Source organism: Thermobia domestica, unplaced genomic scaffold (genome assembly GCF_964235325.1).
Source record: "Thermobia domestica unplaced genomic scaffold, izTheDome1.hap1.1 HAP1_SCAFFOLD_849, whole genome shotgun sequence".
Lineage (NCBI taxonomy): Eukaryota > Metazoa > Arthropoda > Insecta > Zygentoma > Lepismatidae > Thermobia > Thermobia domestica.
Window position 1 is genome coordinate 7,898 of NW_027656559.1, and position 72,089 is coordinate 79,986.

The 72,089-nt window shown below is 36.5% G+C and overlaps 2 protein-coding genes across 2 annotated transcripts; one reads left to right on the top strand and one right to left on the bottom strand.

The window, feature by feature from the left end:
• Window positions 1–19,425: 19,425 nt before the first annotated feature.
• On the bottom strand, window positions 19,426–57,496 carry LOC145677413 (UBX domain-containing protein 6-like). Its single transcript, XM_081747911.1, has 8 exons — window positions 57,384–57,496; window positions 50,574–50,943; window positions 44,728–44,882; window positions 42,869–42,996; window positions 39,655–39,900; window positions 36,539–36,696; window positions 34,340–34,469; window positions 19,426–22,166 (listed from the first exon to the last, which is right to left on the bottom strand). Exons 2-8 carry the CDS (start codon window positions 50,798–50,800, stop codon window positions 21,897–21,899), a joined length of 1,314 nt encoding a protein of 437 aa, XP_081604037.1. The 5' UTR covers window positions 50,801–50,943; window positions 57,384–57,496; the 3' UTR covers window positions 19,426–21,896.
• A 2,166-nt stretch (window positions 57,497–59,662) lies between these two features.
• Window positions 59,663–71,989, top strand: LOC145677412 (uncharacterized). The gene is made up of 3 exons (XM_081747909.1): window positions 59,663–59,969; window positions 69,120–69,292; window positions 71,790–71,989. Exons 1-3 carry the CDS (start codon window positions 59,688–59,690, stop codon window positions 71,926–71,928), a joined length of 594 nt encoding a protein of 197 aa, XP_081604035.1. The 5' UTR covers window positions 59,663–59,687; the 3' UTR covers window positions 71,929–71,989.
• Window positions 71,990–72,089: the final 100 nt, after the last annotated feature.

Below are 72,089 nucleotides of genomic sequence, written 5' to 3' on the forward strand. Positions count from 1 at the left end.
ACTTATATGCCGCGTGAAAACTAATTGTATTCAAATATATTTTGAAATACATGAAATTTAATTCAGACCTGTAACCGAAATGACCGTATCGTTCCATTTTAATTCAACAATTAAATTACTGCAATCAGGTAAAATAACCTTACAGTTTCAAAAGAATGTCGACCTGCAAATGCTTCGTTAACAGTGACTAGTATTGACAAGTCCCCACCTCAACATTTGTATGATTTTGTCCAGAACGCGAAGAAAACTTTGCAGAGCCTTCGGTTGCATCTTATCTTCTTTCATGTTTTGTAGCTTTCTTTTCCGATAAAATGGTCACTTGGTTTTATATCGTTGCTCCAGGGGCGTCATTTAGGGAGGGCAGGAGGGGGCAATTGCCCCCCCAAGAGTTTGAGGAATACATACCGGTATGCTTTAATAGATTGTCTACTAATATACTAGTACAGAACGTGAGATTCTTATGTCAGTGGTGCTCTTGCCCCTCCCAAGCGAAGTCTGAAATGACGCCCCTGCGTTGCTCATTATTATTACATGAAAAACAAAGTACTATTAAAAAGTGAAAGCGCACATCATTATAAATTAAAAAAATAAAACAAAAACGAAACGACTTAGGATAGAAATGAAAATCTTGACGAATGACAAATGAACCAATAGATATTAAAAAACTGAGCATTAAGCAGTGGACAGCGATTTGAGCCATTAGGAACTTAAATTAAAATTTCCCTCAGAAATGATTTTTAAAAAATCCATTTGTACCGCCCGTCTTTTCTTAGTATTCGCTCCACTCCCTGGGCGAATGGATAAGAAAAGCCTACTTGCTTGCATGGGGGCCCGAAAAATTTTTTAGGGGGGTCATCTCCCTGAACCGGGAGACTCTCAATTACGAAGCGTCAATACCAACCAGTAACCTACGTTCGCTCAGTAAATGTCATCAAATTACTTTTCTGTAATTATTTTTCAAAAATGTTTATTATTTTCATGAAGCAAAGAGTGCTTCTTCTACTTGGGTTGAGAACCATATCTACTATACTTGTAACAGTCAACTAATAGTTGATGTTCATTATTTCTATCGATTTTCTACGTGTACTAAGTTATTTCAATTTTTTGTTTTCCCTTCCGGTTAAGACAATGATTAGAAATGAAGGCTCCTCATCTTATACAAATCTTGATCATTGTAACATTTTTTTAGTCAAAATTCTGAATTATTGAAAATATTTAAATTAGTTAGAATGAAGAGGATAATACTAAGAAACATGGTTAGAAAAAAAGAAACATTGTTGTTTAACGAATTGATAAAATCAAGCTTTTTCAAAACATAAAAAAATACTGTATGGTATGGGATGATCATGGAAAAAGTAAAAATAGCCATCGAGGACACACTAACCAACTACTGTACGCAGATAAGTCAAGGTTCGTTAACTTGGTAGACGTACGTATATGAAGAAACCACTAACAGAAAATAGCTGATAGCTTTACGCCTAAATATTATAGCGACCTCGAAACTATGAACTCTACATTAACATCGGTTGTCGTTTTCGATCATTTTATATGTTACTTCCCCCAAGGTATGCAAGGTGTCTTACCCCTTATCCCAATGCATGAAAAGCAAATAATATTTTCGCAAACAGCCAGGGACAGGGAGGAACAGAACGCACACAGCTCGCTGTATAGCTTTAGGGCAAATACCTAAAGGCATAAGCAATAGGCCACTTGACCAAGAACAATGTTGCTAAACGTAATACAAGGTAAGCCCACGCGCAGCCTGTCTCTTCGCGTGACATTACCTTCGACACAAAATCACTGACCCTTCGAAAAAGATAACATTGTTGCGCTCTCAGAGTCAGGTTTTAATTGCATTTGTGTTAAAGAAATGAAATGAAATCTTTAAGTTTTACGGCCCACGGTTATGCCGGTTAGGCTAAAGGAGACGGTGATGATGAGTAATGAATGAAATGAAGAAAGTGGGAGGAAATGGGAGAACCCCGAGGAAACCCTCCCACACGGTTTTCGTCCGCCACAAAGTTCAATTAGTGGGGGCTGGGATCGAACCCGAGGCTCCAAGCACTAGAGGTGAAAGCTCTGCCACTAAGCCACCGCGGCCCTAAAGGAAAAGAAAAGAAAAGCGCGCCCAAGACAATACCTCTAGAGTTGTGGAGAAACTTGTCCAAATAGACTTTTCTTTTTATTTACATTTAAAAAGAAATAAAATATATTTCCATGATGGAATAAAATTCCACTAATATAACTAAATTAGAAATAGCAAAGACAGCTGAAAGTAAGGATAAAGCAGTAATTTCACATCAGGTTCCAAAGAGAACAGACAGCAGCAAGCGAGTAAGCAAACAACAGTGTTACTCCTCCTGTGGTCCTGTCCCGAGCATGTGTCAAGGGTGACGTCATTGCATGAGTATGACGGAAAAAGTTCAGTGATGAACTTACCAAGCCAGTAACTACTGTATTTACGTCACGGAGTCCGACACTCTATAAAGTGCCTTTTATCTATACAGGATTATGCGCGATCAACATTATAACTGTTATATTTTTCATTCTCTGTGGCAAGAAAATATCGCAAAATTACATAAACGGTCTGGTAGTTTTAGTTAGAACGATCCGTCAAGTGGAGGTGGGGTAAGTTCTCAAACATTTAAATATACGACGTCTTATATACCTTAGGTGCAGTACGCAACCAGTTACTAGAGAACAAACCCCGAAGTAGGACTGGTATCAAAACGAGACAATACGAGACTATTTACAGTATTACCTAGTCTCCTTTCAACCGACAAATAGCGGTCTCAGTCTCGTCTCGATAGTTTCGAAATAAATTGTGTGAAATTATTCCACACTAAATTCGACAGTAGATATAATAAAATATACCTTCGATAATTCTCCCTATTGCTTCAAAATATATAATGGGTGCACCATTTTCTACTAGATAAAATATGAATTAGCAATACATATACAACATTCAAAAATACATATATCTGTTTCCATTAAATATACTCATTGTTTCTTAAATTATTTATTACTAATTGAAATACCCGGCGTTGCACGGGAAGAATAGGTTTATATTTCAAAGATATATTTGAGATTAGTTTTCCCAGTAGAATACATATTTGAATCGGAATGAAATAGTACGAATCCATTTCCAGCAGGAGCAAAAGAATCAACTTGCCGCTAACGAAGAATAAAAACGTGGGCTTTTATGGTATCGGGGTGACATTATTTACTTCAGCGATCCGGAAAACTATTGATTAAACACTCATATCTTTCAATTAGGAATTTTTAGGACCTCAAAAGCTATGGATTTAACATTAATATCGTTCAGTTTCGATTACCTCTAGCTCTATCATGTCTCCCATGATAGAGCTAGAGGTGATACGGGTTACGATTCCCGGCAGGAGTCGTGTGGTTCGGGTTCCACGTTAAGTCGTAGATGCACACCTTGTATAGAGTCACAGCTGAAAGACACGCTGAACTCTATATCACCTCACCTCGTGAGAGATTATATTTTTGCATAATTTCTAAACCACTTTTCTTTCTTTGAATCTCCTCCTTCCTCTTAGGACACGCATAGGTTCAAACCGAAACTTTCTTCATGGTTGTGGGACACAAGGCTACTGTACCATACGCGTACAACTTTGAATAGCACGCACGAATAAACCACGCTTACATTCATTAGATAATAAATAAAATCTCATATTATGACTAACTTCGCACACCAAACTTTTAACAATGCGACTTTTTAAATTCTGTTCTTCTTCTTCTTCTTCTTCTTTATTATTATTATTATTATTATTATTATTGCAATAGCTATATGAAGCAATTACCTCGGCCAATTTCGTTAATACACACCATTCAGCAAACGGTAGTTGTAGAAATCAGGCTTTTGCAATAGCAATTGTTAGCTCAATCGGTAGAGCGCAGACTCTTGGATTCAAGGGTTGCGAGTTCGAATCTAGTCTAAGTCAAAAGATTTTTTTTCTGATACATTTCTTGAGATGGAAACGTTTCTCTCTTCACCTTTATCTCCTAATTCTGAATAGAGATGTTTGGATGTGAAAGAAAAAGTATACTAGGATATAAGAAAAGAAAGATAAATTACATTATACCTTCTGCAATTTTTAACTATATTTTCACCTATCTAGGACGTTTCTAAAAAGTTCAGACTTCTAGACCTCCTTTTCGCTCTCTTACGTGTCCTTTAACTAATTTCTACAATTACTTATCGAGTCACATATACATATATTACAGATGTCTTATCTCTTTCTCTTCTCTCTACATCATGTCTGAAGATGAATGTTTTGACAATAGGTTACATACACGATTTTACAAAATAATACGATCTGCGATATCAGTGATACATATTGTGGTGTTTAACTTAACATATAAAACAATAAATAGAAAAACTGAGAATACGAATCTTTTCGTGCACTGATGCTTCAAATCTGTGTCTTTACTCCCTATACCTATGTTAATTCCCTAGTCAAAATAAAAACTCTTCAAAATTAATCAAAAATTCTTATACAACCATCCCTTCCTTGGAGTACTGCGCGGTCACATACCCGTCACTGCGATGTAAAGGCACTTCTAGCGACGAGGATACATGTCCTTCTACAGACACAAGTGAAGAACGTCTTGATAAAAATCGGCAAGGGGTATCATAAAGTGGAGATTTTTTCGATTATTTTTCAATATCTTGCACCGTTTGCAAGATTTGAGCCTACTTCCGGCTGGAGTTTCTAATTCATGTGATCAGTGTTTTCTTTCTTCTTGCATGCAGTATGCAATGAGCAAACACATTACATACACAATGTATTATAATGTCAGTGATAAGCTATATGGTGTTCACTGGGCCAAACACTCTAAACAATAAAGATTCATCTAACACTAGAGAAATAGTTATGCTTCGTTTTTCATTATCATTTGACCATGAAACAAATTCCTTAGGTAAGATACTAACCTTGTATACAAACATGCGTTGTTGGGATGCATAACTCGTAGGATATGATGTTTTACTTTTTAAATTTTCAATACTTCCGTGTACTCCTAAAAACAAGTAATAAAGAAATAACGTCCATTTAAAAATAATATTCAATTAGAACTCAACAATCTTCACAAAATTTGCAATCGATCAGTGAAAACGACATTTTCCCAGAGTTTGTAGTTTCCGAGATATCATTGTTAAGAGAATTTGCCTCAAACATATAAATATCTACAAACATATAAACTTTTCTTGACCACAAACATGTAAACGTAGCCTTTTAATATATAGATATTTCAAAATTTTCTTTTTGTTGCAAATAAATGTGTGTACGTTCTATGGTAGTTTTCGACGTAGCTAATACAGTGTCCCTACGTTCTGTACTTCATTTGTATACCCTGGTAATTGTTACAGAATTTTCTTCAATGAAACTGTGATTCCTTTCATACCAGGAATCAGGGCCGCCCACAGGGGGGATGTATGGCGCAATCTGTGCCATTGAGAAAAATTTTGGGGGGGAAGGATTTTACTCTACTTTCGAACTAGCAATTTTACTGTGGGAATAGCATTAAAACACGATTTTGAGAAGCTAATTTTCAAAAATTTTCCGGGGTGAACCCCCGTACCTCCTGCTTCGATACTCGATGAATGAAGTACCGCGCAAGTAGCCGTATGAAAGGAAAGGTTGGTTCGTTTTAAGAGAGAAGGGCCGCCCACAGGAGGGATGAATGGCGCAAATTGTGCCATCGAGAAAAAAAAATTGGGCGGAATAAAAAAATTGGGGAAGAATTTTACTCTAATATCGAATAAGTAATTTTGCTGTCGTCAGAATAACATTGGAACACGATGCGATTTTTTTTTTAATCTCGAGAATGAATCTCCCTACCCCTTGCTTAGAAACTCTATGAATGAAGTACCGCGCAAGTTGCTATATGAAAGGATGGCGCCAAGTTCTGGTGAACAATAGTTACAAACACTCAAGGAATCACTTTCAAATTTAGATTTGAAACTTGCCTATGTTGTCTGTTGAAAATTATAAAATAGTTTGACATAATTGTGAGCTAGTGGTAACCACACAGACAACAGACAAGTTTCAAATCTAAATTTGAAGTGAGCCAGTGAGTGTTTTTAACTGTTGTCCACCAGAACTTGTCGCCTATTTTTGTGATTTCAATTCTTTTTAAGGCCACTTGTACTTGGCTCTTTTACAGGAATGTTTTTTGTTGGATATCACTTCTTTTTGTAGACTAATTTCGAAGATAACATTTTCTTTTGGTATCAAACTCAATAACTTGTAACTTGCGTCTTACTTTTCATGTACAAGGGAATTATATCAATATTTTGTAAAGAAAAAAAATAATACTACTAATTGTAAAAAAAAAAGAAAGAAAAGAAAAGAATACCTGTGCCATACATAGTGTGTAGAAGTTTTTATACCCTTCAATATCCTTATAGAACATAATTAGTATTGTACACTACCAAGACTACTAATAAAAGTAATGCCATCTTTATAATTACTACTGCCCCTACTACTACTACAAGCATTCTATAATACTACTACAGGAAATAAAAACAACAACAAAAATAATAATTACTAGTACTACAAAAACTACTGCTACATTGGGCAATTGTTTTTAGAGGACTTGAGTTTTGAGGAGGGAAGAGATTATTAGTTTTGGGGGGGAGTGCGCCATCAGCTTTGGGGGGGATGGGCACCCCTGCCAGGAATTATTAATTGGCAATCAATCATTTTTGCCGAGATGTTTGGGGCAGAATTCCTGCTATACAATTTTCTGGGGGGGGGAGTTCAGGGGGGTTGCGTCCCTCCCATCCCCCCGGCTGGCACACTCATGAATAAAGCGCATTATTTGATGGCTGAGTCCAGTCGGCTCGCTTCGTATGTTGTATTTTATTTCTTGGTAATTGCTAGCTGGATCTACACCAAATTTGCTGGGCAAAGTAAGCAGTTGACCGTCTAGGGAATAGAGATCGCTATATTCGGTCACCGAGCTAGTCCAGAGTCAGGCTCAGCTCAGCTTGCATATGGTACTTTTGTTTCTCGGTAACTACTGGTCGGATCTGAATGACATTTGGTGGGCTAGTACCCACTCATCATATAAATATTACTGAATTGTTACGCAATTTCGGCATGTACGGTCCCGTACTTCCGCTTAAGACACTAAAATTATCCCATATTGATTCAGGATTATGGGGCAATTAGGAAGCTATCCGAATTAAGTTATCAAACTTCCGTACAAAAAGCCAGAAATACTGGCACTTGGGAAGTGATGGGCTGATCATGCATCACCCAGTTGAACGAAAGCCATCTGACCAGCCTTCGATCTGTATAAACTGTAGCGAAAGAGAGTTTAGCACTTCCTTCTAACTTATCTGTTAGCAAATTTCATCAGTTTCTCGGTATCGTATAACTAAAAATGACTTCTGATGATTGTGGTCAGGCTCGTATTAGAATTTGCGCTGAGTGGGCTGGAGCCACATATTTGACTGGGCTAATAAGATATTACAAAATAAATTGATTTTATTAGGCTAGAAAGGGCATCTCCAACAACTCCCTATTTTTTTGACCGGTGAGCACCAGGTTCAATATGGATATGTAGGTCACGAATACGTTGGTCTCGATGTCGCAAAGTGAGGTATGTTCGAACAGGAGTAGAAAAACCGATCGACGGTCCCAACAGTGTTGTGGTCACTTCTCGGGTCACCGTGCGCTATTGGAAAGGCGTCCGGTGGAGGTATTTGGGTCTATTCTCATCTCTTAACTCTACTGCGTAATTCTATACCACACACTACCCATGAAACCACAAGAGATCCAGAAAGATCCTCCCAAGAAGTGACGAAAACCGGCCTAGAACCACAGATTGTTTATTTTTGGGACGTGTATCTCCGGCGACCGACGAACCCTTCGGGCAATGTGGGTATGGGGAGAACGGGCAGCCACACTAGTTACCGAATATGCAAACCCCGATGTCACATTTGGTTTTCCAGTGCTAGGGCCAAAAACTACTAGACACTGCTGATCGCTCTCGGCTATTTCGACCCATGCGTCAGCTGAGTCGTGTGTCTCCCCCTTAACACATTTCTAGCTACGACCTATTGGATATCACAACCAAGTCCAAAAATGGGTTCTAGTGTTTACGATGCTTTCGTATGCTCCATTGTTGCTCGTTGAAATAGTAACGACGTGCACTACATATACGCTTCCACTGAGCGACAATTGAACAGAGAAGCATGTATATTGACTGTCGTAAACAGTTTTCAAAGAATGGCGTGTTTAGCTTTTTTTAACGCTGGAATATCTATAAGGTATAGAGAACTACAAAACTTGGAAAACTACTTTCTTCTTCAAATTTTTGTCACTGTATTGACGTACTATGTCTAAACTTTCCAAACAAAGCTAATGTCTTGCCTCACTCCCACACTTTTGTTTATACTATGCAATATATATATCAAATTGTCTTTTTTGGTAGTTCTCGTGCCAAAATAATAGGATCACAGTAAATGCTTACAAAAATCCGGGCTGTTCGAAAACTTTTGAGCGGTAGTGTATTTCTTCTTTGTTCTTTTGAAATCTATACTGTATCTCTTAAAATCAAGTTATTTCAATCCATATGCTAAAATCAGATCAAGTTCAAAAAGTGTGTCAGTGTAATGAAATTACTATCGATGATACCTTGGAATAAACTGGAGAACTGGAGTAAAGCGCTGACTATAGTATACTTTAAAACAGCAAATTAATTACGGTGCCGTGCCGTGGAAAATCAGCGCCCGGGGCGAAAGTATACGACGGCGCCCCCATACACATATTCCAAGTATTTTTTCCTTCCTTTTGCCCCTTTTTCTTTCGATTTTTTCGCCCCCCTTACTTCGGCGCCCGGGGCCGACGCCTTGCTCGCCCCCCCATGGCACGGCCCTGATTAATTATCAGAAAAGTACTGAAATTAGATCATTCGTTTAGAAATTACTAAATTAAGAGACACTACTTTTGAACGTGACTGTACAAAACACGAGGACTGCAATTTAAAAAAAAAATGAATGAATGAATGTAAGAAAAGTGTACAAATTTATTAGCATTTATTATTATGAATTTTGTTTGAAAATATGCCACTTAGTTTTTCATATAGACCAAATTCTTTGAATTTTACAATACATATGTTCATATAATATATCCATTTAGATTCGGTTCATTTATTTATTTTATTTATAAAGAAAAACCTCAAGTATAACCATCACTCTATGAGTTGGCCAACTTTTGTGGAACCATAGGTAACTAACTTAAACAGATGTCACAATGTAATGAACTGGATATATGTCTTGTTATAATAATTTCTCTTCACAATATATGTATACATATATATATATATGTATACATATACATATACATATATGGTATACATATATATATATATATATATATATATATATATATATATATATATATATATATATATATATATACCTGGAACAAAGGAATTTTGAAGCGGACACGTAAGAGAAAAGAAATCACATAGTTAAAAGAAAGTAAACTATATCCCTTTCGTTGAACCCTTCAATAGATAGGGAAGAAGGGAAAAATTAAAGGATAAAGCAATAACAAAGTGAAATTGGATTATATATATGAGGCTTGTTTTTTAATTAAGGGCCGTTTTGCGCATGTGCGTTAATTACCAGCATGCCTTGCACGTAAGCAGACGCCATTGGCAAGTTGTGACGTGTTTTGTGTGATTATGATGCACGTACTTAAAAAAATACCACCAAGTGTGAGATACGGTCAGTGACTAGATTTTTAACAGCGAAAGATGTGAAATTATTAGGTGTCTGGTAAGAATGTCATATGTGAACGCAATGTGCGTAAGTTGATGTTGTTTATTTATGGCCGGTCGCACGAATGTTCACGATGAACAACGAATAGGACCCATTAGAAACTCATTTTGCTGGAAGGGGATGAACCTTCCTTCGTACAGTCCGGACCTCGCCCCTAAGAGATTATCCTACTGACACCAGTTGAAAACATCCCTCGTTGGAAAGTGATTCATCAACGCCGTGAAGGACTGGCTATCTAAACTTGCAACAAATTTATTTTATGAGGGTAGAGCTCCTCCGTGGCTAAGCGGTTAGCATACGCGCCTTTGGCGTTGGTGACCCGGGTTTGATTCCCGACGGGAGCTCATGTGGTTCGGAATTCACGTTAATCAGTAGGTCCATGTCTCATACAGCCTCGCTGCTAAACGGGACGTTAAAACCAACTCAACTCTCTTATGAGGGTTTACAAAAGCTCATCTACCGCTACGACAAGTGTCTCAACAACTATACAATCTACGTTGAGAAGTAGCTGATTGTGTACGTAAGAACAAGCATAGAGGTAACTGAATTTCTTCCTTTGTATGTTTTTTTTTATTTCAAAACGGTCTGCAATTAAAAAAACGAGCCTCGTATATTGTTTATAAAAGTAGCATAATTAATGCTTAATATTCCCAATAATTATCTGCTGATACACACATTAAATAACAGGAATACAAAGAACTTTACAATGCATTATGTTTTGGGCGTAGTAATGAGTTAGGTCACAAGTTTACGTTCATATAAAAATCTATCAACACTATAACAATAATAATAATGAATCAAGGACATTCTGAACTAGAAATTTCCAACCGGTGATCTGCCATACTGTGATCCTACTAGATCCCGAAGTACTTAAAATTTAAGGAAAGTAGAAAAATACCAGAATTCTAACCAAGATCAAATGTCTTTAAATATGGGTCTATAGCTAGCTTTTCTCAATAACAGACTGACGCTGGAAAACATTTGAACTTACTGATCTTGTATTTGCGCTTGGGCTTTGCAAATTTATTCACATTGAAATGTTTATTCTACAATGAAAGGCTCGTTAGCTCTGTATTGTTGCTGTATGATCAGAAGATACAATTAATAACATTTCAATTGAAAATTAAATGAATATATAGAGAAATTTTATTGTATTATTTACATTTATTGCAAGGGAGGTGCTCTTATTTGCATTCACTAGTTACATTGCAAGATGTAGCCTCAATGGCACGGATATTAGTCCAAAGTGTCTGTATTCAAGTCTAAGTCGAATCAAATTTAATTCTACTAAATTAATTATTACTTCAGCGCTGGATATGTTACATTTGATCTGTATATAAAAATTCATTTAATGTTATAGATTGTCTATAATTCAAAGAATATCGAAGAGTAAAAGTGTATTGAAAGTGAGTTCAAAACTTTTTATACTTATCCGGTCGCCATTTTCTCTCGTCTCCAGAGTGCACGAATCGGAGATGATCTTACAGGAGATGGTATTAAACAAATGTTACCAATACTTGGTGATACTGTATGTGAGAACCATACCAAAACATCGGTATACATATACATTACTTGTTCAACAATTCTAGCAAGGCATACAAAACATTATATTGTCCTTTCCAAAGAATGTTTAACGTACAGAGTATTTGGTGTTACTTTCGTATTGGTTTCAGATCTTTAATTTTCCACTGAGTTTTATTACACAAATCCTGTACCAATCTTCCTCCTGCTGATCATCATCATGAGTGACCATACTGACAGGTCACTTGCTGGAAATCGAGAAGCACTCACTAGCTCTCACACCACATTCCTGAGATAATTTCATCTTCAAATAGGATTATTCATGTCCAGTAGTGTACGCAGAATTTCAAAGGAAGAAGAGAATGTTCTAGCACTAAATATCATATACTTTCAGAACACGAGTGATTTTTATATCTTCATATCGGAAATGTTTGTTCTTTAAAATCTCGAACACACTCCTTGTGTACGCCACTGTTCACATCTTTTATATTTCGATGGTAAAAAATTTATTTGAAACCACCTGTTTATTGTTTATTTCTAGTTATGTTCTCACAAGTTGCGCGACAAATATGGTAGCAGTGAGAAAGACATCGCTAAATAGTCTTACCCTCTATATTCAAATATCCTTGAGGATGCCCAACAGTTTCCAATCCTCTTTACAAGGTTGCGGACATAACTAAAATTTACACTGCTGTATGAGCACGAGTGCAGAAGCTTTCAGTATTGGATAAACTGTTGTAAATTCAGCACTATCACATATTAAGCTCATTCGCCAAATGGCTGATAAGTAAGATCTTTGAGTTATTATTCTCTTTTTTAGGAAATTACGGTCGAGTAAATAGTAGCAACCAATCAATCTATTTGCCTTCATTTCTTTCGTACCTCTCTAAAGTTTCTTTCTTATTTCTAAATTCCTTTTTGAAAAAAAAATCTTTACACTGACATTCTCTTTGCTCTAAATTCTCCATATGCTTTTCAAAAAGGAATTGGGAAATTCTGCGTAATTTTCATAGCTAAACATTAGGGAGTGCTTCCCCCACGGTCTTCGACCTGTCAATTGCAAAAACAGATGACAAGATAAGTATGCTAACGATTACATACTGGGATTGTTCAGCAAAATCTTGCAAATGGAGTGTCATCAGCAGTGGAGACGATGAAGTTTCCAGTACAGAAAATAACTACAGAGGCTGCGTTTAAGGCTGTAAGTTGACTTGATATTTTAAAATTTGGGAAAGAAGAAAAATACAAATAATTTTTGATCAAAATATTTACACCTGAATTCAATAATATTCATGCTAATGAAGACAAGCCTCTACAACAGATCGAATCAATGATTACGCATGAATGTTAAATCTCATAATGTCTCTTATGTTATATTTCACAATGTCCAAGCACATTGTAGTGTGAAGCAATATGTATAAAGTGGCCAATAGCGCTGTATACAATTAGGCCCTGCCAACAGAATAAAACATGTTTAGAGCTGACGGTCTTGAACCACGCGCCTCCCCAGGTGGCGGATAGGGGAATGTCTACTAGACATACAAAGCACCAGAGAAATCCCATTTTTTAATTGCTGCCTTGTAGTAAGTAAAGAGATCTACAAGGGGAAAGGGAAGGAAACAGACAGAAAATCACCCGGCTATGAAGCTAATGATCCCACTTTACAAAAATCCACTGTTCAGAAACTCAATGGCTACACGATATAATATATAAAACAGATTATGAACTGGCTAGAGGATGAACAGATATAGTATTGATCACTTGGAATATAAAGACAGAAGTTTAGAGAAGTTGCAGGACATACTTAAGAACTATTGAAAAATCGAACATAAATAGCAACACAAGGAACAAAAACTCCACACAGGAAAATAACTAACAAAGATTACACGAGCTTCGGCAGTGAAACTCAGCAAACAACTGGTCAATATACAAGATTTATAATCACAAAATAAATAAGAGAATGTGTGTTAAAATATATGCCTATTAATGACAGAATAAGCACATTTGAACAACAGGTTCAGTGAGAAACTCAACCATACCTACAGAAAAGAACAAAGATCAAGAAAAACACCTAATTAGAAGAGAATAAAAATAATAGAGCCTACTAACCAAATATGCAATTAATGAAAACCATACTAATGAACATTACGTTCAAACTTACTATATATAAAATTTAGATCAGCCATAACCTACGGAGCGGAGGCATTCGTTAGGTATGAAACAGGCGGAACGTTGCATAGTTGAGTTGATTTTAGTTTAACGTCCCGTTCAGCAGCGAGGCTATATGAGACGTGGACCTACTGATTAACGTGGAATCCGAACCATATGAGGAACGTTGCATAGATATGAAAGACGACCAATATGTAAAATTCATGGATTAGTTAAAGAGAATTACAACTGGAAAATAAGGAACAATGAAGAAATTAACACATTTTTCTAGAGTGAAATATAATGAGATTCATAAAGTTGCAAAGGATAGGATGGCTGGGACATGTACAAAAGATGAAAAAGAGTAAAGTGATAAGAAGGTGGTAATAATAATAATAAAAAAAGTGTACTCATCAAGGAAAAAAGGAAGACCAATAACCAGATAGATAAATGATATAATTATCTATCTACGTTAAGAGTTACGAGATGGTAGGATAACTGACAGGAATAGAAGCCCACAGTTAGGAAGGCCAAGGCCCACAGCGTGCTGTAGCGCTGAATGATTAAGGTAAACGAAATGTAAGTTCTTTAATTAGCAGCACAATGACATCGAACACAGTACAACAGAGAACGGAAATTATTTCTTTCAGGTGTAACGATAACACACAACCAGTGAAAAGTGCTTTATGTCATGCTCTAGCCGGAAAAATGAAGAGAAAATATAGTTTTTAAAAAAATGTTGTTACAGTAATGTTCTGCTATCTATGAAAATATTGATTTGAAACTTTAAATTTATCTTAAATACAGACACATATATATAAGATTAATAGCATATAATATGAACAGTACCAGAGGAAATTTCGAAGGAATTCATTTAATAATTTTAAGACCAACGAAGAATTGGATGCATGTACCACGAGTAAAACGGTAATATGAAGATACAATTGCCCTCCCAGACTCCTGGGTTTGATTGCCAATGGAAGCACGTGGAAATCTGAAATAATTTCAGAGGATCGGGATCCAGCTGAAACTACAGGTCCACGTCTTATATAACCTCGGTGTACAAAGACTCCAAACTTCAATCAACAAAAGCAATGAATATACAATTATCTTTTATTGTTGTAATGAGCAAGCGAAAAATGTTGATACCATGCTCTCAAGACCTTAATACTTTCAAATTGATTCATATTCGCAAAATTTCAGTTCCAGTGGGGGCACATCATTTCTCAGTCACTATCACTTTCAGTTATAGTGGAGACCTGGCTTATTTTCAAAGTCTGTTACGACTTTTGGTTTCATAAGGCAATTAGGTTTTCAAAAACATTCGAAAAATTTTATTTTTTACAGTAAATAGAGTTTCCAGTCCATAATTATAAAATTGTTTGTTGTTGGCAGTCTTCATGCTGCTGTTTCTACATTAACGTCACTTAGTGTGCTCTTAAATCTTTTGCATCACTAACCAAACATCAATTATGTATCTACGTGTTATCTGTATGCCGGTTGGAAATTCCTATTGTACTTGAGAACATTTTAATACATATCCATCATTAATCTATGATACAAAGCAGCACGGAATGAAGCTATCAATAAGAAGTGCACGGAATGTATGACCTTATTAGGAACTTGGAAATTGTTTTAGATGTGTACACTGAAAGTCATTACACAGTCTGTTTTAAATTTCACTAAGGAAAGGAGAAACAACTTTATACAGATAAAATAAATACATTAACATTTAATATATATATATCCAACAATACTTCTTGAACGATCGAATACATGAAACAACAAGCGCGCAACATGTGAGCACGCAGTACCTTTCACATATATGGACAAATATAATGTAGTGTATATATGACATTAATCAGTATCCAATTTTTGACAATAATAATTATAGTAAAATTTTATGGAGCTCTATGGTGCAATACGAATAAACAAATATAAATAGTTATATAATAATAAATGGAGATGGAATTTCAGGGTGTCTGAAAATCCTGCATTATGGATAAGCTACATGATGTATGCAAAGGACAGTCATTTAATTTTTAATATTACGCAGCAAAAATGTAGCGCGGGAGTTCTGTACTCTGTGAAAGTTTGTCTTGTAAGTTTCCAGGGGTGCTAACCTTTACACGTTGAAATACTGCCAGACGCAACTATATCCAGCATTCTTCTCTGTGCAAGAAGACAAGCTCTGCTGTATGACTAGTTTCCTGCATTTAAAGCAGCAGAACGCCAAGAATATTTATGCTGATCTGGTCTATATGTAAGCAAACATAGTACAATACGTGAGACGCTTTAAAATGTGGAAAAACAAGTTTCGATGATGAACCACAAAGTAATAGGCCGCTGTTCAGTAAGGAACCATCAGGATCAGTTAAGGAACCATCAATCACGTTACAATTCACAATTCCTTCCACATGAATAAGGTCGATCTCAAAGACTGCTCACTTCTATATACAAAAACAGAAACATGATTCGAAGAAATACTCACGCAGTGCCATGCAAGGCAGCTATAGCCAATTCCTATAAACAGATTACTATCATGGGAAAGTATAGTTATATCAATCTTACCACAAAAACAAGGCAATACGTAAAGAAATGGACGTGCACATACATTCTCCGTTACCAAAAGCGAAAAAGTAACCGTAATCTCGGAAAGTAACGTTCAGTGTTTTCCCAGATTGTACTAATAATACTCGTAACTAATTATGATTGCAAAAGCCAAACTCTCACTAGGAAATAATATATCTCCATGTTGGTCTCGTGGCTAGGGGGCCTTTCGTGTACGTGATCCCGGGTTCGATTGCCAGTGGGAGAGCACAAAATTTTAATTTCACGATAATTCACTTTTACTAATCATTTGTCTCCTTTATCTAAAGGGCATAATCGTGGGACGTTAATATAATTTCCTTGACTAAATTACGACGGATTCTTACACAAAATCATTGAGGAATGTTGAGGAAAGGAGTCTGTCCTTTGCAGACAATGTATGCGTATAGGAGACAGTAGCATTTGCTGGTACTTTGGGCTATGAAATTCTGTTTCCCATTACCATATTCTCCCGACTTAGTACCCAACGACTTCTTCCTCTTTTCTCGCTTTAGTTCGCAGTTCGTGGTCACTATTTTTGGGACGATTAGCCATGACTTCCGAGGAAGTTCTACAACAGGATCTGCGTTATGTTTATGTGGAGAAGAGCTAAGTACATCAGCAAGTATACATTCATCACTCGCTCCTTTCGGATAGTACAGCGAATTTCATGACCACTCTTCGTTTATGTACCATGTCTTCCTTAAGTTCAAATGGTTCCTTCGTAGCCAATGGATATCGCTCTCGCATTCCAAGCGAAAGACAGTATGAGCTTATGTGGCTCGGAATACTTACATTATACTTTAACCAACCTATCCTAAGCTGAAAACGAATTACCAGACTGAATTTTATAATTCTTCAGAATATGTAACACCATTCTCGGTGGTATGATACAGATTCATCCTCGATTCTGACGAGGAAATGATTAGCGTTCGCAACTTCGATGATATACAGAGAACAAAGTCTTACGTGTAGCAAGCATAATTCACGAACCTTAATGAGCTTTTCAATTAGAAACATATAAGTTATTAATTATTAATAAATAACTATGTACAATTTACAAATATTAACATTTCCATATGATGCCGGACTTTTCGAACACCCTGTAGCATTTATATTTACAAGACAGCCCAAAAGGGATGGTGTGACATATTTTATTATTTTATAAAATAATTGTTGAGGTATATTACAAATTTGTAAAGTATTCTTAATCAAGTAATTATCTGTTAACTACCACTGTTTGACAACAACAATATACTAACATAACAGTGTCACTGGACTTGCGATTATTATTATTATTATTATTATTATTTTAATTACAAACATATCTATTCTCTGTTCCTATTTGTACAAGGTCGATGATGGAAGAACGATTTGCCAAGTAAGATTAATTTCGAAAATATATTTGGAATACATATTTAAAACGGACTTGTGAACTTAGAGCAGAGCTTTCCAACTTGAATCAAGGGTTTCACGAGATTTTTGTTTTCAGAAAATAAAATAAATTACTAACTTGAGACAAAATAATACTAAACTTCCTTCTTTTCATTTCTGTAATCTTGTGCGAGTAACATTCAATGATGACACTAGATGTGTTTGTTCTTAATGTTGTATGTGGGTTCATATTTTAACTCTTGGAGTAGTGACACCTCAGCGAACCACGAGACTGTGGCATTGTAACGCTCGCCAAGTCAGTGTGAGTCATTGAACTGCTACACAGAGACGAAACTTTTCGATATTACTGAAAATGTGTAAACGCACAGTTTTGTATGAGGAAAAGGCCTTTACTATTACTGTACTCAGTGGCGAATGATAGTTATGTGAGCGTGACAAAAGTGGCAAGTGTGTTGGATGTGTCGGAGGGGCAGTGTGTAAGGTAATGGAGACCTACAAAACTCGCAGCAAAACCACATCGGCAAAGAGCAACAGTAGCCGGGAAAAAACCCTTAGTGAAAGGTCCTGCCAAGCGTCGTGCGACTGCGGTGCAAGCGACGGAAGACTCAAGCAGCACCTTCCACAGCCTGCATTGACAAACATAGTCTACTACGAATATGGTATGGACATAGGTATCGGATTGTATGGGTCAAACCCTGATAAGAGATCATAACGTTTTAGCATGACGCCAATTGTACCACGACCATACAACACTGGCTGTTGATGACTGGAAACGTATGATATGGTCGAATGAGTCCTTGATCACCTTACTTAAAACAACAAGTCGTGTTTGTGTGAGGTAGATGCCCAAAAAAGCGTACGATTCACAGTGTCTGTGTCCAATCGTGGAACATGGCGGCAGCTTGTTACTGTAAACTATAATTTCTCTTTTTCAACAGGTCCTGTGCTGACGCTTACCGGTTGCGTCCCTGCTCATGATTATGTTGCCATTTTAGGAAACTGCGTGCATCCTATGGTCCGGATGTTTCCGGGAAATGATGCTATATTCCACAGTGATAATATGCCAATTCACACAACTAGACCTGTTGTGGTATAATTTGAGGGACACCGGGTTGAAGCTGAACACCACCTGGACCTGAACATAATGTTTTTGAGCCACGAATCCGACACAAATTTCCACTCTACTATCTCTCACGGAACTGAATGATACAGTGTACATGAAATGGTGTAATATTTCACTTACTACCGTTCATGAACTCTTACAACTTTATTTCACGTTGCATCAGAGTTGTTCTGTAGTCGAATGCCAAATTAATCTGATGTGTTGCACTTTTTCAGATGTTTCCATTATATAGATTAGGATCTGTATTTTATACGCGTACTATCCATGTAGAGTTCTACCACTGTACATAGTTTGGTCAAGGTCGGATGAGTTTCATTGAAAATAAGGATAAAAAAACAAAGAAAGAATTCATTCTCCATTTTTCATTATCGCTTATTATCTCTAGATAGAAAAATGACAATTCTTTTTCATATTACCTTTAAGATGCATATATTAAATTTCAGGTACAGTCATACACTGCAATATTAATACTTTACAAGAGGTATAACATTCATCTGTTTTCATTCCTTTTCTCATTCTTATAACGATAACATTAATAAATATGTATAGGTTGATATGGACAATAGTCCGTGTCGTGTCATATCGTTTTCTAGTATGGCTAGATCTGAACATTTATGTTGTGAAATTGTGTAGCCAGACATGTGTAAACATGTTTGTTTAAGCAGTAGAAGGTATAATACATAAAGAAGCAATTAATTGTGGATGTATTTTCAATTTTAAAAAAGGAATTTTGTAAAAATAGAAAGGTAAAGGCAGAAAATCTACGGAAAATACATGTTTAAATACCTTTTATTTGTGTGCTATCATTGAAATATTTAGTGAGTCAACTACGTTTTAATTAGTTCCCGAAATTCTGAAATAACGAACTTAGGGCAAAAAGTATGCTTTGCAAGTACTTTCAGTCTTGAGCTATTGTATCTTCTACAGAAAATGTTTGGACACGTCTCCCCGCCAGAGACGGGCACGTGTTATTGCTGTATCACAGAAAAAAATTGCAATTATCATATCACTTCCGTTTGTCACTTGCGCAAAATATACAATAGAGGGAGAGTTGCCAAACCATTCCACTAGGGAGTTTTTTTTTTCCGGATGTCGAACAAATAAACGACAATATGTGTATAAAATTTGTTTTTCAAGTGCACGTTATACCAATATTGCAATGCAATAATGCAAGGAACATGGATCTAACCACAGGGTTAATGTTCAAGATTCCCCTAGATGCTGTCTACTTTTATGGAAGAAGGATCTAGAAAAGTATCTAGCTGCATCGTTAATAAAAAATAAAAAAAGAACTTACACCTTGCCTCTCCTGATGCCTCACCACTGAATATACTTTAGAAATTTCTTCTATAAACTAATATTTCTTTAAACTAAACCATCTTTGTTACATTAGATAAACTAAACTATCTCTGTTACATTAGAATCTACGTTCTATAATTAGTGTTAAAGAATGTATATCGTGTAAAATTGTGTGAACTCATAGGGTTGGAAAGCACTGCATTAAAGTATCAATACCGATAACACATCTACACAAATTTGTTGAGCCAATGATGTGTTGTTTTCAAGTATTTGATAGAATTATCCTATAGATGGCGTAGTGCGCAATTGACTCCTCAAATAGAATTATTCTCAAAAACTGTTATAATTCTACATTTTGTGAACAGGCTTTTAAAAATATATTGGAACAATTTAGTTTTCAGTCTATAGCCCCAATGAGGAGCCATTGACCTTTGTTTTTACACCAGTGTGATGTGTGATCACTCTTCAAAATATCTGAAGCTTGTATCTCATTGTCGAAACATCTGTTGTTCATCTGGGTTACCTGGAGTATTAGATTTATAAACATAATAGCTTATAACTTGGGATGTTCTAGTTATTAACAATTTTAAATAGTGTGTTGTACTATAGATTAAGAAAGGATAGACAGCCGTGACAATTAAAGGTTCTAGAAAAATGAGGCAATTTTAAAAATTTCATTCATTGAATTATATGAAAAATTAGTCAAAATAAAGTCACCGCAACATAATATACCCCCTGGCTGTCGGTTCTTTTGTTAACTTCGAACCAAATTGATTAATTTACGTTTAGCTTTCGGTAACGTTTCAATGCCGAGTTACTAACAGAAAAACAAATATGGGGTTGGTACATTGTATTGTTAGTGACTTTACAGACACATATACAGGGTGTTTCAAAACAACACCGAAAACGTTTGGGAGGTGATTCCTGACACCAAGACAAAACGTATACACCAATCTGGGTGCATAAATGCTTCCTTTCGGAGTTAAAGGCTGCCGAAAACATGAAAAAATTAACTTTAAAGGTCCATAACTCCAATACTATGGGGCCTACCATAGTCGGGTCGAGACTTCTCTTAAGAACTGGTATGTGCCCTATTCAAATATCTATGTTTCAGAATCCCGTGGTAGTTCCGCAACAATTTTTATAGAGGTAGTTGGTGAGTACTTTAAATTATATGCCCGAAGCCAAACTCCCTCTACAAAAATTGTGTGAGTACCGCACGATTCTGACACATGCATTTTTGGAGAGAGTACATATTAATTCCTCTATTTGGGTAATTTAGATAGAGTACTTTAAAATCAAAAGACATACGCAACGCAGGAAGAAAATTACGCCTAGGCGGTACCCATGTTCCATAACCAATAGTTGATTATCCCCGCTACTGTAAGGATGTAAACGAAAAACAGTTGGATACAAGAAGTCTGTTAGTTACTAGAGCACAGTCATAAGTGATTTACATGTTTTATGTGACTGACAATTTATTCTGGATTGTCTTGTAAATTTTAATTCTCCCCTATTTTTTAAGAAAGGTAAATTATATGTATCATGCATTTGTACGGATGATATTGATTTTGGTGGTAGAACTATTACATTACTGTTTTCATTCACCTCACACTTGTTTCACAGACTAGATGTTGAGACTATCGCTAAAAGCAATAAAAGCACATATAAGAAAGCTTTATATCTTTATCATAGTATTTACGATTGGTAATAGTGAACCCATACAGAACATGTTCTCTGCACACTTTTTTGAACAAGGTCCCGAATACACTAGCACAAAACGATGACTTGAACAATTCATTTCAACAATTTAATTTCTATCATTTTTCTTCAGGCAAATAATTACATCTTAAATATATACACAACAACGACAACTGCTTGATGTACCATTGACAGTGGAAGAGTCGATCACAATAAAATATAATAGGACGTAAATTACAAAGTCCTGAAGTAAGTAAGCTAGCATTTGTATCACAGTTAAAGATAAACGCTCACTAATCACAACGGTTGAAGCAGTGCTAACATTTCTTCTTTCAAGTAACCTGTATCCTTGCTTGTATGCTGTCTGACATCATTTGCCACAGCCTCATCCCACGTAAAGTTTAAAATGCTTGCAGGCACTAAGTGAAGATCTAATAGCGTTGCATCCTGTTCCTCTAGTTTGTGTCCTGTAGAAGCACTCAGGGCGAAAGGCATCCAGTCATTCACGAGATGTTCTCTCACAAACTCCACCACAGATGAAAACTTTTCATAAACTCTAAAGGTTCCCTATAATAAAAATAAAAATATTTTACCCATCTCAAACGAAAACTTCAGATAACTTTAAAGATTTCCTACAATGAAAATCAAAATGTTTAACCCACCACAGATGAAAACTTTTCATAAACTCTAAAGGTCACCTACATTGAAAATCAAAATATTTAATCTATCACAGATGAGAACTCATAAAATTTAAAGGTTCACTATAATGAAAATTTAAAATCTTTAACCTATCACAAGTGAAAACTTTTCATAAACTTGAAAGCTTCCCTCTAGGGTTGGTCATTCCACGTCAAATCAACCACTAAAAAAGATTAGACAATCATGATATCAGATTTTGATATAACTTGGAATGTTAGTTCTTTTTATGGATTTAAGTTCCTTATATTTTAAATTTTTTTTATTTATTTATTTTTTTTTATTTCAAGTGATTTAGGGTTTACGGCCTGTTCAAATTTTCGAATTTTGTGTGTTTTATCGATGAGGCGGAGGAAACGCAATTTGTTTATATACATAGAAAATAAATTATATCTTTTTTTGTTTACTAATCAATGTTTATGAAACTTTTTGAGTTATACAATTTGTAAGGAATCTAGAAAAAATTAATTAAACCAACAAGTATCTATACATGGTCAGAAAAGAGCCCCAAAGTATTAGTTATAGATGTTTTATAATAAAATACTGAGTTCTACGCTATGTGAAATATCTTCAAAAGGGACAAGCATACTAAAAAAACGCTTTATTCTTGTTCTAAAAGATATATTCTACCACATGCAAAATTAAAATTAACATTTTTTTTCTTAACGAAATTAAAACTACATTAGAGTCTTGTTTACCGAATTTGATGGAACCAATGGTCCTTCCGATGAACGAAAGTTCGGTTAAACTGGAATAAAGGTTTTTGATGTACGGTACTGTAAATTTGATACATTTTCACTGTGGAAACGCGTTGTTTGTAATATATTCAACACTAAACATTGCTAAATTAAAGCCGTACGACTAAAACAATGAAGTTTAATTCAATCTGTGAAAACACACACACACACATATTATCTATCTATCTATCTATCTATCTATCTATATATATATATATATATATATATATATCGGGTGTTCTAAAAATGGCGCCCACAGTCCGCAGAGCACTGTTCTATAGGTCAAAATAAAGCGAAAACGCTATATGATGAAATACCCTCCGCGGCCTCCTTCAGCCGCTACGGAGAACTGAAAATTTACAATGTGGCAACGTTGTAGATTAACTTTGAAACATTAGCAGTTACTCTACGAATTCTTCACGTAGTTACATCGATTATCGCCAGATGGAGTTATAGCTGACAGGCGCAGAGTAAATGGAAATTAAATGATATATTTCGAACAGTAATATTGAGGGTAACTGGGAATTATATCGAACACGCTGACTGGTTTGTCGTCTGTTTCAGTGTTTTTCATTGGCTAATCCTTTCTCAATTGCAGAATAGTTTGTCATTGCTTGTACTTTTCTTTAGTCTGATAGACGTTGATATTAACGCCATCTCTTAGCATCAGTAGCGTTATATCCTGATCTAAGAAAAGTGACAACTAGAGTAATTTGTGTGTGTGCGCGCGTTACACAACTTACGCGGCGGATTGATACAAAAGCAAATCTCGTGTTACTAACTTGTTTAACGTGGTAACAACAAAATGCATTTGTAGACACTTGTAGTAGTGAAATACTTGTCATGTTAAGTGTAATTGTAAAAACTGAAGAAAAAAGTGCAATTGAAGAAAACATTTTTTATTATTTCTATATTAGTATTACGAAATTAGTACCTTCTGCGAAACAAGAGCAAAAAGTGTCAATCCTCAGGAATATTTCGATGCAGAATCGTTATATATATATATTAAAAAAAAAAAAATCAGTAGGTGTCCTTTAAGTAATTTTTCAAGACCAGGTACCACTTGGACACTTTCCCGGATAATTCTGAAAATTGGTCCTCCTAAAAATGCAATTTTAGGTATTTGTGAATGAGTAGAGTTTTTCGTGTTTTTCTCTCTTTTTTCACAGTGGAAAATATGTATTCTTGAATGAGAGTATGGCGGTACAACTAGGAATTTTCTAAGATTCTAACTCTCGACCTTAGTTTTCCCTACGCTATTATCAACACCTGCGGTTTGTGATAGAAGATATGTGAAAAATTATAGTTCAATTTGTCATTTAAAGGAATCTGCACTTCGTCGAGAAAAAAAAATACAGTGAAAATGAGTTTCGCTATCTTTTCATCATCAGGATCATAATTTCAGATTTTTCTATTCATGCTTACATCTCAGCCAAAATTTTATCCCTTTTATCTACCCTATGAAAATGTCGGGCCCTACTATCATATGAAGCGTTCAGAACACGAGGAATTCAAGTTCAATTATCAATGCTGTAAGAAAAAATGATAAAGTTTGTATACATAGAATGAGTACTGTTTTCTACAATATGAGAGCTATTTACAATACCTAGACATTAACATTTCAAGTACTGAAAAGAGCGTCATGCAAAAATATTAAGTATAAAATATCACCAAAATATCCAAAAAGTGGATTTGAATCTATTATGCACTGAGTGCCCCATTTAGGAATTACCGCGGAGATTAGAATTTAGTTTTCTTTTTTTTTTTAATTCTTCTTTTATTTTTTTTAACTATTTTTTGTCCATTTTGTGTTGAGAATCCCACTCAAATTATTAGTAGTGCTCGAGCATTGGAACACCTTCGAAGTCGGCGCTCCTGTTCCGTTCACTAATATAATTTTTAATTCATGTAAACTGATTTCAAAATTATACTTTCTTTTACAACATTTAGGAACTTCTCCATCTATAATAAATCGTTAACATGAGATTGATTGTTGTCCATCCAACATACGGAAGAATAAAACATTATGTATCTGTGCTTACCATTTTTTTTTTTTCAGTTTAGTATTCCACGGTTATGACCCGAGGCTAAGAGAGGCAGTGACGATGATGATAGTGAACGAAATGTGAATTAAGAAAGCGGAAGGAAATGGGAGAACCCATGTATTGGGTGTTTGTTCACACAAAATTCGCTTGACGCAAGCTACGATTGAACCAAGGGATCTCATTCACCAATTATATGGCAAATGTAACTTTGAGAGGCGGAGTGAGACGATAAAGTGAGAATTAAAAAATGTAGTCTCTATAAAAGTGTTGAATGATCATAGCTTCAATATACATTTATTTGCAACGTCAGTGAATAAGACATTAATTCTGTAAAGAAAACATTGTCTATACTGGATATAGTAAAAGGTGATATTATAGTTACAAGCATTAAAAAAAAAAACGTAAATTTCCTTTCTCACTAAGGCCGTGCACAAAATAAATAAATAAATAAATATAAAAAATAAAAATAAATAAATAAATAAATAAAAAGTAAAAAAAAATAAAATAAAATAAATAAAGCCTGCAAACCGTACCTATAAAATACACATTATAACAAATATCCTGCTCGACAGCATTTAGTTGGATTTATATAGTCAGGATACGATTCTTTTTGCCGTTGTATCAAAATTTCCAAATTGTTGCGGAAATACCTTTAGGATTCTGAAACATGGATATTTGGATAGGGCATATACTAGTTCCTAAGTGAAGTCTTGACGGACTACGTTATGTCCATAGTATTGGAGCAATGGATCTTTAAAGTTCATTTTTTCATGTTTTCGGTAGCCTATAACTCCAAAATTACGGATTTGTATAATTTTTGTCATATCTTGGTGTCAGGAAAGATGGTCTATACTTTTTGTCTTATCTTAGTGTCAGGAATCACCTCCCAAAACATTGTCGTTGTTGTTTTGAAATATCATGTATGCAATTATTGAATAAGTTGGTGCATATTTTTCGCATCAATAATCTTTTTAAGGCGTATCAGTTTGCAGGCATATTAATGATACATACGATTATTTGGACATGCACCACGATAATAACACTCTAGAACGGATTAGGTGTTATTTTAAGAAAGAAAATTGAAATAAAATATCATAAAATAGACCACAGCTCGTAAAACTGCACATCATTCTACTTAAGTAGTGATCAAGAACGATAATGTCTTGTAACTCTTAAAACTGTAAATAAATAAATACAAGTTGAAACCTTAGTGACAGTTTCCTACATTTAAGAATACAAATTACACGTTATTCTTCCACAAAAAGTAAGCCACAATAAATGTTACCTGTTTTCTTAATGCATGAGCTTGTAATTTATGGGAATTATGTTTTAGAAACAAGTTAACGTAAAGTTATCTGAATAACAACATTAATTTATGATTCTAAATTTTAAAGTACATTTCAACTACACTAGCAAACATTACATCACTTAAAAGTTTGGAATGTCAAATATTCTGTTACTACATAAAATATGTTTAAATTATCTTTCGAAAATATTACTTAATCTTTCCTGACTGAGAACAAAATATGATTATGTTTACCGAAGCCAATAATGCACAAAAGAACTGAAGGTAGTCTTATGGATTATATAGAATTATAATGTGACACTTGATTTTACAGTTGGCTCGGTAGCCCAGCGTGCTAAGGCACATTTCTTACACACTTATTTTGTAAATTTGAGAGATCACTTTTACCTGGTTCAAATCCCACTGTGTTCTACATTTATTTTTTTCCTCCTACGATCTAATTGTATGAATAACGTTATTTATTTCAAATATCTATTTGGTCTAGGAATTAATTCGTGCGGGTGGACAAGAGATGGCGCAACGAACGGAGCGTCCCACAGTTCCGTGTATCCACACATGTGTTGCAAACCCCTGTCATCGCGTATCGTTCGTAGTATAGGGCAGTGGATTAAAGCGTCAACACCAGTTTGTAGTTAAGTGAACATGGCGCAATTTGTGCCTGATAAAGTGTTTTTGCGGGGTGTCCTGCTGCATTACTTTAACATGCAGAAAAGTGCGACTGAAAGTCATCGTATTTTGGTGGAAGTGTATGGTGACCATGCTCTAGCTGAGCGAACGTGTCAGAAGTGGTTTGCACGGTTTAGAAGTGGTGATTTCGGCTTGGCAGACCAAGAGCGAGCTGGACAGCCAAAAAAATTTCAAGACGAAGAATTGACAGCATTGCTCGAGCAGGATTCGTGTCAAACGCAGGAACAACTTGCAGCAGCATTAGGCGTTGATCAAACAACAGTCTCCAAACGCTTGAAAGCCATGGGAATGATTCAAAAGATGTCACATTGGGTTCCACATGAATTGAAAGACAGAGACGTTGAAAGACGAAAAACCATTTGCGAATTGCTGCTTCAACGACAGAGCAGAAAGGGGTTTCTGCATCGAATTATTACGGGTGATGAGAAGTGGATCCATTACGAGAACCCTAAACGAAAAAAGGCCTGGGTGAAACCAGGTGAACCAGGTCCATCACAACCAAAACGAGATATTCACTGTGCAAAGGTTATGCTGTGCATATGGTGGGATATGAAAGGTGTGGTGTACTATGAGCTGCTGCAACCGGGTGAAACTATGAATGGAGAACGTTATCGACGACAATTAATGCGTTTGAAGCAAGCTCTGGCCAGAACACGACCAGAATGGAAGAACAGACATGATAAACTTATTGTTCAACATGATAACGCTCGCCCACATGTCGCAAAACCGGTCAAAACCTATTTAGAAAATGTCGGATGGGAAGTTTTACCCCACCCGCCGTATTCACCAGACGTTGCTCCTTCGGACTACTACTTGTTCGATTGCATGAACAACGATTTGATTGGACAGCGGTTTACTTCTTCAGAAGATATCGAAACATGGGTCTCTGACTGGATCGCTTCCAAGGATGAGGACTTCTTTCGCCACGGAATCCGTACATTGCCTGACAGATGGGCGAAAGTGGTGGCTAGCGATGGACAATATTTTTCTTAAGGTATTTATGTATTTTTTGTTTGTACTACAGCTTCAATGTGTGCGTACCAACCGCACGAATTAATTCCTAGACCAAATATATCATATAATTATTCGACATTCAAATAAAATAACAACAGGCATAAATGAGGAATGGAACAATAATTGCTAATAGAATAATAGAAAAATATAATAATTTGAATAAAATTGTAACAATTGCATTAAATAAATTTATGAAGTAATTGCGAAAAAATAATTAAGTCAACAGGAAATACATTTCGATAGTCGAACCAAAGGAAGGGGTAGAAAACCACCTATCAACGGCATCATATCTAGTGTTACTGTCTGATTTTCTACGCCATCCAATGATATTACACCTTATTTGTATAGTATGTCGTCCAGTTGTATAAATGTTCAACGTTGTCCTTTGTGTTAGAGAAGAAACACCTCATCTAGTTCTTTTCCATGTGATAAGGTGCCAAGAACCGACGACACGTTGCCACGTTGGATAGCAATAGATATGCGTTGAATTAGGAAAGATGTTGAACGAATATCTCCAGTAACGGTAGAAATGCGTCTGTCTACTTCTCTAATAAAATCAAGGCTTGCAGATCCCCAAGCATCATTAGTCTCGATAGCAATTGGAGCAAAAATAAATTTATCAAGGAGGTTGTTATATTTCCTTTACTTTTTTACTTCTCTACGACTAGCAACAGCTCCAGCATTCATAACAGCTAAAGGGAGACTTGAATGGGCAAATGTATCTGAACACGTAAAGTCCCATACAAGTGATTTGCCTTTCAACCAAGGAACTAATGTCATGCCATCAGGTCATATAATTATATCCTTTTTAGAAAGAATATTAAAAATTTATGTATAGACCTATATTTTGAGATCTCACTAGATTGCGGTGAGGCATAATGAAAACATTACATCTAAGCAATGAAGCAGAATTTATTTGAATTCAGCAAGTCTTCTGATCTGAGTCATTCTCTTTTATTATTCACAGTTGTTTATTTCCGATTCATTGCAAAACAATAAAATTACACTAATTTAGCTAGAACAAAGGTGTTTTTTGTAAAAACTATTTGGATAACTTGGTAAGTATTTGCTCTCCTATTTGCAAGTGAATTGTACTTATTTTTGTACCGACACTAATAGATGGTGCTAGTATCAACGTTATCGGCTTTCACTGTTATTTGAAAAGAAAATGAAATGAAATCTCTGAGTTTTACGTCCCACGGTTATGCCGGTTAGGCTAAAGGAGACGGTGATGATGAGAGATGAGTGAAATGGTGGAATGAAGAAAGTGGGAGGAAACGGGAGAACCCCGAGAAAACCCACGAGCACGGTGTTTGTCCACCACAAAGTTCACTTGGCGGGGACTGGGATCGAACCCGGGACCCCAAGCACCAGAGGTGAACGCTCTACCACTGAGTTATTTGAAAAGAATCGATGTAACTATTTGATGGATGATTAACTATATGGTACTTTATCTGCAATGAGATGTTGCCACATAGTGCAAATCACGTCTTTAGACGACCATCAGAAAGGCATGCATATATATATATATATATATATATATATATATATATATATATATATATATATATATATATATATATATATATATATATATATTCCTTTGCGTAAGATTAGATAAACGTTTCTTAGCATCGATTTGGTTAATCCGGATTCTATTAAACGGGACTATAGTTTAAAACTATATTAAAATTTGAATATATTTATTACAAATGTTTGTTGCAATGGAAAATATATTAGAAAACTTACCATTCAAGAATTTCAAATTCTAGATAAGTATTCTTTACTGTTTTCCACTGATTTTAAAGCTTGATTGAACATGTATCATGCATTCTTGAAAGAATAATTAGTTACGTTCTTCCAATCACTGCTTTTGGGGTATTATTGTTGCACAAACATGAGGGATGGGCACGACACATTCATCTTCCCTTTTGAGTCAGAAAAATGATAGTGATGGTCCATGAGGAAAAGAACACTCTACAATGCCATTTTTTGCATTCACCTCACTCATCTACCAAAATACCGTAAGCTGGCATAAATACAATCAATGAAACATCCAGGATATAGGTCTTCTACTGTCACCGGTAAAATTCGTAGCTTGTTACATAAGATGAAAACGAGAGTTGGTAATTCACCACTGGTGACTGTTCTAGCCTCAATTATTCCAAAATCATATATTAGCAGAAAGCTGTAGAATGATCTTGTTCCTGGAAAAGTGTGCAGATCTTTGGCACGACTTTTCAAAGCCAGGCAAATTGAATCAAGAGCTTCATTTGTAATATTTATAATGTTGGATTTGCAAAACTCGTAAAGTTCATTCATTGTCATATTCTCTTTTTATATGTCCAGATGTTGAAAACTTTCCCTTCCTAGCTAAACATTTTACTGTGACCGGAAGTAAAAAAGACTACTGGACTTTGTGTTGAAAGTCCTTCTATTATAGATTCACGAAGTTCTATTTATTTTTTTATAGTGCCCAGCACATCTACCACTGAAGTAGTGAATGTTTGTTGTATGTGGGTAGTTCTCCTTCAGAAAGGCAATTACACTTTATGGAATCTCATATACCATATTTAAGGTCATCAGACATGATACAAAATGATACAAAGAAGCAAAATCAGTTTTCACCGTTTACATCTGTACCGGGAATCATGGCTAGATGAAGAGTGATTGAATCGGAGATCCAGTGGTAACCTTGAGCCTCTTCTTGCATTGTGAATGCATAATTTTCACTGAAATCCATTGAAATAATAGGTGTATTTAAGGAAACCGTTTCGCTTACATATTTTTTAAATGAAGCTTGTGATTTAGCAATGTGTAACTTTGTAAGTTTTTCTACTACACCGTATCAATTCAGTTCGATCAATCGAACTCGAAACTCACTGTCTGTTCTAATAGGGTCTTCATCATTGCAGTTCTCAAATTTTGACTGCGAAAATTGGACAAGGTTATCTATTTTTGTATGTTTGCAGGGCTCCCAGCAGGACATTGAAAAAATATAGGACAGTTTGGTTTATAAAATAGGAAAGTTTGGTTTCTACAATAAAATATTACGCTCTGAAGCACAGAAAAAAATATAAATGTATTGTAAGAAAAGGTCACCCTTCACCTGCCAAACTTCCAAGACTTCCAGTATTCATTGCAGATTTTCCAGGGTACTAACAATTTTGACTACAATGCACAAACACAAATTAGTAATGCAACTGGAGGTATTATTCCTTTGAGGATACCACCTCTCCATAAATTCTGAATTATCCTTTTCAAGTTACTACTTTTTCTTTTGTTTTTATGATTTTTGTACAAACAATAGAATTTAAACAAGGCACTGAAAATAGTAAAAACACTAAAAATGAAGCTTCAATATTATTAGAATTTAGAACATATTCGCACTACCTTAGAAGAAAAAGAAATAGTTAACTCTTATTTATAGGATTACCATGGCATTTAACACCTTTTACTTATTCAATTAATGTACGCAAAAATATTAACTATTTCTCTACCTTCCTACTATCCTTCTAGTTCTTTTATTTACAGGTGAACTTTATTTTGACATTATATTTCATTATTTCGTATCTTTGTAATGCAAAAAGAAGACTGATAACTTATTTCTCTCAAATAAAATATTTGAATCTAATTAAACATTGAATTATTTAATCAACGTATTTCCTTCTGAAATAAATAATGTAACAGCATTTCATTCATCATAGCTCTGCAAATTATATATACACACCTCTAACAACTGTTACACAAGAAAATGCTAACATAGCTTGCGTTATAAGAAACTAGAGCATGGCAAGGTTCCTCAGCTAAGCTTTATTGGGGAAGACTAAGCACATAGGCAACAAAGAAAAGAAGAATGGATATGAAAAGATAGGATAATAATAATAATAATAATAATAATAAAAATAATAGTGAGGATTAGTGACTAATCCCTCAAGAAAAAAAAAATGCTAAGATACATTTAGCATATTGCTAATATGTAGGAATTTAGCCCTTGGCCTGTATTTTTAATAATTCAATCACTGAAAAATATAGGAAATAAAGGACAAGATTAAAATATAGGACATATATAGGACAAATATACACAAATTTCCAAAATATAGGAAAATAGGACAGCTGGGAGGCCTGTGTTTGCTATAGCATACATTCTCCTTCTGCTCCGTGAATCACTAAAATTAAATTTTGATGTATTGTAAATAAGCACACTGAGTGTGTGCCATTGTCATCAGTCAAAACTCACCACTTAGGCTGAAGGCAACAACATTTTGAAAGATCTATTCTTATGTCGGGGTATTCTCATTTAAAATTTGAGTATAGCTCACTAAGATTACACGAAATAAAACTTTTTCTCTCGTTATATAAATATATATTCTTATACACAGGTTGGAGGACCACACCTTGTCTGTCCGCGATTGGTTATTCAATATATTCGCAGCTAACCTCTATACCTCAAGGCCTTCTCTATCCGCAACCTGAGGACGTGCCATACCCAGGTGACATGAACCTACATTACACGACAAGAACTTATAAAGGAAAAAAGTAAGCTGATTTGATGTAATCTGTTTAGAGATGATTCTAACTACGCAGGGAGTCTTCACAAAACTCGTGTTGAAATTGCTAATAACAGCAGAAGACTTGCACGCATGTTAAAATGGATCTAATTTCCTGAACGTACATATCGATAATAATGAGTCAAAGATTTGTGGATACTATCCGGAAGCCAAGGAAAAGTCTTCCATAGTAGAAAAAAGTTATCATCGGGTAGGCGAAAATGCAGTCACTTTTCATGGCAAATAGTTCATCCTACAATGTGCGTGGTCCTGGGTTCAATCTCGGTAAGACTCGGATAAAAACTCAAATAGTGGTGCAGATCCCACTTTGGGATTACATTCTATCTCATATAAATTCAGTGCTGAAAGGAAACGTTAGACGTTAAATTAATGAATTGGAAAAGAAAAAGAGATTAAAAAAAAAAAAAAAAAAAAAAAAAAAAACAAGTATGAAATAATAATTCATTTTTCTAGTTTAATATCCCATTATGCACGAGTTTAAGCGAGACAGTGATGGTGGGATTAATGATAATCGTGTGATGGAAGACGAAAGTGGGAAAACACGGGAGAACCCCGGGAAAAACCATACACACTACGTTTGTCCACCAAAAAGCCCACTTGACGTGAGCACGGATTAAACCAGGAACCCAAGTCCCAGAGGTGAGAGCTTGACCACTGAGAGACTACTGCCCTAGAATTCTGTCATTTTGAGCGTCTCGACGATATGTTGGTGCACACTAAACATACGTAGTAAAGACACTATTGTGTTGATTTTGAGTTCGATATCCCTTTCAGCAGCGAAGCTATATGAGACGTGGACATACTGATTAATGTGGAATCCGAAGCACATGAGCTCCCGCCAGGAATCGTAGACGGGGCTTCCACACCAAAGGCGCGTATGCTAACCGCTTAGCCATGGAGGAGCTCGGCAATACATTATCTTGAAGTCTTTCTACGTCTTCGTAACGTAATTCTGTGCATTGTACAGAGGAAAGGAAAGTTTTCAGTAGCTACACAATTCCATTTTTAAAAAAGCCAAATCAACATTCATTTGCTTTGTTAGGCTCCATACTCTTCTGTCTGCTTCTGATTTAAGTCCTCTCCAAGTTTACAAAACATTTGCTATGAGAAGACATTATGCAGATCGCAAAAGTCCCAGCTGTACTGTTCACAAAAATTCCTTTTAATGATTTCAAACAAGCTGAAAATTCATTTTAAACGTTCCAAGAAGACTATTTTGAGAGGAAATAGGTCTTCAGATCTGCAGGTGAATAATTGTATTCTTCTTACTAAACAATCATATATTTTTGAAAATGAAATGAAAAGAAATCTTTAAGTTTTACGTTCCACGATTATGCCGGTTAGGCTAAAGGTGACGGTGATGATGAGTGTAATGGTGGAATGAAGAAAGTGGGAGGAAACGAGAAAACCCACGAGCACGGTGTTTGTCCACCACCAAGTCCACACGGCGCGAGCTGGGATCGAACCGGGGACCCCAAGCACGGAGGTGAACGCTCTACCATTGAGCCACCGCGCCCCCTTCATATATTTTTGAGTTCATCACACTATCTCAGGTTCAATTCTTAATTAATGCCCAAATAGTTGAAAGGTAGAGGAAAATAATAGCAGAAAGCGAAAAAAAAAAAAAGAATTCTAAAGACTACAAATCAAGATATTTCTTCATTAATTTGATCACTCTTGTTACCTGAAGAAGAATTCCATCAGGAAACCGCACTCTAATTAAGGCATATCTGTATCTCCTTAACTCCCTCTGTTCTTCCTTCTCTCTCATCGCCTTGGTTCTCAACATCATACTTTTCTCTACTCCCTCAGCCCTAAAACAAGTATAAAGTTCTAATTCAGTTTTTCCATTACAAAAAGTATAACAACACTATCCATGACTCTGGATTGGATATTGTAACAAACAAACAAAAAAAAAAAAAAAAAAAAAAAAACTGATTTTATAGATTTTTTGTAAGCATAAATCATAGAAATGGGACAAGAGAATGATTTTCATAAGGATAACTACATACATTGTCTATATTTACATTTATGTTCTATAGTGTTTATATAGTGTCTGATGAAGGACATGGTAGATAGCCGAAACTGTAACACATTATAGTTTAAAATACAATGTTGTGTTAAAGCTTTGGTCAGTATTTCTTTTGTTACAAAAAAAGTACTACAAGAAATTACATTAAATCGTATTAGGAATACGAGTTTCACTGTTTGTTTGTTAGCAAGAAAGAAAGGAAGGTAGGTAGGTGAGTGATATGGTTATCGTACAGTAAAAATTCATATTTACTATATATATATATATATATATATATATATATATATATATATATATATATAATTACGCATGACGATTAATACTTAAGTTAGGTCAATGACAGCTTGCGATTGGTATATGTTTCGTAATACGATTGTAATAAGGAAATACAATACTTTATAGAAATAGAAGAAGAGAATGATTTTGTTAATCAAACGGTACAAGGAGTTTTAACATGATATTTACAAGACTTATACTCAATAACAAATCAAGGTTATCACGGAGAAATAGTTTGGCATTCCTTTGTTTTCACGTGTTTCTGCAAAAATGAAGAAAATATTTCACAAATGTGTATTAATACTTCGAAAGTTTCCCCGAATGAAAATGGGAAATACTTAACAAACATCAAATCTTCAATTTATCAATTCTCAACAATTCAGTGGGATTTGTAATGTCACTTGCCAGTATGAAAAATTACATATAGGTCAAATCAAAAAGGAATATTTGTATTACGAGAGTGATTCAGAAAGTAATGCCTCCAAGCCCACTACTTGGCCAATAACACTGCAAACATTCTGAACTGTTTATCATTAACGCACTGATGTTTAAGATATAGAATGTCACTTATTTCACCTTCCGTATCTCTTTTTGTTCGAGAGTAATGGCACCTAGTGGTAATGTCCGGTTGAAACAGCGGGATATACCATCACGACCCGAAACGAAGCATCAGTCGATGAACTACCGCCACAAATTCAAAGTTGTCTCATCTACTGGGAGAGTGTTGTTGACATTCTGCCTCATTCTGTCTACAGTCCGGATCTTGCGCCCTGCGACTTTTGGCTCTTCTCAAATTTAAGAATCATCCTAAGGGCCAATGCTACAGTTGTGACGCGGAGGTGGAAGAAGCAGTTCAGCAATTGTGTCGCCAGCAGCCACCCCAATTCTTCGCCGACAGCGTAGAAAACCTTGTTTCACGTTGGCGCAAGTGTGTTGCCCGTAATGGGGACTATGTTGAAAAATGATATCACCATTTGTAGCCGATATTACAAGCTTTCCACTGATACCTGTATAGGTGCTATCTGTCAAACACAAATAAAGGTATCACCTTGGAGGCATTAGTTTCTGAATCACCCTTGTACAATACCTGAACACGTTCGTGTTACTAGGACTCTCAATCATCAACAATTATCTGGGCTGTCATTATATCTTAGGGAAAATGAACATAATACTGTTAATGTACGTTTAATAGAAAAAGTAAAAACTACGATTGAATGCAAAATTAAAGTCTTTTTATATTCATTAATTAAATTCGATTTGGAGTGAACTTTTTACTTCACGCTGTTGCCGGTTGAAAAAGAGAGAAATAATAACAGTGAATAGTGACTAACTTCATAGTGTTGTTACGATGGTTTATGTGCTGTAGTATATTTTTTGACCTCTTTCGAATCATGTTTCATCCTTGTTACCTTACCAAATGCTTTTACTTTTTCAAAGTAAGCAGATGAGGAACGTGCTTTTCCAAAGTTTTTTTTTTTTTTTTTTTAATACTTTCGCAGTGACTTACGAAGCTTTTTATTTAATTCGCTAGGTGTTATTTGTATACATACAAGTAATACACAAAAACAGAAGTACCTTAGCTGTTGTTCCCGTTTCAGTTCCTCGGGAGTCATGTTAAAAAATACTGGCGGCAACTCAACCTGGGACTTCGCCTGTGACGGATACAAAACTCGAACGTTTCTATCCAACTCAAGCAGAATGGGTTCACAAGTCTTTAAGGCATCGACTAGAGCCTGCAATAAGAACATCTTAGTAAATTAGGTTCTTAAATTCAGATTTTCTTCATACATTTACACAATTCAAATCACTTCACACACTTTCCCCCTGTCGAAGAGAAAGAAACCTAACTAAACAAATAAAACTAATAACATGTGAATCAAAGGTTCCAATAAGATTTTGGAGTTTCCTCATCGTTGAAATTTTGTCGGTATGCAATGTGCAAGATATGTCAAGTACATGGTATAATGTACAGAATGCTATCTATGGTTGGGAAGCTGAATGGGCATGAACGGAACTCAAAAACGTGGTTGCCTCCTTATGCTGGCCTAAACTCTATCTTAATGAGGAAACAACTAAAACGCGTAATTTGCAATCTGTTCGCATGATTCAATATTCTGTACTGGAAAACGATCAATTTCTGGTTAATGATAAATTAATATTTAAATGTAAGTTAGTTGCAAACAAAAAAAAACTTTTGGAATGGATTGGATTTAGTTTCAGGTATAAAGTGATTTTGCTAGTCTGTACTTTGAAGAAAACTTATTTCAGAAGGGCCTAATATATTTCAAGAAATGAGCTGAATCTACCTTTTTTAGTGCTACACTATGACTTAAATAAGTCTCGACTTCGAAAAACTCATTGAAAGGAAGAAAGAAAGAATGAGGGGATAATTCTTTATTTTAAACAGAGTGGAATAAGTATTTGACATTATACATAGCTTTTATATCTCTCTCCTCTCTTAGTTGTCATCAAGCACAAACTGCCTTCCGGATATTTGAACTTAAGAAGGAAAACAAAATTTATCTTCTTCACAGGAGTACTAGGTTCCATAATAATAAAACACTATATTAGAAAAAAGAAAAGAAATGCATACCCACAAAAGTAAAAACCAAAGCTTAAGACAGAAAGCTAACCAAATTCAAATATCAAAACCAGTACGTATTCAAAGAGTCATTTGTCATTAATTACAATACTAATTAATAGGTTTCACGAAAATGAACTATTTTTTTTATTCAATCCCGCTAAATATGATTTGGTGATAATAAGCATGAATTTTCCGTCCATCTGTTTTATATTTTCTCTCTTTCTTATGCTTCAACAATAATCCATTTTCTCTGGAAAGTTTAGCTCCTCTGTTTAACATTTCCAAAAAGGACATCGAAGTTTTATAAAGTTATCGAATAATTTTATTCTGAAAAGCTATTTCAATTTCAGTTATTTTCATTATACTTCTTTAAGAAATGTCACGACGTAATATAACGCAAATTTATAGTTAATTGCAACGACCTAGTTTACTGTAGAATAAACAGATTTTTCAGTCAGTAAGTTTAAAATGACTGTCGGTAATTCATTCCAAAAGTGTTTTTAAACTATTGTACTGTCGCCTGAGTAACGAATCTATAATATTCTTGATGCTTGCGTCACTGTTCAAACAACAATGTGTAATGAAAGTATTGGCAATTTGATACAACATATTCACTCATAAATATAGCTGAAATCACACATTATTGGGTACACTCAGCAAAAGTAATGAAACTTTGCAAATAGCATTCTACAATAAAAATATTTTCTTGAGATGTTATTGGAATAAATGCATGATCTTTTAAAACCAATATTTATTAACGCAAAAAGTGAAAAACTGACTGACTGGAGCGGGACTCGGACCCAGAACCTCCGGCATACTGTGCCGATGCGTTAACCACTACGTCACTCAGTCCGCTTCCCAGAGTCCGGTTCAGTCAGTCACTTTTTCACTCTTTGCGTTAAGAATTCGCACCTACAGAGGATTTGGCATGTAAAATAAAAAAAAATAAAATAAAATAAAATAAAATAAAAATCGGTTGTTCCTTCCTTTCATTAATATATACGAACTCATAACCGTCATAAGGTGCTCGGTATAAGGGACACAGGATTGACCAATCATAGGAGAAATCTGTGGTACAACCTACGTGGTCCGAGATGAGAACTCCGACTTCGAAAGTGAGAAAATGAGGGTCTGTTCTGGGAAGCGGATTGGGTAACGTAATGATTAACGCACCAGCACGGTATGCCAGAAGTCTCGGGTTCGAGTCCTGGTTCAGTCAGTCATTTTATCAATTTCTGCGTTCAATTCGCAGCAATAGAGGATTTGGTGTGTAAAATTAAAAAAAAAAAAAAAAAAACATTGTTTCCTCCTTATATTAGTACATACAACATTTACTATTTTTTTTTCGACGAACAATTGAAAATAAATTAAAGAACTCAAGCTATTAATGTAGCCAACTTATAAGTCACATGCAAAGAATAAGATTTTACACTGTGGGCTTAATTTCATTGATTACAAGGAGACCATCATCAGTACCGAAACCTACCTTCCAATTAGGACACATTGAGTACAGACAAAAATATGGATTACTGAGAAATGAAACCGAAGGTTGAATGTTACGAAGTTGGAAAGAATGTACGGTACATTTATTTGTATTTTTCACAGTCATTTGCACACATATTCCTGAAGACAGTTATAGTATATATTAGTTATTGAGACTCCTTAAATGTGTGTAATAAAATAAGTAAGTAAAACCACGTTAAAAATGGCATAACATTTAGTACCAGAAGAGAGTTTGAGATAGCGAACTTCTTTCATGGTGGAATCAGGGAACATAAAGGTGAGTGTGAAAGAAGTTGGTAAACCCTGCTCGGAGAAATGTCTCTGCTTATCATGTTTAGGAATTGTTGAATGCCCGCGAAGTATAATTTAAAATCCTGTACAACACAATTTATGATCATACAAAGTGAGCTCCCTCTCTGGTGTGGAAGATAATGCTTCGAACGCCGATAGGAAAGTGTACAGTTCGGATCCCACCTTAAGTATTATTTACAGACTTAGTGCTTAAAACGGGGTAAACCTCCAAACAGAGAGACAAGGCTTTAAAATAGTAACTATCACAACTAGAATAAAGAACCTCAGTATACATATGAAACAGAACACTCACCTGCAAATCTTCTATTCTATCCAATTTGTTTTCAGGAAAAACTAAGAACTGATCCTCACCATCCTGGTATGGAAGATTACACAGCTCAAAGCCAGCAGCAAGTAAAAATTCACGAGCGCCTTCCACAGGAGATACTCGCTCTTGGAAAACTTTGTTAGATACTCGGATCTTCCTGTACTTTTCTTCCGTTGGGTTATTCCATATGTTCTCCAAATATTTACACAGTGTTTCTACACATGTCTCTACCTACAATATAAAGGGCATATATAAGTACTATTGAACTATATCCTAATGGAGAAAACAGGTAGTAAGCAAGTACACATACAAATTATACCCGGCACGAACAATAATTTGATTCACTCGTTAATGCACAGGCCATACCACTATAATTAGAAACGTAAAATTTGGGCAGAACACTTCCTTCCTTTCATGAAAGCTTTTTTTTATTTATTTATTTTTTATTTATTTATTTTTTTAAGTTACTACCAAAAGAGAAGAGACTCAAATTTTTGCCAAGAACAGACCATCTCACGAATCCTTGAAATTAAGGAGATTAATTTCGGCATATAAACTCCTCAAACAACTGAATAAGTGTTTCGGTGTTTTTGAAAACACTATTCTTAAAGGAGAAAAAGGGACCATTTTTCCTTCCGTTTCTCGTTCACATTTCCGTTTCTCTATTCAGAAAATGCCAATGAGAGAATTCGTTCAAATTGGAAGTGTGAAATGGACATTTCCTTTCTGATCAAAAGTTGTAATGTAATGATACCATCATGTAGAACTAGTCTTCAATATAACACATACCAAAAATCTTTAAAAATATTTCTTACTTACGGAGATAAAAGCTTTAAACAATGCAAAGACGCGCTGTTTACGTGATGGCAACAGAAACAAGCTGTTTTGGCGTGATGTCATACGTCAGCTCCCCTCTCTGAGCCGTACTGAAAACCGTTGACACACATATTATAATGTGTAATGAATCTCCATGGTATTATATTACTACAAATATAGCACCACTTTCTGCACCAAAAAACACCTTGAAAAAAAAAAAAATCGCATCCCACTGCGTCCTTTCACTGTTTCTATCATTTACTGTACATATTAGCAGTTGGTCACCACACACCACAGCTAAAATTATTCTCTATTATATAGTATCTTTATTGTTTTAATATATTTCCACAAGGGAAATGCTTTCATGGTCACCACGGTGGTTTGGGTTTGAAGGTAGCTATATAGTGAACAGAGGCAGACAGTTAGTTAGGCTGCCTTAAGAGCATCATGAACAAGAGAACGCACGGAAACTTTTCTTCTCACATAGGCGCCAGTTCTCAAAATTAGGCACTATAATAATACAAATACAATTTGATATATGGGTCTACATATTTTGGATTTAAATTATCTATTCGCCAGGCTTGTACTCCAGTCGCCATAGCTACATGGACTTTTGTATGACAAGAAGACATGTACCTCGTACTTTTTATTTCTTTTTAATCTTTTTTACCCATCCATATTTCTTTTCCATGTTTTAAATTCACTTCGAACTGTTTTTAGCTGTTTTAAACTGGGTTTTCCAAAATCGCTACTTAAAGGAATGCTTTGGTCTGCGGTGAGTACTAGCTTTCTATGTATTTTTCTTTTTATAATTACCACTCGCAATACACAGTAATACATAAACATGTTTGCACATGAATCCGAATTTTTATAGTAAGTGCAATTTTCCACGGAACCCTCGAACACCGCAACCAACAAGACACATATTTGAAGCGGAAGCAGCAAGGAAGCGCAGATCAGGGTAGAAGAAAATGAAATTAAATGAAATCTTTTACGTTTTACGTCCCACGTTTATGCCGGTTAGGCTATAGGGGATGGTGATAATGAGAAAGGAAATGGTGGAGAAATAAAGGTATGAAGAAAGTGGGAGGAAACGAGCGAATCCCGAGAAAACCCAAGTACATGGTGTTTGTTCACCACAAAGCTCACTTGGCACGAGCTAGAATCGAACCAAGGATCTCATGCACCAGAGGTGAACGCTCTACCACTGAACCACCGCGGCCCCAGTAGAAGAGTAGGCAAGACAAGAACAACAGAAGACCGCACAGCATCTTAACCAGTCAGACATCTACTACAGAAAAAAAAAAAAAACTCTGGGTAAGGTAGCAAAAGCGCTAAATGCACTCCCATCCCCCCTTCGAGAGTAGAAAACTGACAAATTTTGATTTGATTGAAGAACACGGGAAAATGTATTTCATCATTTTCGAAAATTCCACTTCTAAATTGGTAAAGGGCCAATTTGTACAATCCTCGAATTTACAGTATTATATTCATTATTTCTTAACCTTCCCATACGAAAAAGGCCACTTATGCAAGTTTCAGAATAAAGCAAACATACTGTAACAAAATTTGGGATATAGTATTTGATCTTAGGGAACAATTGTAATTACAATTATTTTTCCGCTAACAAAGTTGCTTTAGGGCAGTATCGTACCGTAGGGGGAGGGGGAGCGGGATGGTGGCTCCAGTCGCCGAAGTAAGGGGGCACAGATTTCGAGAGGAAAAAAGAAAAGAAGGAAAGAAAAAAAGAGAGGAAAAATTATTTGGAATATTTTAGATCAACAGCAGTATTTTTCAATGTAATGTTTAATTTGATCAGGGTCAGTTTTATACTTTGGGAAGTGGTCCTACAATGTTATTCATGTTAGGAAAATGCTTGTGCACATATATAAAATGGAAGGAAAAAAAAGCAATAAAAAGTGCTGAAAATCAAGGAAAAGTAGTTTTTTTTTTTTTTTTTTTTTTTTTTTTTTTTTTTAACGCATCGCGCCAACCTTGTGGCACTTCGCGGCTGGTCTGTTGACCTCACTCATATGTACGGGGGTGCCGTCGTACTCTCTCGCCCCGGGCGCTGATTTTACACGGCACAGCCCAGCTTTAAGATCAGGGGTACCTACAAGAAGGAAGGCAAAACGCAAAAGTTTTTCATTAAAATTTTGGTAGGCCGAGACAAAAAGTTTTTAACTTACACAAGAACAGTACTTTAAATCAAGACTGCAATAAGGAGGGAGGGTGGGGATACTGAATAACATTAAAACTAGTTCTTTTTTGGGGTGGAACATGCCAGATGAAATTATGGAATTGTATCGGAGAAGGAGAGCGCCTCTGCTAAAAGCAAGGCATGCAAAATATAAATATCTTACGAACATTGCGTATAGCTTACCTTTGATTTGTTTTTGTTAAGCGTATGAATAATCAAACACGACGTCAATCCTGCCTCTTCGTTTAACTGCTCGTACAGGAATTCCCTGATTTTAGACTCCCATTCATCCTTGGATAGAATTTCAGGACCTTGAATCCAAAATAGTACGTATTGTATACATTTTTTATTTTTATTTTGAAACTAATCACTACTATTAAGAAAATAAATATTACGTACGGATATAAGAGGAAGAAATACATACCAAGATAAAAAATATCATCAAGGATAAATAATTCTCAATCACGAGGTGACAATAATGATTGACAAAGTAAAAAGAAATAAAGGGGAAAAAGAAGGAGACGGAACAGAAGTGGGTAATTTCATGCTTAATATAAATAAGGCATAGGAACAATGATACTTCAGAACAGGGTTCAATTTTTTTAATGTAATAAGTTAAAAAAATGTAAAATATGATGGGTTATTTAGGTGCATTTAAAAATGAAAAATTGTCCTGGCTTAAATGTTAAGAAGTTAATATCAACCAAAAATTTAACTGAATTTTATATACTTACTTAAATCAAATAAAGTTCTAAGCAGTAAAAAAATCATTTTTGAGTATGATTTCATAGAATATACACACATCCAAGGAAATTTCAAAAAATAAAATCTCTAAAACATACGAACATGTACAAAATATACCAACCCTTACTGTAGGAAAAAGGAAAAGCAACTTCCGAAATATCGCAGAAGTTTATGTACATTCTCTTACTTGAGGCACAGGAAGGTGTGATAAATTTCAATACAGTTTAAACTTGCCTCAACACTAACAAAATATAGAATTATGAAGAAATTAATTCACAATATCAATAAACCCAGGACCTGAAACTGAAATTCAATTCAGCAACGTCGATATATAGGCCCTAGTCACCCAGCCGCTCTTTTGTATTTATGGTGTAGCTAATGTTTTTCTGTTTATCTAATATTTTCTTTGTTGTTTAGGGTTTTAACGTCTCTTTTCTGCGCGAAGGTTATGTGAGACTTGACCTAAAATTTAGTGTGGAATTCGAGAATCACATGCACCAACCAGATAGTCTCTCGTACCAAAGCTGAGAGCACTCACACTTTCAATTACAATAAAGCTCTGAGTCTGCCAAGTGAACAGTCAGTTTTCTTGATTTTCAATGGTTGGCGATAGGACGTTTGTGAAGTTAAACATGTTTAAGACGGAGAAAAAAGGAAGGGTTTATTGGTTGGTTGGAATTGAGTTTAGCGTCCCTTTCAATATCGAGATTATATAATACGTGGACCTACAACTTAAAGTGTGATCCGAACTACGTGAGCTCCCGTAGGGAATCAAACTCGGGTGTCCTGTGCCGAAGACGCGTACGCTAATCATATGCCACGAGAAGGCTCTAGGAACGAGGAGAAATGTTAAAATACAGCACCTCAAATTTCAGCGTTGAAGAAATACTAAATTCCAATTGATGTTAAGTTTGCTCTTTCGACTCTGAACAGAAAGATATGCACAAGCTACGGGAAGTGATTCGTAACACCAAAACTAGTTAAATGTGTGGCTATGAACATCAGCAAAATGGTACAGTAGGCAGTGTAGGAGACAGAGATAATTTGTGAACATCTTTCTGTTTCGTCCTAATTGTCAGGATTCGATTGCCGATTCCAAGTTGGCACTCCTGTCACTCGTACACGACGCGGAGTTCGACAACATGCAAGAGGACTTTTTGTCTTCTCTTGATGTCACGAATCACCTCCCGGAGTTTGTGCACATCTTTCACGTTCATTCGGTATAAAATTCACAGAGTTTACTTCCGGTCACCCTTTATTAAATACTGTACATGAAAGTTTCTATTATACACACGTACCGATCATAGGGCATCTGAAATACACTCCCGACACTGCCAGCAATGGTGATGCTTCCACATCAACTGTCTCATTCTTCTTCTGACTAGAAGACATAGCAGCCTGACGTTCAGCTTCCAGCTCTCTCTTCACTTGCGCCTTAATGGCCCCATACGAGCTGTTAACAAAAAGACAGAATATTTACTGATGGACAACTATAGAATGCATACTTAATATTCTAAACAAGTTTGCATACTTATACTGAATTATAATACAAAAACGGTTTCAGGCCTTGATCCCCTCTTCCTCGGCATGAGTCTTTCAGATACGCAATTCAACGTATTACATCTTGATAGTAACTCATTAAATTCACTTAGTGCTAAGATTTACTCATCAGTATCTTAAAATAATAATTTTATTTTTTATTTTACATTTGTAACTTAAGTTTAAGAACTCGCTCTCCACAATTAAGACAATCTATAATTACTAGTATAATATGTTCAAATTTCCTGTAAACTAATCAGTTGTAAAACGTTTCCTACTTTGGAAATGTGGAATGATCTGCATAGGATAAGAAAAATTCCAACGTGTCATACGTTCAGTACAATAGCTGAGGGAGTCACAACAAAGAAGAGGCATGTGAAGCCTTAAAACTGTGTTATAATTGATGTAAGAATGTACGAAAAGATGTTTTATCTTTCTAAATATAAACCACAATTTCCTAAACAAGTTGTTGCTCGACGTGTGACCACACTATTTCTTTGTTATTCCTCTACCTAATGATCTTACTTCTTCTTCAAATGAAACAAGGATAAATTTCGAATACGAAAATGCAAAGCTTGAAAACAGATATTGACTTTTAAAGTGCCTTCTTAGATTTCTCACAGCACAATGAATTAAAGACTAAAATAATCCACTGGTTGGAGGTTCATCACTGCAGAAAATGACATGAAATGAAATCGTTAAGTTTTACGTCTCACGTATATGCCAGCTAGGCTAAAGGACAAAATGATGATGAGAAATGAACAAAATGATGGGATTAAGAAAGTGGAACGAAACGAGAGGACTCCGAGAAAACTCACGCACACAGTGTTTGTCCACCACAAAGCTCACTTGGCGCGAGCTGGGATCGAACCACGGATTTCATCACCGCAAAAATAAAACTGCAATCTTATCATATCCTGTGTCAATCTACTCCAGCCAGAATTGTTATTACCCAGTCCGTAAAATTCAACTTTTCCTTAACCTCTCACCGTTTTTCTGATCTATTCAATGGTCTCATTCCCAAAGGTTTCTTAAACAAAATGCTAAGATCATCATATACAGGGTTTTCATAAAGTCTGGACGGATTTAATTTGCTTATAATTTTCATAAAAATGCTCATAATGAAATCAAATAAAGTGCAAACGGTAGCGGAAGGATTAAATTTTTAGTTGGCAACACTGTTAGATAAGCGGCAACTCTGAAAACGTTGAGAGAGGGAGAGGGAGGGCAAGGGTCAGTTTCTTACCAAATTCCATCCATTGTTGTTTCAATGCGACTTCTGGCTTTGGGGTCATGTGAAAACGGAAGTTTATGCAAACGCTGTGAGTGGATTCCAGCGTCGCCTACGCTAATGTGTGGACGTAAATGGCGCCCAGTTGGAGGTGTGGCGGTGAATGAACTGAGCTGGTGCAGATTACAGGTAAAAATTTAATCCTTCCGCTACCGTTTGCACTTTATTTGATTTTAATATGAGCATTTTTATGTGAATTATAAGCGAATTAAATCCGTCCAGACTTTATGAAAACAGTGTATATTTTCCATAACACGCTCTGCCATCTTAAATCCCTTGATTTTATTATTCTTTGATGCATACCTACTGCATAGTTCTGCGTTATGTATAATGTAACGGTCCGAAGCTGTTATTTTTTTTTAACGCTTTGTTTAATTGTATCTCTCTCTTGTTTACATTTGCATTTTTGTTTCGTTCACTAATTTTCTATTTATAAGCAATTTCTACTTGTGTCTACTAATTTGTTAATCTGTACTACACTTCTTCAATTATAAAACTCAATGTTATTTAATTGGAGGACGGATGGACAATTTATCGGCGCTAAGCCCAAACGTTTATGTATGTATGTCTTTGCTAACTGTAATTTTGTCAGTTCCTCCGATTTCTTCTAAATTCATATAGTAATATTTACATAAATCTGCTATTTTTGACTACCGAAACTGTTCATGATTGTAATGTCTATTTTTATTCTATTCATGCAAAAACTCGGTTGTTATATACTTTGAAGTAATACCTTGTTAGTCCGTCCGAATTTTAACAAAGTGAGTTATAATTCAACAAATTATTTCTGATTTGATATATATATATATATATATATATATATATATATATATACAGATGGTGATCAGAAAAATAGAAACACCTGTAGTTGGCAACACGTCAGATGTATGGGTTGGCAGTGGTGTCGTGGCGCCCGCAGCGCCGGACCGCTGGTGGTGGTGTGTTAGGTCGGTCTCCATACTACGTCAGGTGCAGTGGAACAGCAGTGTCCAGTGGCTGCAGCAGACGGAGGTAGTGTAAAATGAGAGACCCCTCAGATTTTCAAAGAGGGCAAATTGTTGGTACGCGGTTATGTGGAGTGAGTGTGACGGCAGTGGCTACTGTGTTAGGTGTGTCGCGCGGGGCAATGTCGAAGGTGATGACGGCCTACACAACACACGGGAAAACCACATCGGGGAAGCGGAACAGTGGGCGGAAGAAAATCATGAGTGACAGGTCACGCCGGGTATTAAAGCGCATTGTCACGCAGAACCGTCGTGCCACTGCGGAGCAAGTGACGGAGGAACTCAATCAGCACCTCCCTCACCCTGTTTCGACAATCACAGTCCGCCGCGAATTACATGACACGAACTTACGGGGTCGTGTTGCACGGGGCAAACCGCTCATCAGGGACCATAACGCTTTCGCACGCCGCAAATGGTGCCGCGACCATGCAACTTGGACCGTTGAGGACTGGAAATGTGTGATATGGTCGGATGAGTCATCCTTCACCCTATTCCCAACCACGAGCCGTGTTTATGTGTGGAGAACGCCCAAAGAAGCTTATGATCTGCAGTGTCTCCGCCCAACTGTGAAACATGGAGGCGGCTCGGTGATGCTGTGGGCCGCCATATCATGGTTTTCATTGGGTCCTGTGGTCACACTTAGCGGACGAATCACTGCCAACGATTATGTCGCAATTTTAGGAGGCCACTTGCATCCTATGGTCCGGATGTTGTTCCCGGACAATGACGCCATCTTCCAGGATGATAATGCACCCATTCACACAGCTGGCGTTGTCCCCGGACAATGACGCCATCTTTCAGGATGATAATGCACCCATTCACACAGCTGGCATTGTTCCAGCGTGGTTTGAGGAACATCGGGATGAAGTTCAACACCTCCCCTGGCCCGCCCAATCCCCAGATCTTAACATAATTGAACATCTGTGGTCCGTCTTGGAAACACGACTCCGGCGACGATTTCCACCTCCATCCTTTCTCACAGGACTGGCCGATGCCCTGCACGAGGAATGGTGTAAAATTCCACTTGCTACCATTCACGACCTCTATGCCTCCATCCCACGTCGCATCAAAGCTGTTCTGAAGGCGAAAGGTTGTCCGACTCCATATTAATCTGGTAAGTTGGAAGTTCATTCAGGTGTTTCCATTTTTCTGATCACCATCTGTATATATATATATATATATATATAACGAACTTTATAATAAATCCAAGACTATATTTGTTTATACTATATTGACTTTCTGCTAAGGGCTATCTTTATCTGAAAATGTAGGTGTAATTGAAGAGTGATCCTAGCACCGAGGAACTGATTGCTGATAATCCTAAAATACCTGAATAAGTAATTTATATGTATATTTTTGTTAAATAACCTGTATTGTGTATATAGGAAAGACGTTCGGAAACATATTTCATACTCTACTTAACAACTTCACGACCGGACTAGACCTGTTCCGTTTACTAGACAATCTAATACTAAAAAACTTGTAACTGTTCAGCATATACTCCCAATTTATTCTGTACGCAAGTTAACGCAACGACTTCGTGAATTCGACGAAACAATGATAATTCGATGTTACACAAATATATACAAGGTGTTCATGAATTCTGTACCATAATTTAGGAGGCGATTCTAACAAGCACGGTTTGAAAAGGCCTCCTTTTGGAGTTATAAACCGCCGGAACTGCGAAACATGGCGTTTTGAAACGCCCTTATTTCAAAGTTATGGGATCTCCTGGAGGCGTTCAAGGAATTACATAGGAACTAGTATGCACTCTATCTAACTATCAATATTTCACAATCCTCTGGTTCTCGCGCAACAGCACCAAATACTAATCCATTTCTAGCTAAAATGTCCAAAAGGAGACAAAACTCGGTCACTGAAATTTCAGCAATATGATTAATAAATATATTACGAAAAAAGTAACAAAACCTACTTGCTTCTTTCAAATATAACTTACGTATGATTCAGGGTTGGCTGGTTTAAACCAGCTGGTTTTTTCAAAAAAAACCAACTGGTTTAAACCAAAAAACGAAAGATGTTCGTAAAAGTGTAAGTGTTCGTAAAATCTTGATGAACACACATTTGTGGGTTATCACATTTCACTCCCGTATACTATTCGTATTATATTCAGACCTAAATTCCCCATTCACTACTCAAAAAGATTATACTACAAAAGCAACTTTTTTTTATATAAGTTTATAAATGTTTGTTTTGTGATTCTTTGTAGTTGTTATTATTATGTAATTGCAATCGAAGAAAAATTCTAAATATTGTTTCGTCTCAATGTTTACTATTGATAAAATACATCGAAATGCCGTACTTTTCGTGTGTGTGTGTGTGGGGGGGGTCATACAGACTCCACGAGAGGTATTTAGTGAAATGAGAAGTATCTTTGGTATCTATTTATGTATAAATGAAATGAAATCTTTTGAGTTTTACGTCCCACGGTTATGCCGGTTAGGCTAAAGGAGACGATGATGATAAGTAATGAATGAAATGGTGAAATGAAGAAAGTGGGAGGAAACGGGAGAACTCCAGAAAACCCACGCACACGATGTTTGTCCACCACAAAGTTCACTTGGTGGGGGTTGGGATCGAACCCGGGACCCCAAGCACCAGAGGTGAACGCTCTACCACTGAGCCACCGCGGCTTCTATGTATAAATGAGTCTGAGCCTAAATGGACTCAAATAATTCTTATCTTTATTCACTTTTCTTACTGATATGCAAATTAAGTCGTCGTATTTCTTTAATTTGGACCAATAAAAGTCGTTGTTAACTAACTTGAACTAAATTAGTTCTTCTGTACTCCGTAGTACTTTGAAATTGTCCATATGTAATTCTGTATAATGGTTTCACTTGTGCAACTGTTTATCTTTTTGTCTTTCTGAAATGACTCTTGTCAGTTATATTAAGAAGCATGTAAAGATTAGTACAACGTATTTTTATCAGGATTCCTTCGTGAGAGAGTCGGCAGACGTATCGCATTTGTGGCCAATTAGTCCTGGTTCCGAGTTCAAATGGAGGACAATTTCTCTCGGATGTAACTCGAGCAGTTTTTATTTCGCTTTAAGCTTATGTGACCCCTTCCAACGTAACCCGGCTGTTGCATAATAACATCAAGGCAAAACAAACTTATTTCTGTCCATATATGATATGAATATATAGAGGAAATTATTTAAACCAAATAAACCTGGTTTAAACCAAAAAACCGTTTTTTTTTTTTTTTTTTTTGGTTTTTTCAATAAAAACCATGGTTTTTGCCAACCCTGGTATGATTCGATATAAGTAATAACTTAAGATATACCTACGTGTTAAACCCAGATTTCTCTGCCTTTTGCTCCAAACGAGCCAACGCGGCAGCAGCCGCTTGTCTAGCCTCATCGGAAGGAGCATTTCGATTACTAGAAACAGATGTTCTAGGAGAATCTGAAGCCTTAGGTGCAGGTCTTTCTTCACTTAAACGATGACCAGGACCAGCCAATTTGAATTTGGCATCTGCTTTTTTCTTTTCAAAAAACTTGCGGATCGCCGCCATGGTTGTGCTACCTTTTAGTTATTTCACGATCAGCAACGAAAAACAGAGATTGAATAAATAAAATCACACTCTTGGAGAATGTTCTTTTGGAAGCTTTAGTTCTGAAGCACCTTTTGCTAAATCTTCAAAGGACTTCGTAGAAGCTGAAATAAAGAGAAAAACGGATGAGAATGCTGCATCTACAATATTATGCTTATTGTATTAATAGCATACATTCACAGGTAAGCAAAGAAATTTTTTCATCAGAAGAAATACTAGTGAGTGAAATCGAGTATTCATTATTCTAGATTGGATTCTCTGATAAGCTTTAAGTGGTTGGGCATGAACATGTAACATGCTGTATGTACATAGATGACTTACCTAACATATTTTCATTCTCTTTAACTAATATTTTGCTTCTTGTTGATGACCAGAGCCCAGATCTTGTTGACCTAAAATTTTCTAAAAAGTAACCTATAAAATGACACAAATTCCTGTAAAATGACCCTAAAATTCACAAAAATTGACCTTAAAATTTGCGATTTTTTAAAACGTTTGTTCCGTTAAACACTGTCATTTTTTGAATATCTATTAGATTTTAAGTAAAATTTTTCACTCTTTCTCAAAAGTTCTGTTTCAGTTAGTTGCAGTCTATTGATCAGTGTATTGTACGACATTGTACGTACTGAAAGCGTCAAATCACTAACGAAGCACACTATGAAGCATACTTAAAGAATAGAAATTCGCAAGTGTAGACTGTGTACATGAGAATAATAGATAAAAACCCTGTTTAAAATCTTTGTACGTCTTCTAATCCATTTTTAGTTATTCACGTGATCACATTCTTTGTGGTCAATAATCCAAAACCATCTGTTTGACCACCTACCAACCCCCAACTCTCGTCAACCAACTGCAGCTTAGTGTTCATTAACTTTTTAGGAATGCAGTTTTCCACCCCAATAGTCAGGAAGCAGGAAAAGAGATGGCTTCGTATTTTTCAAATCCGTAAACAGTGTTCATTTTAAAATTTCCTTATGTAGAAGAAAGACTAAAATGACCATAAGTGACCTGAAAGTTACCTTAAAATATTAAAAAATGACCTGAAAGTTCAAAACGGCAAAAAGTGACCAAAAGTTGACCCTAAAACAATATACTTTTAGAACCTTGAGTTGACGGATAACGTTTTTGTTTGAAGTTGCCTTATCCTGTGCGTAACAGAAAAAAGTTGACTTGTCAACAAGATCCGGGCCCTGTTGATGACTGTAAACTCTTTAGTCATTAATTGTGTAGGTGATGCATTTTCATTGCAAGCTGACATAGATATGTTAAGTAACTGGTGCTCTAACTGGAATCTGTCTTTAAATCTAATCTACCCTTTCTATATCTTTAAAAAACAATGTACTTCCCCAGATTCATATGATATCGACCACATTCAGGGCTATGAAACTACTTGGTCTACTTTTTAGATTTCCTGAAATACAAGGTCTTTCTGCCCTTACGATGTGTTATAAGGCTTTTATTTTCGCACTCATTGAATATTGTTCACATGTATGGAATATGGCAGTACCTACTAATTTATCTCGCACTGACTCGGTCCTAAACTACTTACTTGCCAGATTTAGAATTCTTGAATTACGTGACCACTCAAGACAGGAATTAATGTCTTTAATGGAACTATGTACCCCTGACAAACGACGCCGCGTTCCTGATTTGCTTTATCTATATAAGATTATCAATGGTAAAATTGATTCTGAGTTCTTACTATCGCAAAATAACGTTAAGGGGTCCTCAACTCGTTCTCTTCATTTGATAGCTTACGAGACACCTAGGTTATCAATTGTTAAGCGCTCCTTGCTTCCCACACTACCGCACGATTACAATACTGCTTCAACAGATCTTAACATTTTTACTTCTGAACAAAACTTTAAAACTCAACTGAAGAGAATATTGCATATTGAGAAGTGAACCTTCTTTTATTTGTATTTGTTTTGTTAGTTTATTTTTTTCTTCATTCTGTGATTTTATCTTATATATATATATACATTGTAATGTCCCACGTGATGTGGTAAACAAACATTTCCACACGACAGTGTTTACAAACACCACCACGTGGTTTGGCAAGAAGATTTTACACCAGATGGATCTACAATCACTTGCAGACGACGGCTTCTAACCCCTCCCACGGAGCAGAAGACAACATCGGAGCAGTAGCGCCACCGCCACCCAAGGAACGCTATAAATTGGATGAACCACGGTAATTCTGTACCAGATTTTCCTCACATCTAGAAATTTTTCCTGGACAGAGGAGAGAGTCTGTGGGAGATTGCTAATCGATAAGATTCCTGCCTTTCACAGAAGAATTATACAAGAAGATGTGCTTTGCTGAAGAAGACGCTGTGACACACCGGGAGACCTTGCGGTGTTAACGAAGGTGTGCTCACGAGAATCTGCTCTTTAAAGAGTACTATTAGAGAAGAGTTTTACGTGCTTAATAAAGATAAAATTCTACAACACACACCGCTTCCTGAAGAAATAAGCATTGTTTTCCGTCGGCTGGACCCCCTATTGTTAGTCAAGCTTCGCGCTGGCCATATAGGTTGTACACCCTTTGGCGACAGTCGGCTGACGGGAACGCAATATTATCTCTTTGGGATAGCATAGAGAGGCACTGCACACTAAATTAGAGAAAACCTATCCCTGACAAGTTCTATACCATAACTCAAAACTAGAAGTTCGGCCCTTTTTAGAGCCATGCCGAGACCAAGGAAGACGACGCCAACAAGACGACCACCTGAAGATGACAAAGTGTCCCAACTAGAAGCAGATGAGTTCAGTAAATTCCTTCCCGTGACCATTATGAAAGTTTACGGATTATATACTTAACGAGACATATTCAGAATCACAGAGAGGAAGATGCACCGCAACCAGTTTAAGATAGAACACATCCAGGACCAAGATTATAATGTGTACTTCAAATCAGAAGTTGCAAGGACATTTTCCTGAAGATCTTTATGAATGCAGACTCTGCTACAATCTTCAGATCTCTGTCAAAAATAGTGGACAAGCAGAACACCCAGCATAAAGAAACTTCTCCAACACCAGAGACAAAACCAGTTGAAACTGCACAGGAAGAGAAACCAGAGAACATACAGGTGAAAGACCAACGGTCCGGCTCTTATGAGGGCCACTCAAGCACACAGGTGAAAAACCAACACACACAGGTGTTGAAACCACACACCAGCGAGATAACCGGCTCTTATAAGGACCAGGGGAAAACACACAGCCAGAAAAAAACAGCTACTAAACCAGGAGAAAAGAAGAATCAACAAAAAGAAGACATGCAAAGAAACCAGGACAAAGAGGATGACTTCCAGGAGGTGACAAGGAGAAACAGAAAAGCAAAGAAGAAGGAACACCAAAACCAAACTCCAGAATCCAACCACATAGAAGACAAAAGAAATCCACAGCAAGAAACCACATATACTTGTGTGATCAAAGGAGTATCCACATCTATGGATATTTCACAAATCCAAGAGGCCCTAATGAATGAAAACATCCGCTTCACAAGCATAATCCGGATCCAAACAGCTAAGGGACCAGCACCGATGATTTGACTGTTCTCCAAACACCCAGAAGATGTAAACCGCCTCACTACATATGGACTCAAAACCCAAAGAAGACACTACAAAATAGAGAACTCAAAACTGCAACCAAGACCGATGCCCTGCTGGAACTGCTACCAGAATGGGCATCGCCGCCTGCACTGCACAGCACAGCGTGTATGCTTCCGGTGTGGGGACTCACATAAAGAAGAATGTAAAAACCCAACAAATAAGAGCTTTTGCACAACTTGTAAGTCAAAGACCCACAGAACAGGAAGCAGCAGTTGTCCATCCTGACCAATGGCTCCCAAACAACAAAAATTCACAGCCTTCATATACGAAGAGGAAAACCAACCCAGCGGCCTTGTTCAGAGCCACAACACCATACAGCACGAACCAGCACTATCAGATACGCAGCAGCAGAGTTCACCACAGCCAGCATAGGACCACATCCAAGAAGCAATAGAAATAGCAACAAACAAGATTATAACATGGATTACTTCAGTTCTAACCATCTCAGCACCTGTACACAATCATCAGAAGATACTGGACGCCGTACAAGCAACCACCAAGAAGATCTTTCGAAAACCATAAACGCTCTCACAACAAGCGGGAAACTTCACATCACAAGGCCAACATATGCCCAGAAAATAAAACAACCAGCTAACTCAAAACCAGCCACAACCACTGACGGAAACAACCAGAGAAGAACGGAAGTCAGGCCTTAAATAACATGCAGTAGTAGCAGCGGAGGAGAATACATGGTGAAGAAGTAGCTGCAGCCTGCAGACCGATGATGACCAAAAGCACAGATGACGGACCACACAAACAGCCAAATTGCATGCTCAAAAAATAACAACAAGCCCCACTAACAAAACACCTCCCAACTACAGACTACACAGATAGGTTATTTAACTTAATTTATTACTACAGACTTGTTTACATGGATTTTTGCCACCCTGCGGTTGTGATTTTGCCATGTAAATTCTATTGCATGCAGCATGACCGATACAGGGTTTTTTCCCTGGTTTCCAGGTTTTTTATCCCTCTATCAAGACAATAAAATCTTCTTTCGCGCTTTCCTATCTTCTATTTTACCTTCTTTCTTTCTATTTACACTTTATCTACAGATACGCGAGTAAATGTCTTTCGAAAAAGATAGAAACCGCGAGACACACCCACCGACAGCAGCTTTAGGTTACTAACTGCATGGGGGAGAGGCATGTAGAATGTTGGTTGATGCCTTACCCACTATCCAGGGCGCGGGCTTTCCCGAGGGGCGTCCTTATTTAACTTTTTTGTTTCTGTTTCAATTCTGTACCAGTTTTCTGGTGACTCTCCTATTGTTTGCTTCGGAACATTAGGAGTAACCTAACCCCAGGGCCTCTAGTCTGCTTCGGGACAACGCCTATCCTTTCTCCTGGCTTAGCCTGCTTCGGGGCTCTATTGGCCATTTAACTTTCCCTCTGCTTCCATCGGAGCATAGGGTGCCTAATTCCACTCTGCTTCGGGGCTCTGTGGAGATCCTGTCTGCGACCTTACGGTCAAGGACTACCTGTAATTTACCTTGTAAATTAGAAGAGATTACTTGTATAGTATTTTGTAAAAATGCTTTTATAGTGAGAAATTTTATAATACAAGTCGGTAGTGGGAGTTGATTCCCGACACTATTTTTAATAACGCTCTACCTATACCTATATGGGACAAAGTTTTACAATATTGATCAGTTTCAGCCAATTGGCCTTTTGCTGTATAAAACTTAATGAATGAAGAAGTAAATAAATAAATATCGGCTTCTTTCTATACGAGCTTCAACACGCACAAAGTGGGTGCAGTGTAAATGTAAGATGAAGGATACTCGTAACCAGTGGCATATACAGGAAGGGGTACCGGGTTTTAACACCTCCGCGATTGGAGCTCGTATTGTAGGGAAGTGTGTGTCGACTGGGTATTTCGAAATTCGCAGGTATGTATTTTCCCCACTATCCTCGTATATGCGTATGCTCCGCGTCGCTAACGCGCTTGCTTCCTACGGACGCACCCCGTCGCTCTGCTCAGACCCATTCGTGCTTTTAGTGGCCACCTAGCACAAGTTGATTCTTGGTTTATGCATTAGCTCCTCATTTAATGCATGCTTTGCAAGAAGAAACCGGAACATGCAATAAATGTGTGAAAATTTGGTAGCGCCGCCTGTTCGAGTAATGCTCCCCCTTCATCTAACCCTCACCCCATATACAAACAAATGAAGGGTACAAGGGAAAAGCACACTAAGTCCAAATTATATGATTTTGAGATATTTATCCCTTCAGACAGCTAAAGGCGGCATCTTGCCAAAAGTATAGCAACTGCGAAAGTAATAGTTTGATCCAATTTTCTAAACGATTAAAGAAATCCCATATAAGAAGGAACCCGCATTGCCCATGCTTTAAAACCGCTCCTGAAAAGATTTACAAAATGTAACTTGGCGTCTTTTTACCCTGTTCAAGACAGAGAATCTGGAAGCTTGAAAATAATAATAAGAAAAACACACTACCTATGATATCTACACGAAAGAACATACGGCTTGTGTATAGCCCGCTCCCCCCAGTTCTTTGTCATCGGAACTGGAAGAGTCAGTACTACTACTACTTATATCGAGAACAGAACGCAACCAACCCCTGCGGGGCTTCTAACCCGTTCCTACTACTATTGCTACTAACTACCACCACTACTACTACTATTGCTACTAACTACTACTGCTACTATTACTACTACCGCTACTAAAGCTACTACTACTACTCATACTAAAGCTTCCTTACCGCAAGATTTACATCTTAAATCTTTATAACATGCGATTCCGATTCATTATGAACTAGTATGAATCGTTAGAATCACTATGATTCGTTAAAAATCACTGGGGGGAGCGGGCTATACTCAATCCGAACATACTACAACAGTCATCAATATCTACAAATGGGTCATGTTCCATAATAATTAAAAAGATTTACCGTATTGAAACTTACAACATTAAAAATACACAAGCAACACTTTTCCTCAGCACTGACAAGTTCAACTATAAACAATCATCACATGACACTGAGCTGACTTATGAGCTAATTAAATTACGGTTAGGAGGAGGAGCTATGCTAATTACTATCTATAGAAGCACCTACTACAAAAAGTTAATTACTATATCCTACCTGGTTTCATAAATTTCTCCGATATTTTGTTACCATAAACTTTCCAAGCTAAAAATATCAACGAAACATTGGCAAACAATATAAATAGAAAACCTTTCAATAGCTTCAATTGAAAATCGTCAAACGCAAACCAGTGTACTAGGTCTTCGTACACCCTACAGTAAACCGCAGTATCCTCGTCAATATTCTTGTTGGCTTTTAATCCTAATCTTTCGAATACTAAATTATAAATTCCATCTACATAGTAAAATAAAACACCGATAAATGATGAATTTCCCCAATTTACTACGCTCAAAGATGTCATCCCACAAATTGTAGGAACTTCCTTCTGCTTGCTACTGTTCACTGTTCGCTTGACTCAGACGATTACTAATGTACTTTCTTCCCAGTTTACTTCCAACCGACATATTCATTTTGACTTTTGGATAAATCTCAAATGTTAAACATCTTCCGAATAGTACGCTAAGAGAAAACAAATATTCGTAATAGAGAAAATACCTTAGTATGAACTCTATACATTTTCTTAATAAAGTTTTAAGGAGAAAGTGGAAGACTACAGTTGGGCCCTAAATCAGGTGCCACATTTCACTGATACGTTAATTTAACGATCCGAGAATCTAGCAACAATATTCATAATATAATATTTTATAACATCCTTAGAATCTATTTAGGAGTTACATTTGTCTTTGCACTGCGTTGCATTGCGATCTGTAAATTTTGCGAAGATTAATAAAGGATTAGGCCCTAAGATGGCCTGCTTTGGCCCTAAGCAATATTTAAGTATATAAAGAAAAACTTAAAAGGCGAATTAAGACATGAATAGTAATTAATTTCAGCCAATTAAAGAAAAACATTTGGTTACTAACTACTAGTGGCAAACTGTACTTAAATAGTGTAAGCTTGCATTCAGTTTGCTTTATATTGAACATTCTTTAAAATATATTAGTACTCAATAAGAGCGATTGCCCTAAATTAATTTACAACGATTGTTTGCAGTTTATTAGAAATAAATAAATTCATTCCACATATACGAGATATCATCAAAATTTGGAAGTCCACATATTCTTTTTGATATACTGCATTGATATTCTTTTTAATAGTGATGAACTTTATTAAATTTCTTGCACTTTATACGAGACACGGTAACATCACAAACTGTGCATTGAAATTGGTAGGTGACAATTAAGTCACTCCTGGGTTGACATCAAGTTTGGGATAATTTGATGATATTTGAATTGTCCGTGTATTTTTCGGACACAGTGGCAAACCAGTAAGACCAAGGACTTAACACTTCAGTGCAAATTACCTGGACGATCGGAGTCGTGAGCCGAATGATATAACGGAACATTGTAACACTTTGTTGCTAGTAGCTGCAATGCAGGACACACGTATACCCATCATCACTTACGTGTGTAATACCTTCGGGTGCAATTCTGTGTGAGCATGTGAACTAAACAGCTTAGCCCTGTTTTGACTCGATTAGATATATTACTTGCTTTTGTTGGACACTTAGCACAAGTTTGTTTGTGTTTTGTAGATTTTAAGTTTTTTTATGGCACATGTCTGACCATACTTATACTCATAACGGTTATACACTCCTAAAGAGAATCTGCATTCAAGAATTCAGTTCTTTCAAAAAAAAATAATCATAAGTTGTTTTCCTGATGAAAGAACTACAAAAATCATGAATTCGTCTATTGATATGTAAAATAGGATAGAACGATAACCTTAATATGAATGGACACTTTGTTGCATTAATTCCTATGATGGAGTATTCTCAATCACAAATATCATATAACACTCAGGCCCAGGGGGGTGTAGGGGACCGGGCCCCTCCTAAAGTTTTGCTGGCCCCCTAAAATTTTCACGGTAGGCTTGCAAATGATCTATAATATAATGATGAACTATAATGTTATTGGATCGCCCCCACCCCTAAGTTCAGCTGGCCCCCCTACATTTTTCGGCTGGCTACCGGCCTAATACCACTTAAAACTAAACCTATACAAGCTTATTATTTTATTTTTCCTGGGGTTTTGAAAAACTTCAGTGAATACGAATCGATGATAATTTTGTCAATGAATTACTGAGTTTGGCCACTCTGTGTCGGCTGTATTTTGTCTTAGAAAAATGGCGTCGACTGCGAAAGAGCCGGGCCAAAATACAGCAGAAACCACCGAGGAACCACATGAAGTTCCGAAAGATTTACAACCAGGTGCATGTATGGAGAGCATGTTAGTGACTACAGACTCTTTTGAAGATTTTGAACAAGAAATGGACTCCAGTTATGATGAACGACAAATGAAGGAAAGTACAACTAGTACTATTAGTGAAATTCAGGAGGAACTTTTAGAAGCAAGTATTCCTGAAGATTCTGATCCAGAAGACAAAATTAATCGTAATGATGAAGTAGTAAGTCGAAAATGTGTACGGTGTGTGTTAAAAGTATGAGTTGGTTGTGTTCATAGCGTGGATAGTGGAGTCACGGAATTGCGGGTTGATCTTACAGTCGTAAATAATTAATGGCTGAGTTTAGTTAAATGGATTCTAAATTAAATTCTATTTAGTGGTTTCTAATATATATATACATTAAAATATATAGTTACAGTTAGGGGTTTTGTTACACTTGATTCTTTGGCACAAAGCTACGTTTCGTAATTCTCGCTGTAGTTGTTTTAGGATTCCGATAAGCACTGCGGGGCTAAACATATGTACTAAGTAAGTGGAAGAAACCAAACCAAACCAACCCTAAACAGCAAATGCGTTCATGCTGTCGTAGAAAGTGTTTGTTACAAGAGAAGTTGCTTTAATTCGTGCAGATTGATTTAGAAGGACTAATTTTAAAGGAGGTCAATGTTTGAGGGGGCCAGTCCTTTTTTTTTTTTTTTTTCAAATTGAAGAAATGTTACAATTTTGCAGATTGATTTAGAAGGACTAATTTTAAAGGAGGACAATGTTTAATTGAGGGGGCCAGTCCTTTTTTTCTTCAAATTGAAGAAATGTTACAATTTCACTAATTTCTGTTGACATTAGCTTAGGTTTGGTATTTTTAAGGATATAGTATACATGAAGCTGCATCAGTTCCCGAAGGAGCAGGACGCTCATACTTTTAGGGATTATTCATTGAGTATGTACGAACTTACAAAGGGGGTAACAAAAAGACTTTTATTTACTTATCGACTGATACGAAAATAAAAAAGAACGTACCTGTACTTTATAACTGCATGTGTAGTGCCCTTGTACTTTATCTATTACCATGTGTTGGGGAGAATTTAATGCATATCGCATGTCTTGTGCACATGGATACTTCTTATTATTGTACTACGTAGAAAATTAGAGCATAATAAACAGGACAACAGAGCATAATAAACAAATAAACAGGAATACAACATTAAAAACAGATTCATGTGAGTCTAATCCGGGGCTGCCATTGCGGAAGATTAGCCAGTATAAATATAGCGTTTCCACATATGGGATAAAACGTGCAGTAATCTCACAGGTAAACTTTAAAAATCAAAACTAACTTGTTCTAGGTGGCCAGTAAGAAACACAAATGCCATTTAACCGAGTAAGAGCAGGAGCACAGCAGGAGAGAGTTCGTCCGTAGGGAGGTAGATATGTCAGCGATGATGGGTATACGCATAAACGAGGACAGTGGAAAACAATTTATATGACCAGTGTTGTGTTAGGTACTCATTTTTTTTTATACTAGGTACAGGTACTGACCAAAATTGTACCTAGGTACAGGTATTAGGTACTATCTGACCGATGTACCTAAGTACAGGTACTGATGAAAGTACCTAGGGTACTTTTCTAGGTACAAGTTGCTACCTAGCAAATGAAGAGAATATGATATTTAATTATAGAAATAGACCCGCGGAGGGGGGCTTTATTGTACATTAGATAAGGACAGTTGAGTTTTGTAGATTAAGAGTCCATATCCATTTTGGCACTAAGTTTTTTTGAAAATGTGTGTTGAGGTTTGTAAGAAACCTTATCCAAAGAAAAGTATTGCAAATCAACTAGAAAACACAAATATGCTCACTAACCGATCAAAATTTATTCATTTCCTTTTGCTCGAGTTGTTTCTCGCATTTAAGTTATATCTGAAATTTCCGGATTTTGTACTGCTAAATATTATTTTCACAAGAACAATTATCAGTTAATACATGTAACTGAATACTAGCATTTAATGAATATAATTTGTACAGAGTTCTTACCAACTAGTCCAGAATTGACAAAGAAGCAGGTAACAAATTATGATTCACTGAAACTCAATGTGTGCGAGACAGATCAAAAAATTTATTTCAAAGAAACCAGAAAATCTGCAATATTTGTTTAGTGTGCGTCCTACCTAAAAATGTACCTAAAAATAGGTACTAGGTACAAGAAAATCGTACCTAGGTACAGGTATTAGGTACTAAATACTAAATGTACCTAGGTACCCGCCTTAGGTACGCGTTTTGTACCTAGGTACTTCCCAACACTGTATATGATATAAAAACACGTACCTTGCGTGTGACACAGCTTTTGTACACTTCTGTGATCATTTGACATAGCGTTTGACTTGGACATGGTTTGCTCATGGAGAACACTTTACATTTCGTATTTCTACCGTGTTATACATGTGAGAGATTCCTTGAAATCCTGACGTTTTATTATTTCCAATATCTGGAATTGAATCTTCTGCTTCAATTTCCTGTGATGTTTCGATATCACATCGCTGAGCTCCAACATTTCCTTATACTGTTTTCGAACAATTCATCACTACCAGTACATTACCTCAGACCGCTCACTGGAACGAAAATGAAAATTAAATGATACTTTTAAATTTTACGTCCCACGATTATGCCGGCTAGGCTAAAGGAGACGGTGATGATGAGTAATGAATGAAATGGTGGAATGGAGAAAACGGGAGAACCCCGAGGAAACCGACGCACACGGTGTGTATCTACCACAAGTCGGACACCTTTTGGATACGTCGATCATTAGGGATCATGATTTACAACACTTCTTGGTGTGGCTTCGGTGTTTGACAGCACATTCTTATGTGGTTACAAATGCAGACTTGACATATTTTCATGATTTGCACATGTAACAGGCAAGAAAACATGTTTCAATTTCTTATATTCTTCTTTCAAAATAAGAATTCACATTTGTTCCGTAAACTTTACAAAACTGTAGTCCAATAAAATAGGATAGCACCCCTACCTTTAACCCATTCATAATTGATTATTGTCAAGTTGAAAAAACTGGTGGGGCTCAACGGAATGAATGCCTTGCTTTATAATTTAGCATACGTAATAACGATGCATATAACCTTTGATCTGCACCAGTGTATCTAGATAAAGTTCGGTTCGTTGTTATTTCTTCGTGAAAAATTAAAGTACGAAAATTATACGCTTCCCATATTACTGTCATTTATTTACCATGAAGCCATTAGAAAAATGGGATAAAGTTCCATACTTGGTATCTATCGGAACGAGAGAAAGCCACAAAAATGAGAGTAGATGGAATAATAATAAACAAGGAATCCATTCTAGAACACCTCTGGTGCATGGGGTCCCTGGTTTGATCCCAGCTCGCGCCAGGTGGACTTTGTGGTGGACAAATATCGTGTGGGAGGGGGGCTCTCGGGTTTTTCCCGTTTCCTCGCGCTATTCATTCCACAATTGCATTCATTTCTCATCATCATCATCTCCTTTAGCCTACTCGGCATGAACGTGGGACGTAAAACTAAAATATATCATTTCCCATTCTAGATTGCGTTGTAATCAACTAGTGTACAAGATTGTAATACTACGTGATAGCCTATAATCTTTCCTAATTCCATTTTGAACGATTTTATTCCGAAAATATGCATAAAAGTACAAAATAATACACATGAGGTAAAGTAACTTTATTTCATGTCGTTAAAAGTAAGTACAAATAATTATGAAAACACAATACTCGCTATCTCATTTCCAAATACGTATGTTATGATTTTTTTAAAAATGAAGTATAAACTACTCAACCGAAGTAATAATAATAATAATAATAATAAACAACTTATTGTGTGCGCTGCGCGCATAACAACTTCAAAACACTTAAATTATTCATTAATACAAGGGAAAAATTATTACGGAATACAAAGCTAGGTTTATCGTTTGTTCTATGTATCCTATAGCGTCCATTAGTAAACATTGCAAGTGTCTTATTTGCAGCATGTAACGAATGACAAAATCACATTAGAAGCTAGACGCTTTTATCTCTACATGTTGTAGTTCCAGTGTTAAAAACATCATACACATCACATACTTGTAAATGCGGGTAAACCATGAATCTTCAGATGGGTGAACTGAAACCAAGCCAGGATGAGGCAACACAAGGCATGCACTAAAAACACATGTAGAGTATCTCAAATCTGTGGGAATCGATATATATAATTATAACTACTGTACGTAACTGAACCCTGCGCGGAACGACGATCAATTTATCATTGTGGACTCAGAAAGTAAAAATCAATATTTTATTGAAATCTTTATTTCAAGAACATGGATTTCTTAGTATTATTTTTTATCAACTTGTTAAATTATCCAATCAAGTCGGAAAAGTATATCTGCATATGTAAATTCTGTTGTTTGTCTTAATTGTATAATTTCCGTATCATGTAAATCTGTGTATGCAACAAATTGTAACAAACTAAGAACTTTCTAGTACATAAAGTTTAAGAACGTATTTCAAATTGACATTATGCTGCACACGTCGAGATTTTGGATTTGACACACCATAGGTAGTACTTATCTACATTTCAGTACTATCTCTAGCATGATATATAAACGGAGGACTTCTTTGTTTCATTGATTCGGTCTCTAATATAGTCACCCGTAACCAGCAGATCAATATCTAAATCTCTCAAAGATAAACAGCCGAGTCCGCAACACTGTCTTTGAATTCAACCAATCCTATGAAAAGTAACACTCTCAATTACCACCTAATCCTCATTCTAAGGCATGTCGTCAGTACTGATCTTGTGTTTATTCCAGCGAAATTACCTCATTCTTGGTTGCTCCAAGCACGAAAATCGAATTTTTTGTGTCCTTAACTAATATTAAATAAACCGCAAATTAGGATACGGTGACGAACTACCGCTCAACTGAACAGAAAAATATCACAAATTAATCATATTTAGTTGTTGAAATGAATATGCCAGAAATATCAATTGAACCGTTTAGAGGGTAAAGGTGTTATGTAACAAATTGTACATTTCGGTAAAATTGACTGTCTTAACATACACCTTTAACTGTTTCCAAATCTCTTCACTGGGACGTGGACTCACTAAATGGTGTGTTATGTAGGATGAGTAACGTATAACTAGGGATGGCCAGATCCGGATATCCGGATCCACTTGGGTCCGGATATCCGGACACTGGATCCGGATCCGAGATTTCGGATCTTGGATCCGGATCCGAAAATCCGGATCTTGGATCTGGATCCAAAATTTCGGATCTTAGATCCGGATCTGAAAAACGGATCTTGGATCCGGATCCGAAAATCCGGATCTTGGATCCAGATCCGAAATTTCGGATCTTAGATCCGTATCCGAAAAAACGGATCTTAGATCCGTATCCGAAAAAACGGATCTTAGATCCGGATCCGAAATTTCGGATCTTAGATCCGTATCCGAAAAAACGGATCTTAGATCCGGATCCGAAAAAACGGATCTTGGATCCGGATCCGAAATTTCGGATCTTGGATCCGGATTCGAAACTCCGTGTCGGAAAATTCGGGTGTTCCGAATCAGCAAAATTTTCGAATTATTGACAAAGTGATTTTCATTCCTATGCTTAAAATAAGATTTTAAGACACTTTTGGTATCTGATCGTGTGACAGCCTTGCGTTCTCTTCATTCTGTTGATATTTGGTTTTCGTGCCTTAATATGTCACAATTACTCCAAATTTGATTGAGTAAAACTGTCGAGTTAGGTGAGAGCAATCTCATTGTCAGATTAGATTCTAGTGGAAATACTTGACCGAAAAGGTAGTAAATCTTTTTTAAAGCTGTCGTCCTGATGGAAATTTGTCCTTTGTTTTCTGTAACACTAGTCAAATGCTGGGATGAAACCTTAGTCTCAAGCCCAAGCTTCTTCATTAGACTCTGGCTGCTTACTTTTCTAATTCTTTCTGAGTTATTGGAGTCACTGAATGAGGCCATTTCCTAGTCGTGATGGGCTAGGCCATTGCTAATAGAACAGCCCATAAAATATAGATCAAATCAAATTAAGGAGCAACTTCCTTTTCTTGCTCTTGATGAGCTTTTTTTTTTTTTTCTTTCTTTAAAAATACGTTTCTCTGTGACCGTACCACTCCAGTTAGAATTAAGAATTGTAGTAGAGATGAAGTTCTAAATGGCAATTAATGTATCAAAATCAATGTATTAATGTACTGTATGTGTATACAAAATACCATATGGAGCCTCGAGCAGTAACACGTATCTTTGTAATTAGTAATCCACTACTATTAACTCTGCATAGGTTGTATAAGGAGCTATATCATTCATGTAAACACATAGGCGGATGCAGGGGGAGGGCGAAAAGTCGTTCGCCCCTATCCAGCGCCACCATTAACAGTGTACTTTAGTAGTAATTTGTGGCAATTTCAGATCATCTAAGTAATTTTTCACTGCTAGCATCCCCAACCGCCCCCTAAGAATCCATCCGCCCCCTCCAAGAGTCCGTTCTGGATTCGCCCCTGCGCAAACATAATTTTATACAACTCATTCAAGAGTACATTTTGGTAGCTTTTTAAAATTTTTATCTTAAAGGATTGTCATTTCTCGTGGCTACTTATGCAATTTTGTCCACAGGCATACATGCAATTTCCAGTCATTACGCAAATACATTTATATACTTAATAGACCTCGGCTAGTTGGGGGCTTCGCCACTAGACCCCCGTTACTAGGGCCTCGCACCACAAAAGCCTCTAATCATAATCAATTTAAAAAGAAATGTCTGGGGATTTGCCCTTAGACCCTCTGATATCTCATTTGATCGGCCTATGACCTCGTACCTCGTAAACCTACAACCATACCGAATCTCAGTTCAAATATCAAATTGTATGTAATAACATTCCGGTATCCCGAGACATACCGAATTTCAGTGCGAGTACATGGGGGCTTTCCCCCCAGCCCACACATTTGCTCGGTCTACGGCCTCGCACATCATACGCCTCCAAACGTAACGAATTTTTAAGGGGCCGCGGTGGCTCAGTGGTAGAGCGTTCACCTCCGGTGCTTGGGGTACCTGTTTCGATCCCAGCTTGCACCGTGTGGACTTTGTGGTGGACAAACACCGTGCTCGTGGGTTTTCTCGGGGTTTTCCCGTTTCCTCCTACTTTCTTCATTTCATTTATTTCTCATAATCACCGTCTCCTTTAGCCTAACCGGCATAAACGTGGATGTAAAACACAAGCATTTCATTTCATAAGATAACGAATTTTTGTTCAAATAACAAGTTTCATTTCTCTAACATTCCAGGATTCCGAGATATAAAAGTCTTTTCTCCCCCCCCCCTTTACTTCCCCTCTAAGACATACATCAAAAAACGCTTAAGTACATACCTAATTATTTCAAATGTAAAGTCCAAATACCAAATTCTATGCTCCTAACCTTCAGAGGTTCCCAGATATCGACATGTTATTATAATAATTACAATCCCCACCCTCTTTCCTTTCCATCTCTTTTCTTTTCCTTTTTACTAAAACGTCAAAAAACACTGAAACACATGTCAAATTATTTTCAATGAGAAGTGCAAATACCAAATTTCAAGTCTCTAACCTTAAAGGATATAACATATTAATACAATAATTGTAATCCCCACTTAATTTTTTTTCTCGCCCTTTTTCTTCCCTTCTGGGCCACACATAAAAAAAAAACGTTGAAATACGTATCTAATTATTTTAAGTGAGAAGTCCAAATAACAAATTCCATGTTTCTAACCCTTTAAGTTTCCGAGATATAGGCATATTATTATACTAATTGCAAAATTGCAATTACCACCCGTTCTTTTACTTTCTATATCTTCCCTGCCCCTTCTAATTTAAATATCAAAAAGCACTTAAACAAGTATCAAATTATTTTCAATGAGAAACCCAAATACCAAATTTGAAGTATCTAACGTCAAGAATCATCAATATTTTCCACCCCATTTCCCCCCTTCCTCGACGAATTTCCCAAAGTCCTTCCTTAGTGGTATCCTACGTCACAAACCCTATAAACTGTCCAAATTTCAAGTTTGTAGCTTAAGCGATTTGGTGTGTACGGTGATCTGTCACTCAGTCACTCAGGACTTTGCCCTTTTTATATAGAGATATTTAAGATTTTATGGGAAAGCCATGGATTTTGTCTTAAGGCCGCCAGTGTCTTAGAAATGTAATAGCTTTGCTATAAACTTTAAGCAATCAACTGACTGATCTGCGTCTATATGTATTATGTAAAATACCGCTTATAATATTTATTTTGCTCGTAATAAAAAAAAAAAAAAAATAGAAATGATGACGAAAATTCAAAGACATCCATGATTTTAGCGTAATGCTGCAGGAGTTCAAATCATTGAATTAATCATAAGAGCCGATTGTATAAGATAGACTACATTAAATTCCAATGTGGCACAAAGAAAATATGCAGCATTACTATGCAGTTTCTCAACGTTATAACTCATTCTGAAAATATTATCATAGGTCTCACAAACAATCGAATTTTAATCCTGACTCGATTAATATATAAAAAAGGCAGATCTATACAACTACTGACTTCAGATGAAAGTGGCATACTTGTAGTACGTTTAAAGATATACTAAAGACTAAATGATGGGGTGTGCGGAACAATGGTCTAACCCCGAAAAATGTGAAAATGAGATTTTGATGTAATCTTTTGTCATTTAAATTGAATTGTCTTCCCACTGAGTTAGATAAAATTCACCTAGTAAATTTTATACATATGGATATTTTAGTTCTGGGTCTCAATCTAAGGCCTAAAATATTCAAAACAGGAGTACGAATCTGAACTTCGAAATTTCGGGTGTGGATCCAGGAACCGGATATCCGGATCCGGATCCAATATTCAAAACTTCAGATTCGGATCCAAGATACAAAACTTCGGATCCGGGTCCAAGATCCGAAATTCCGGATCCGGATCCAAGATCCGAAACTTCGGATCCGGATCCAGGAACCGGATATCCGGATCCAAGATCCGAAATTTCGGATCCGGATCCAGGAACCGGATATTCGGATCCGGATCCGAGATCCGGATCTTATAGGATCCGAGATCCGGATCCGTCTGGCCATCCCTACGTATAACACGTGCATGAATCGCCAGAATTCAATGCTTCGAAAAATGTAGTATAACACCTTTATCCTCTAAGCGCTTTAATTCCATGGATACTGTGGGGTGTTGCATCATTGTATTTTATATTATGGCGGTCTTCATTCTTCGGCATCGTGAGAACTTTTTAAATAAGATATGCTAAGAAATAAAGCACCAAGTAGCATACGTTGTTATTTCATATGACTTTAAATCAATTTTAGGAAGAAGTTGCCTCACAGCTAAGTGAAGCTAGTTTAACATCAAACGAGGAAAATGCACCTGCAACTCCTGTGGGGTCTGCTTCAGAGGAGGAATACTGGCAGAATCCAGAGTGGAAAGAGAAGAAAAAACACGTGTTCATATTGAGTGGAGCTGGAAAACCTGTATATTCAAGGTAAACTTCTAATTGCTACTCTTTTAAGGTGTCAGGCTTGTTTAAGGATAAGTATTTTTAGTTATCTATTTTAATGAAATTTATAAATAATATTAACTAATGTACTAACTCTTAACCTACAGCCTACTGTGTATCCTAGATGCCATACATTCTACTGAACTGATACATCGTCAGTAGTGTATTTATTTACTTATTTATTTATTCATTGAAACCAGAAATAATATTAAATTTGAACCACTTGTGGTTTTGGTAGAGTATTCTGGATAGTCGTGGTCGTTGCCTCGAGACGTGAATCGTTTGCAAGAAACCGCGTCTCACTATCTGTTACCGTTTCCGTTCTATGGCAATAAACGTTGAAACCGGATGTGACTAATTTGAATTGCTTCCGGTTTGAGTAGAGAATGAACGAAAGAGATGAGTCCTATTCTTGGAACACTAAATCAATTCCAAACAAAGCATCTCGATATCTTACCATTTTTGCTCTGATACCTGTCGACAGACGGACGAATGGACAAAGCCATTTTATAAGACTTCCAAAACTTATGCATAGCATAGTTTGGAAGTCAAAAAATTAATGCCAATAGAAGTTGCCGTTAATATTACAATTACCAGCCATTCTGATTATATCTTTCGTTCATATATCGTTATTGTATGTGCTCAAGTCTACGTTGCTTCATATATTCATCATTATAATCAATAATGGCCAGACGGCTGTCTGCAGGATACATCTGACCCACAAATAGAAATTAAAGAATGTATAATTTTTTATTATTTTAACTCCATGCGTAACAGGTAAATTGTCTGGCCGTCATAATATAGCTGAATTGATATGTGACTTTTAACGGTGATTTTTTTTTTAACCTGGTTGTTAAGCGCATTCTGCTAGATAAGGCCGTTGGTAGCGGCCCGATTATTGGAAAATTGCAAATTTCATACATTCAAATGCTCATAGCTCAGGCCCTAATTAGCCTAAACATGTGAAACAAGAAACGATACGTATAAAAGCAGAAATGTATGACTTACGCACACTCAGCGAACACATCCTCAGGGAGGGAGGAGAAAATTGGAAAATGGCCCCTAATTATGGTTTTTATTTTGTTCTTACCCGAAGTGCGTTATAAATGGCCGTCACTGATTTCGATGTATGTTTCTTTCTGTTTTTTAAACTATTAACAGTCTCCAAGTTGTTAGCGGATGTTAGAATGTATGTGATGATGCCATATCTGCATCCAACTATTGGTTTCTTGTCTTGTGGTAACTTCAGAAATACTTTAAAATATTGCTAGTGCTCAACAATGATTTTCCCACAGTTTGAACGTATATATTATTATCATATATATATTATTATTATTATTGGAGTTTAACCGTCCCACGATTATGGACCTGGATTAAGGGAGACGGTGGCGATGAGATATATAATAATGGTGGAATGGTAAAAGTGAAAGGACCCACGCACGGTGTTTGCCGACCAGAAAGCCCTCTTGACACGAGCTGGGATCGAACCAGGGATCTCACATGACATGGATGAGCGCTCTACCACTAAGACACTACGGCCAGATTAAACTTACAAAGGGTGAATTCGGCTCTGTGAATAATATTTTTGATTATTCTATAATTCACTCTGAAACATTCTTCTGCACCATTTCCCTTTGTTGCATTAGTTCCTTTATACTCGTGTAATCATCTTTGAGACTCGTTTCTCTGGAAAATTTTAAAGAAACAGGATCATTCGAAAAACAAATGAGTTGATTGTCTTTTTTTTTTTCGAGCACTTAATTACTTATGGAATTTTGTTTATGGTGTTGATATTTCAATTAAGAATGACACTGATTTTATTTTTTGAAAGTACGCCTATAAAATGATGAAAAATTCGGGCCTCTTTTAACGAACTTGCCCGTGAAAATAACTATTTTAAAAATAAGATATTGTAAATATACACACTTAACTATTTTTTTCTCAATCCAGCTTTGGTAACTTTGATTCACGCAATGATACAGAAGAAGGTTCCAAAATGAACCGAAATTATTCAGTAACCAAAAATATTATTCACTGGATACAGAGGATTTAGATTTCTGGGCTTTCGGCATCTAAGGCCATTTAGCCCGTTATGTTTTTGAGGGATGACGTCCCTCAGCGAGCATACTATCCGGGGAAAAGAAAGGAAGAAAGGATCGGGGCAGGAAGGAAGCGGCCCGGGACCTATAAGTGAGATACCACCGCGGCATTTGCGTCTTATGAATGAGGAAATTCCAGGAAAACCTCATTCAGGGTTGCTGGCCTTAAAAAGCGTTTTACCTATTTCGACCGAGTGCCTCGACCAGGAATTGAACCTGGGACCGCTCGCACCGAGGACGAGGGCGTTAGCGACTACGCTACGCGGGGCTACCAGCATACAGAAGAGAGTTTACCATTTATATGATGTGTATCCTATGTGTCTATCAGTAAATAAGCTTGTTAACGTTACTACTAGTTATAAACAACTTTTCCTGACTTTCAGGTATGGTAGCGAAGACAAACTAGTGACAATATTCGGTGTGATGCAGGCGCTTGTTTCATTGTTCAAGCCAATCAAGATGTTATCAGGTCAATTCACGCAGGCAAGACGAAGTACGTATTACTCATTAAGGGACCAATAATATTGGTTTCGGTTTCGAGAACTTCGGAAAGTGTTTCACAAGTCATCTTACAACTTACGTAAGTATAATTTGTGTATTCTGTTGTCTTTGAGATTAAAATTTTGATGTGGGATCGTCAAGAAAAGCTAGAATGAAATTGCATGATTGAAGACTCACAAGAA

What these genes read in the sequence shown, in the direction of transcription:
- LOC145677413 (XM_081747911.1), bottom strand. Translation starts at nt 50,800, where the DNA reads ATGGCGGCGATCCGCAAGTTTTTTGAAAAGAAAAAAGCAGATGCCAAA. An exon ending in GAGAAATCTGGGTTTAACAC is followed by an intron (nt 44,883 to 50,573) that starts GTAGGTATATCT and finishes TTTTGTTAACAG; the next exon opens with CTCGTATGGGGCCATTAAGG. An exon ending in AAACGGGAACAACAGCTAAG is followed by an intron (nt 34,470 to 36,538) that starts GTACTTCTGTTT and finishes TACTTGTTTTAG; the next exon opens with GGCTGAGGGAGTAGAGAAAA.
- LOC145677412 (XM_081747909.1), top strand. Translation starts at nt 59,688, where the DNA reads ATGGCGTCGACTGCGAAAGAGCCGGGCCAAAATACAGCAGAAACCACC. An exon ending in TTAATCGTAATGATGAAGTA is followed by an intron (nt 59,970 to 69,119) that starts GTAAGTCGAAAA and finishes AATCAATTTTAG; the next exon opens with GAAGAAGTTGCCTCACAGCT. An exon ending in GGAAAACCTGTATATTCAAG is followed by an intron (nt 69,293 to 71,789) that starts GTAAACTTCTAA and finishes CCTGACTTTCAG; the next exon opens with GTATGGTAGCGAAGACAAAC.